This window comes from Xenopus laevis, chromosome 2S (genome assembly GCF_017654675.1).
Source record: "Xenopus laevis strain J_2021 chromosome 2S, Xenopus_laevis_v10.1, whole genome shotgun sequence".
In the NCBI taxonomy this organism is placed as follows: domain Eukaryota; kingdom Metazoa; phylum Chordata; class Amphibia; order Anura; family Pipidae; genus Xenopus; species Xenopus laevis.
The window spans coordinates 98,545,316-98,617,404 of NC_054374.1; the positions used below are offsets into that span (position 1 = coordinate 98,545,316).

Here is a 72,089-nt window from a genome sequence, read left to right on the forward strand (position 1 = left end):
AGAGTGCCTCGTGGTCTAGTGGGATGGCGGGGACACCACCTCCTCTGCATGTGACGTCATAGGCTTGGAGGGAATTTAAAATATTTAAACGAGACTTGTCCAAAGATTCATTGCCGAATGTAGGTCTACAGTGTGTTCCATAGTTCCTGGGTGTGTTTATCTTATCTGTTCCTGTTATTGAACACTGCCTGTCCCTAACTCTTGCTGTTCTGCTGCCTGTGCCAACATCTGCTTGTTCTTTGACCATTCTCTTGGGTCTCATTATTGTACTGCGCTACTGTTGGTTTTCACCCTGGCCTGTGACCCTGACTACGTTCCTATGTTCTCATTTTATACTGCCCTGCCTGATTGGCATTGACCCGGCCTGTCCCTCGACCATGTTCCTTGCCTACATTCTTTCTGCACATGTTTGTGCAGAAAGCTTTCCCAGAACTTTCTCCTTGGTCCTCTTACTATAAGACCTGGTGGCATCCGAGTAGTGGAGGGCTCCCCCCAAAATGAAAGGTGGCAGTTATAGGCAGAAGCATGAGCTGAGGCTGGGACCTAGTGATTACTGTAGTTACATACACTGGTAGAGGGGAGTCAGCATTAGATATCTGATTAGGTATCAATCCAGCCAGATATTTGAAAATAAATATGAAATTAGTAGATAATCTGCAAATTATTAAAGATATGGATTTTAATAAATAAATATGTTATGACTAATCTGCAATTTATTTTTTGACAGCATGCAGCTATTCTAAAAAATCGCAGGCTTTCTCAGTATCTTCCGCATAGTAGGGTGACATCTTTGAGTGCAGATGAGCAGGAAATCATAGGGACCACTACACTAACTCATTGTAATTACTATAACAACTTTATTTGAAGTTATGCAACATGTTATAGTGACTCAGAGCTGTACTATTTGTAACATTAACAAAGTTACAACAGCGTTGGAACATTTCAAATGGAACCACCCAGTTCTGCATTAAAATGGTCTTTGTCATACTGAAACTCACCTACAGTATGCATGAAATATGACTTTGTTGGGACTGTAACTCTGATAGCCAGTATCATAATGCTTTACGTGTAAAGGTGAAAGAAATAAATCACCGGGGGTGGCACAGTTTGCCTTTACATTTTTTTAATATTTGACACCTCCCAGTTTTGGTAATCACTTACCTGATACCTAGGGCCAGTGCTCCGGTTGGCAGAAAAGTGCACCAGCCCTAGGTACTATATGAGCACCACAGAGTGATCCTCTTCCTGCTTCCTCTTTCTTTGTATGGGTTTGCATGCAAGGAAGAGTGAAAAGCTGTGCTTTAGCAAAAAAAACTACTTTTACAAATAGAAGCAGCTTCACCCTTAGGTCAAGTTATTATTATTATGGGTGACTTCAATTATCCAGACATTGAATGGGGTAATGGCGTTTCCAAGACAGAAAAAGCTAGTAGGTTTGTAAATATGCTGAATGACAACTTTTTTATTCCAGCTCGTTCAAAAACCTAATAGAAATGATTCTCTTTTGGATCTTGAAATAACTAATAATACTGAACTCATCTCTAGCATTTGCATGGGTGAGCATTAGGGATAGTGACCATAACATGGTCACATGGTCTCTCTTAAGATAATGTTTCAGAAACAACTCTATAAGGGAGCAACTAAAACACAAAATTTTAGACGGTGTAAGGACATCTCTGCAACATATGAAGTGGGAAATGCTTTCCACAAGGTTAAACACAAAACAGAAATGGGATGGCTTTAAAATGCTGCTTAATAAATATTTGTCAGTATACAATTATAGAGTGTGAGGATGGAAGGGGGAATGTAAGGAGTGCAGTGCTATCTAGGAAGTACTGAATAGAAAGTGAAAGTAAGTAACTATGCCTGAGGCATAGAGGAGGGTCAGGCAATATATCACTGTCAGCTGGAAATTTTAAATGAGTTTATAATAAAGAAATTGGGTTTCATGTTTAATTTGCCAAAGGACTTTAATTATACAGCTTTTTATGGGCGACAGGTCCACTTTAAAGGTATACCGTAACTTAAACCTACAGATACTATGCCGTCTATCCATATAGACTATCTAAAAATCTAAATGTCACATCTCTGCACTTCTAAATTAATGATAAATGTCTTCCTCCAACATTTTATTAAAAAAAGATGTATGGGGTAAAAGCGGCATTTGCTCTGTTTGCAGTACTGAATTTATATACAGTGGCTCATGGTCCAAAATGAGTAAAGGGATTGTGCCAATGTAAAATATAGCATAAATGGGATATGTGAAAAGATCAGTGTTTGCCAATGATCCATAGCTTGTGAAACTGAAAAGTTCTGCTTACATTTTTTACAGCAGGTAAAATAGGTCAGGTCAGTGGCATAATAAGCTTCAGCACAATGCTTAACTTCCACCATACAAATTGTTTTCATTTAGGTGGATTATAGGTGAGCCATACCTGTCCATGAAGTAAGCACTTTTCCCAAAAACACTTGTTCTAAGAATCACCAGCCTGAGGAATTTATGTATTTGCATTGTGAATGTAAACATCCTGTTGGCTGCTTTTCATCACTAAACCTAGAGCACACCTTGTACCTCTTATTACCTTAACTCTTGCAAAGTTATGGCTGATATACACTTTATAGTAAAAAATACAAAAAATATCTAAAGATTTAAAAAAATGCTAAATTTGTTATTGTGGCAATATATCCCCTTGTTCAGCATAAGTTCAATGAATAGGGCTTGTGCTAAACATACTTTTTGCGTATTGTTTTAATTATGAAAAAAATATGGTTTCTGTTATTTCTTGAGCTAACCAGGGTAAGTAGGGAAACCAAAGCTACTCTATGTTTGGTTCTTGAGAAGGAGATCATTACATTACCAGCTCACAGATATCTAGAATCAGTTATGCACAGGGTTTACCTGTGAACAGGTAATCTAAACATCTACTTTTATTGAGCAAAAGCCGTTTATTGAACCCACATTGAATACTGCACATTTAACATTATTAGTATTCCTTGTGCTTTAGAAAACCCCTGCACAATATTACCCTTTATTTGTGTGACGCTTTAAAGGATCAAATACTATTCCTGTTTTATTCATATTCCCATGTGTGTGAGATTTCATTGCAAACAGTACAGTACTTAACAATTCAGTTAAAATAACTAAATATAGTAAGAGTGCAATATTTGACGTGAAGTGCTAGATCCTTTGATCATCATAGGAAGCATTGGCCCTGCAGCAATGTGTCTATGGAATTGTTTTTTAGATGACTGTAGCTTTCTTAGAATATCCCAGCAGTGTATTTTTTTCATGGAATCATCTATAAATCAGTTATACCCTTACATCAATAATTATACTACTTCAAGTAAAACTTCAATGTGCGGTACCATAGTACTATATGTATAGTTGTGTTCAGAATAATAGCAGTCCGACATCACTAACCTGATCAATCAGTGTCCTTGGTAGAAATTGTATTTTTACATGGCAAATAATTTACTAGTAGATGTACAGTAGTAGAGTAATAGAAAACCAACAGACCAAATAGTCATGTACAGGGGCACATTGCCTCAGGCAACAGTTCCCCAAAAGTTACCAGGGGAGGAAAAACGCCTCTCCTGTCAAATTTAAGCACAATTTTACTCTCTGTGCTACCAATGCGGGCCCCCGGTGATGTTAAGATAAGACCAAGGGACGGCCTGAAATGCCCCTGTTCATGACATGCATTCTGCTGATTCTGTGTAAATGAATCATTAATTGAAGGTTGTTCCAAATAATAGAAGTGTTCCAATAATAATAGCAGTGTGGAATTCAATTAGTGAGGTCATTCATACTGTGAGAAAAAAGGTGTCAATTACAGCCCTTATTTAAGGAAAGAAGGCAGCAAATGTTGTGCATGCTTGTATTGTGCATTTCTCTCTGAAAATCTGGTTAAAATGGCTCATTCCAGAGATTGCTCAGAAGAACAGCGTACTTTGATTAAAAAGTTAATTGGAGAGGGGACAACATTTAAAGTGTAAAAAATGATAGGCTGCTCAGCTAAAATGATTTCAAATGCTTTAAAAGGGTAACCAAAACCTAAAAGACGTGGAAGAAAATGGTAAACATAGGCTATCTTATGAGTAAGTGCCCAATTCAGGCATGAAAGTCGTCAGGCTTACATATGTCCTAATTTTTTAATTTTATAAAACACTTTTGGCTACTGATTTACTATTGGATGACCTCTTACTAGATTTGAATGCTTTGTATTTTACCAAATAATTTGGCAAACCCTTGGACTGGGGGTTACCTGGGTAAGAGCAAATCTTTTAATAACATTTTTTGTATTTCTTTGATTTTTGATTTTTCACTATTCATTTTCCTATTTTACTACTTTTGACTTCTGTCAAAAAATGGAGCTACACACCAGTACTTATATGGTCAGACTTCAATCCAATAGAAAACTTGTGGGTAACATCAAAATGCTGTTTCCGAAGCAAAACCAAGAAATGCAGAAGAATTAAGGAATGTAAAAGGTGCCAGAAGATGGTTGACAGATGTGCAGCAGTTCTCAGAAACACTGATTATACAACTAAATATTAGTTCAGTGATTCAAAGGAAAGCAAAATCTTGAAACATTTTTCAGTTTATACAGCGAATTCTTGCTTTTGTAAAGAAGACAGCAGACACTGATATTTTTTGGAACAGCCTAATATTCCCTTTTATTCACTGTAAAGGAATAAAACAAAAATCTGATACATTTTTTTTAATGTTTTGATTAGAAATAGAATGTGCAGTGTTCCCAATGCATTTGCGTGTATGGAAATAAAAGCTATTATAAAGATGTTGAGCTTTATTCACTTTTTTATACTGCTGTTATTCTGAACACAACTGTATCTAGCTACATAGATTCTATATAGTGACACTTTTCCCTGCATTCCAGTGGAGCCCGTTCTTCTGGATATGTAAGCAGCAAACTCTGGTGAAATGTATAAAGGAAATTGCAATCACATTTTTACTTTGCACACTGCACCATTTATGGTGACATGCATCCTTAAATACATTAAATCCATGTTAAAGTCACTCTAACATTTTGCTGCCAAGACTTAGTTGGCTAGAACTTTAGGAACAAGATCAGAAGGGAGGTAAACTGTACATGGTCAGCATTATTCAAGCACAAAGCAGCTGTACTAATTATAGCTAGACATTTGCTAAACGTTTTGAAGATGTTGTGGCTTCAGTGCTCCATTTCTGAATGGCACTTTAACCGTTTTGTCTTATAAACACGAGCATATACACAGTACACAGTCATTTCCAGTTCTTGGGAAGAATGCCTTCCATATCCCTATAAGATATGTATCTTCCTGCAGAAGCATCTCTTATAGACAGTACATTTTACACCCATGTGAAGGGGAAGCATACCTCTGCCACCTTTGTGATTCTATCTGAGGGATTAACCTGACAAGGCTGATCTGATTCTTGTGGTGGTTCTGGGGATCTTAAGAAGGGCACAGGAGCCCCATATAACAACATTTTCTGGGTGCCCTGGTCCCCGCCCACCCCAGCCCGGCCCCCAAGCCCCACCCAAAATCCCGCCCACTGCACACCACAGTAAAAAGGCCACACAGACGGCAGTTCTAAAAACAGTAAGCACACACACAAGTTAAAAAAAGCCATTGGTGGTCAGGGTCCCATATAAGTTTAAAAAAAAACATTGGTGGCCTGGGCCCCCTTATAAGTAAAAAAACAAAACAAAAAAAAAAAAAACATTGACATTTCCCCATAAAAAGTTTAAAAAAAAAATTGGTAATCAGGGCCCCCCTACAAATTTAATAAAAATCATTGGTGGTCAAGGCCCCCTATTAATTAAAAAAAAAAAACATTGGTGTCAAGTTTCCCCATAAAAGTTTTTCAAAAACATTGGCTTTCAGGGCCCCCCTACAAGTTCAAAAAAGTTATTGGTGGTCAGGGTCCCCCTATAAGTAAAAATAAATGGAGGCCAGGGTCCCCCATAGAAGTTAAAAAAGACCATCGGTGGCCAGGGTTTAAAAGGACTAAAAACTAATTTAAACAAAGACCATTGGTGTTCAGTGGAACTTACCTTAAAGGTCTTCTTCATTGGGTCTATTTGCCGACTTTTGGCAGCTTCTCCTCTTTGGATTCATTTTGTGGCTTTCGTGAACAATCAGCAGTTTTCGGGTCCAATTGGTGGCTTTTGGCTCCAGTTATTGGCTTTTGGCTCTTATCGCGGCTTTGGGTGGCTTTCTCAAACTTTGTCAGCTTTTGGCTACTCAAGGGGGCCCAGTAAATCAAGGAAGTGCAGCGTGTTGGGCTTCCCTTACAGCAACGATCTCGGTACAGTTGTGCCCCCTGTGCTCCCCTGATGGAGGCCCTGATCTTAGTTTACTCTGCAGCATTTTAAAAACAAAGCAAAACTGGCACAATGACACCTGCTGAAGGGGTACAACTCTGAAATATTGCGTATCCATGATTGTGACACACTAAATCACAGGGTTTTTTCCTTGTATTCATTGCAATCACAAACACGTGTTTGTTTGCATTTCAGTGATGGTGGTGCCTATTTGCACAATCCTGAGCACTATTTTAGTAAGAGGAGAGGTAACCAGGGTGTGTACTTGTATCACTGTCACTATGTGGCATTGACATCCATCCCAATGGGCAAAGATCCAGAGGGCAAAGCGACATCAGTTAATGCAGCCTCTGTTCTGTACTTTAATAACAGGTGCTTCTTTACATTATTTTGCTACTGTGTCATATCAGATGGCAGTTGCCTGTGGAGTGACACAAGATATATTACTGTGAATGCGGCTACAACTTTTTTTTAAATTTTGTAACTATACAAAAAAAATGGGTGAGGCCAGGGCAGGGGAACAAAGCACACTTCCAAATAAAAGCCAAATACCACTGGAAATGTACAAAAACGGCTGTACAAAGGGCTGCATGGGGTTCCAGTTTGTACTGAGCAGTCAGTTAGTTATTTAGCATAGGGGAGACATAAAAAGCGTAGGCATTTGTACTATAAATATAACAACACATTGATGTCCACTCTGATTCACCCAGAGACACATTGTCTACATGTAATATCTTGCTATCACGTAATTCTGTACAGAGCAAGCCCATTAATAAGCCATTATTGCGTAGAAGAAAACCAGTTTAAAGTGCAAATGTTTGCTGAAGTTTAAACGTACAGGCAAAGGGAATGTTTGCAGCCATGGCACCATGCGGGGGAGAAAGTAATCAAGCAGGGTTAAGGGCTGGATACACACAATAAATTGGCTGAAGGTTACAGGCAGCAGTACTATTGTGCTCTCCTTTCTCCCCTGACTCCTGAGATGTGCGCGTTCCCTTCTCAGTGTTGTTGTTTTTCATTCCCCGCTGCTCCCCCTCCTCTATTAGCCTCCCTCCCTCCGTCTCTCAATCTCTGTCTCTCAGGGCTGTGACGTGAGCAGTGTGGCCGGTGCCCCTTGCAGCCAGCAGGAGGAGCAGGAGAAGAAGTAGAGGGAGCGGGGAAGGAAAGGACTAGAGAAGGAAGGAGAGTAAGGAAGGAGAGTAAGGAGGGAGGGTGGGAGTTATGCGAAGACGGAGGAGGCTTGTGGAGAACAGTTTTCAACAAGGAGCTGCCCAGCAGCAGCGTCTGCTCCAAAGAAAGTGTCAGGCATAAAGAAGGCGCCGGAGTCCTGTAGTATCGGCACAGTTCGGCATCATCTTCCCACAGAAGGAACATAACCCCCCCCCCCCCCCACAAGCCCCTGACTTCTCACTTCACTTGTCGCCTCACTTTGCCTCATACAGGTTCAGTCCCTCTACTTCTCTCAACATTGTAACCTTTTCGCTTCCCCTTTGCTTCAAGCTCTTCTCGTCTTGTGTGGCTGTTCATCTGGGCTGGGAGCATGGCTTCATCTGCCAGCGGGATGGAGGAGGTTCGTTCTTCTGTTCTGACCCCTCTGAAACTGGTGGGACTGGTGTGTATCTTCCTGGCCCTGTGTCTGGACATCGGAGCCGTTCTGAGCCCAGCCTGGGTGACGGCGGACAACCAATACTACCTGTCTTTATGGGAGTCCTGTAAGAAATCAGAAAACCGCTGGATGTGCGATTCCACCCTGCACAGCGGTGAGAGAAAGGAGCACAGCAGCTGCCTCCAATACACTATCGCAAACAGTCAGGCTTCTGGCTGCCTCCCTTGCTAACTACATGTCAGCTGCCTGTCCCCCCTCTTCTAACTGCTACTATCTGTCAGCTAGCTGCCTCCCCTTGTACTATCTGTCAGCTGGCTGTCTCCCCTTCATAACTGCTACTATATGTCATCAGGCTACAATTAGCTACCTACCTGTTACCTTCACTTTCTAACTGCTGTCAGCTGACTGCCTACTATGTTTAATTATTAGTAGCTAACTGCTGGCTGCCTCCCATTTGTAACTGCTACTATCTGTCAGTTGGCTTCCTAATTGCTAATATCTGTCAGCTAGCTGCCTCCCCTCCCCTAGTATCTACCTGCTGCCTGCCTCCTCTTCCTAACCACTAGTATCTGCCTTCTGGCTGCCCTTTTCCTATCTAAAGATTATCTGCATGACGCTTCACCCTGTTTCTAACTACTAGTATCAGCCTGCTGGCTACCTCTCCTTCCTAACAGGTATCTGCATGGCCTGCCTCACCTTCCAAACTACTATTATCTTCTTCTTACAGACTGCCTCACCTTCTTAAATTCTAGCATCTGCCTACTCGCTGTCTACCATTTCTAACTTCTAGTGACTGCCTTTTGTCTCCTTTACCAACTGCTATGTTCCTGCTGGCCGCTTCCCTTCCTGCTCACACATATTATTAGAAACATTACCTACATTTCCAAGTATGGCAGTCAGTCATGGGATCCTACATGGTTGGCATTCTTAAAGTGTTTACTGTTTCTTGATACCACTCTGCATTGTTTCCTCTGCTTCTACTGCAATGTATTCAGCTACCTTCAACTGTTTTTGGTGGTAATTAAGGCAATATGCCTTGATTTCTATAATTTGTTGAAGTTGTAGACATTTGTAACGTTTCTGATAAAATATGTTGTTAGGTTAATCTTCAAATGTTTGTATAGTGCTAGTCTAAATTTCCTCTTCCTTTTGGCCTGCCGTGTTTATCTGTCAGATACGTATCTGTCTAAAGATATACTAGACTAAACAGTCATAATAAGGGCTGGCAGCTAGATAATATGCACATATGTGTGCTGCATTCTTTCATATATATATTTTAACAGGAGTTCATCTTTCTTTACAGAATGCTCACACACAGTGCACCAATATGGGTGCAAAGTAGCATACAGGAACATATAAGAACTGTTGGGAATACTGGGCAAACTTTGCAGAGAAGCACCATAGTCCAGTACTAAATAATGTTAGGACAAGCAATGGGAACAGTAACTGCAAAACTAGTTTATGACCTTGCACATAATGTACACATATTTTGCAATTGACAAATATAGAGCAGCTAGCCAGACACATGGTTTTAGTTTATTAGGCACATAAAGAAGTAAACAGCACACAGTATTGCTTGCCCTTAGTTAATGAGACCCAGTGGCGCTCATTTATAAACATTGGGCAAATTTGCCCATGGGCAGGACACCATAGCAACCAATCAGTGACTGACTTTTTTCTGCCAGCTGCAGGTTGGACGATGAAAGCAAATATTTGATTGGTTGCTATGGGTTACTGCTCAAGTGCAAATTTGCCTAGTGTTTATAAATTAGCCCAATGGGGTGTTTTGTTACTGTAAGGCTTCTGGTGAGTTTTCTTTTGTCAGATTATCCTTTTGTGGTTTGTGTAGGAGTTGTCCACCATCTCCAAATTTGGAACTGCAACTCCCATAATTTCACTGAAACTGTTGAAGGTTGCTAGCAGATGTAATGAATCCAACAAAAGTGGAATATATAGAAAGGTGACAGTTTGACCACTCATGAAAATTTTTCCAAAAAATCATGAATTTTCTTTAATTTATTAAACCCAAGGATGGAAAAGTCCAAATCAGAAAATCCGGCAAGTTGCATATAAGTCAATGGGAAGTCCCAATGATTTTTTGATGTGCTCTGGGTTTCGTGCAATACCCCAAAGTTTTCGGGTAAAAAAACATAAGAAATCACAGTTTTTGGGTAAAAAAAAGTTGAAAAATGATTTTTCGGGTGAAAAATTCAAAAAAATCTCAGTTTTCGGTTGAAAAATCAGAAAAAAACATGTAAATCAGATTTTTTTTCCTGCAAAGCAAATTTTTGGGAAAATGTAGTAATAAAAAAGCCTTAAAAACCCGAGTGCATTTGATCGGAGTTTGCAGCAGAAAATGTTGAGATAAAATGGGACTTTGCTAAATAACCCCCCCTGGTGTACGAAGAGAAACTGTCTATTTTGCAGTGAGCAATTAAGAACACAGTGCAGGGTAGCAATTTGACCAGTTCCAATTTGCAACATTTTGGTTATTCAGACCCCGTGCACAACAAACTATGTAAACTGGGCCATTGTGCTTTGTTCATCTTACAAAATTTGAGACTTTGGTTCTAAGAATTTGTTTTTTAATGTCTCTAGCTCGATTGCAAGGTATTTGTCTTAAAATGGTTGTTCACCTTCCAAAAATTTTTTTCAGTTCAGTTGTTTTCAGATTGTTCCCCAGAAATAAAGACTTTTTTCGGTTACTTTCCATTATTTATTTTTTACCATTTTTTCAAATCTAAAGGGATACTGTCGTGGAAAAACATGTTTTTTACAAAATGTATCAGTTAATAGTGCTACTACAGCAGAATCCTGCATTGAAATCCGTTTTTCAAAACAAGAAATGGATTTTTTTATATCTAATTTTAAAATTTGCTATGGGGCTAGACATTTTGACATTTCCCAGCTGCTGACATTTCCCAGCTGCCCTCAGGTCATGTAACTTGTGCTCTGATAAACTTCAGTCACACTTTACTGCTGCACTGCAAGTTGGAGTGATGTCATTACCACTCCCTCCTACAAGCTGCTGTAATGTAAATAGAGCCTTGTCTGCTGAGCCTGTCAATTGAACAATAGGCAGGAATCAAGATAAGCTCTCACTGACACCACTTCAGAAGGACTGAAATAATATAGTCCTGTGATCACTGCCCCCACTTACGTTTCAAAAATAAATAAATAAATATATATATATATATATATATATATATACACACAATTCATTTTGGGCACTGTAAAAAATATTTTATATAGATAGTTTATTATATTTGTTTACACAAAAATGAATGGCAGAAACACAGGAGTACACTCCCAGGACTGATGACAGGGAATAGAAAAAAAGGATAAAATTAGGAGGACATACTTGAAAACCAGGGAAACTTAAGAGGAAGTCTAGGAAGGGTTAAAATAGCTCAGGAGAAAGGAGGCAGTAAGTAGTTAATGAAAAAAAGAAGTATTGCAGGCAGGAAAGGAGCAAGGTCTGTGTGAGGTGGATAGCAGAGGGAACTCACAGCTCCTTTACCTCATCTAGTAACCAGTAAAACAAACTAGGAAGGCAGCAAGGAGAGAAAGTTCCCCCCTCACCAAAGGAATGCAGAGAACAAACTTACAAAACGGCAGGAGCTTTGATAGTGTCTGTGGGAGGAGGGGCTGCTAGTGCAGCTGTAGAGCAGGCAGAAGTAGGAAAGTGAAAGTAATTGCTTCCCTGCAAACCATGTGACCTCTCTCCTCCAAACATCACAGGCATGGGCAGAGAGGAGAGGGGTGTGTACAGCTAGATTCTCATGTCGTAGTGCGACCTAGCTTTTCATTACAGAGTGGCTGCCTCCAAGCACACAGGTAATGCTGTGCCTGCTGTTAGAGCAGCACAGGATGAATGTGTAATGAGCAGAAATGGAAGCCCCCATGACAAAATACAAACTAAAATAACTTATGCATGGATTTGTGGATTAACATTTTATTTGCCAGACAGTGTTTATGGATGTGTGTTTTTTATAAAAATGCAAAAAAAAAAAAAGTTTAAAATGACGACAGATTCCCTTAAGTTTAAAGTTTAATGTCCTTGTCACTGCTGTTTCATTCTTGCCAGCTCAGTAATTCAAGTGCACTCTAAACTGTTACAATTTGCTACATTTAGTTGATACATTTCTCAGCAGCATTTTTTGGAGTATTAGCAACTATTGTATCAATTCTAACAGTTGTCTGTAATGAAACCCAGAGATTTTGCTCAGCAGGGACAAAGATAAGAAATGTATCAACTTAATGTATCAATTTAGCACATTTACAGGTTTGGCAACCCCCCTCCCTGAGCTGCTTAAAGGAGAAGGAAACCTAGTCGATTACTTTCTATTTTCTATGTTTGACTGTTTTTCTAATATTGAAGTGTAAAGTGTCATTTTTACCTTTAAAGGAGAAGGAAACCTTGTCGGTGCAAAACCCCTCCCCCCCTCCCGTGTGTTGCCCACCCTCCCTCCTCCCCCCTGGCCTACCTGTCCCGCTGGGCAAATGCCCCTAACTTATTACTTACCCTTCTGCGCAGTTCCAGTCTACAGAGTTCACCAACGCCATCTTCTTCCAAGCGATCTTCTTCCTGCTTTGACCGGCACATGCGCAGTAGGAGCATTTCGCCGGTACGATCTACTGCGAATGCGCCAAAAGTCACGAAGTGAAATCGGAAAACTTCGTGACTTATGGCACATGCGCAGTAGATCCGTACCGGCGAAATGCTCCTACTGTGCATGCGCCAGAACGCCGGTCAAAGCAGGAAGAAGATCCCGTGGAAGAAGATGTCGTCTGTGAACTCCGTAGACTGGACCTGGGCAGAAGGGTAAGTAACAAGTTAGGGGCATTTGCCCAGCGGGACGGGTAGGCCAGGGGGGAGGAGGGAGGGTGGGCAACACATGGGAGGGGGGGAGGGTTTTTGCGCCGACTAGGTTTCCTTCTCCTTTAAAGGTAAAAATGACACTTTACACTTCAATATTAGGAAAACAGTCAAACATAGAAAATAGAAAGTAATCACAAAAAGTCGTTATTTCTGGTGAACTATCTGAAAAGAACTAGGTGTTTGAAGGTGAACAACCCCTTTAATGCTGTCTTTCCTACTTTGCTCATACTAAGCTGTTAACCGACCTGCAAAAGTCTAAAATACTGCTTTGTTTTTGGATTAAATTTGAAGACACTTGCCAGTGTTGTTATATCCCAATATTTGGTTATTGAGCAGAGTCTCAAGCATCTAGTGACAGTGCTTCTCATTCTATAAGTCTTCCTTTATATTTGCAACTGTAAATTCATAACTTACAAAATATCATGTTAATAGGCCCTTTCTATAAGTAGCAGAAGCACTATGCATGCACATTACCAGACAATGTAATATTCTGCTTGGTGATATATTTTACATCGACTTCTTCTAGTCAGCTCATTTATCTTTCTATATTAAATGAGGTTTGTTGGACTAGCTACAATGAAACTGTAATACCATTTATTATAATGTTTCAGTGTAAATCATGAATCATCACTAAGATTGTATGTAAGCTCTATAGGGCAGGGTCCTCCTATCTTTCTATTCTTTCTTTATTTATTGCAGTATTGTCTATTCCAGATGTCTGCACTATTGGGTGCCAATGTTCCCTCTTATTTTTTCTCAGCTATATGCGCAAAAAAAATCTTTTGTGCGCACATTTTAAAATTGTTTGCACATTTTTAAAAACTCTGTGTGCAGGTCAGAATAATCTAGGAGCATACAGATTAGAGGGAACATTGTGTATCTGTTATTTATCTGAAGATAAATTCAGATGGCAAATAAATGTTGATGATAATAATAGTGTAGCTGATGTGGCAGATTTATTGCATTTTTACACTTTTTACACTGTACATGGTTGTGGAACTCATTGATAACTTCTAATATCAATATATTTCTCAATGGGGGACCATTATTCACTATATACTTTAAAGCAATATGCCATTAAAGTTGGGCTACACAAAAAATACATTTATTAAACCAAAAACACACACCTATGTCTGCATTTATGTTTACATTAGGAGCTTTGGCTAAAAAAAGTAGGTATTAGTTTCCATTTTGCTGATGCTAAACTCTTTTCAAAAAAGTTTTTTTTGTTTGCGACACACTTGTGCCACCAGCCCATTTTAGAAAGTGGAAATGTATGGAAGATTGCCTGTCTAAAAGTAGTCTCCTTAGCAACCACAATCCATTCTACCCTTTCATTATAATAACCATGGTTTCAGGAAGAAATATCCAGAAGAGAGGAAAGAGTAAGAATCTTCTATATTTCTGAATTGCTGGCAATTCTTTTAATAAATGCATATTTTACATACCTTTGTGCCTGAGCATGTAGTTAAATATATTCCAGAACAATGCTAGTGAAAATCAGATGAGGTAACTAATCCTCATTCCGATGGCTCAGTGCCTGACAGCCGTCTGCTTTTAGGAAACAATAGTCAGACTATGTGAAATGCACTTCTCTTTTTCACACAGTAGGCTATATTCTATAAGAAACAGATGTGATTTTCACACCTCTTGCTCTAATCTTCTACATTTCCATTCCTTCCCTTTCAGTGGGTCACTTGCTTTAGTGAACGTGTTCTCCTTATTTTTCTTTAAGAAAAAGGGAAAAAAAACGAGAATTTCAAGGTCATTGCACAGCTCCACGGTTTCACAGGCTATTCCTTGAGTAAATGAATAATTATGCTTGAACAGGTCCTTTATGTTTGACATCTGGGCTTTCTATCAGTCTACAAAAGAACGGTTGTGGGATTGTTCAACCTGTTTTTTTGAAACATCTTTTTACTTAAGTAACCAGCTTAAAATACTCTGGTTATTTAGAAATCCATGCCCATGCTACTTTTAAAGTAAACATCAGTGAGGCAAACAAGAAACTGATGAAGCTCGGTAATGGTAATACTTTAGCAAGGAAACCAAGACATGTTTCTTACCGTATTTAAGAAAAGACATCAAGTGGTGGTATTCAGAACCTTCAATTTTTTTAGCTGGATTCTAGTCAAAATCTTGTAATTAAATCCGTCTGAGGGTTTGCTGTAAAAACTGCTTCCTTCTTTGGTATGATCCATCAGCCGATTTGTTAATGTGTGTGCTGCTTACTTTCTATTGTGCCTTCTGTCTTACTGAAAATGCTTTCCTGTTATTGATTTCTTTGGAAATAATAGTTTCACATTTTACATTTCTTGTGTAACTAACAATGAAGTGCATGTAACTTATTTAATAGTATAGGACTGCTGTATATTTTACTGCATTCAGGACATAACATACATGTGTGTTGCCTTGCCTGGGGTGTAATGATAGTATTATACATTGAAGGCTTGATGCACCATACACCAGGGACACAGCTCCTATAACATACTTGTCAGGCTGTATGTTACTTTATATTGGTATAGTAGTACTGTTTCTAGAACTAAATACTAATTTATAATATTTTCCATTTTCTCTCATTCTGTATATTCTTCCTCTATGCATTTTAATTACACATTGGCATTCCTGGGAGTTTTGTGTTGCTGCACAATATAGTTTAATTAGGGTTTCAAACAGTACATTCTTTTTCTGTTATTTCTTTATGTGATATATGGAATTATTTTTTCTTTATTGTACAGTCATAATGTGTTTATTTTATTACTCACTGCCATTCAGTTATTTACAGGTGCATTGTTCTGATGCTCATCAGAGATTATGAGATACCTTTAGCACAATCTTCTCCCCTTTGTCTCCCCTTATCTGTCTGTCCATCCATCCTTCCATCCATTTTCTATCTATCTATCTATCTATCTATCGATCGATCGATCGATCGATCGATCTATCTATCCATTATCTATATATCCAAATACCTCCCAACATTTTGGAAATAGAAAGAGGGACAAAAAGATTTGCAGCAATTACCATGTTATTACAGTTTTGCTTATGAATGTGATTTGCCATTTAAGCTGCAAGACACATTTTCCCCAAGAGACCTGCTTACCTTAAATTGTCACAATTGTTTCTTTGCTTATCATAAATTGTTACAAAAGTATCCAAGTGCACCTGCCATGTATTCTGGGCTCTCTGCCAAAAGCCAATTAAGTTAGAAACTTTGTATCTTTTTCTGGCTGTTCAGTACAGGAGATCAAAGAGAAAGTAGAGACATTTCAATAACAATCCTGGATAGCTGTTGAGCTGTCAAAATTAGGACTGTCAAAAATAGTGACAGTTGGGAGGTATGCATCCATCCATCTATCCATTATCTATAAATCTCTCTATCTATCTATTTATCCTTCCATCCCATCCCTTTTTATCCATCCATCCATTCATCTATCCAGGCCAGGCAATCTGTGGGTTCTGGCAAATGCCAGAGGGGCTGCTGTAAGTTGCCATAGACAGTCACTATATATTGGGCTGGTGGGGGCTGTTTGGGCTGCTGTGTGGCCTGTTTGGGCCTCTGTGTTCCTGAAATGCCAGGGCCTATTTTGAATCTCAGTCCAGACCTCTATCAATCTATCTATCTATCTATCTATCTATCTATCTATCTATCTATCTATCTATCATCTTCTCAAGATCTCTTAAGTCCTGGGCTAACTGGGACAGTTAAGTAGTTTTAATTTAAAAGTACCAACAGCACCACCATTCCCAATGCAGTGTGAGCAGCCACTGATTCTAGCTGAACTGCTGCATCCTGACATTTTTGTGTATTGTGAGTATCCAGATGTCAGGGCCCGAAGGCTCTGTTGTAGTGTGGACCAAGGAGGAGACAACAACACCAAGTTCGCGGTACAAAAGGATTTATCAGAAGAATAGTCATAATCAGGCAAATGGTCAATACAGGCAGCAAGGATCAGAATCGATGAAACAGGCAAGAAGTCGGTACACGGATAAGCAGAATATCTAGAAATCACACCCAGGAACTATACAAGATAGACCTATAATTGGGCAAGGACAGAAAGGGCAATTGGAAATAAATAGTCCAAGGTTGGCACCAAAACTTGACGCAGTGACGTCATGACGCCGACGCCGGCGTCCTCACGTTAGCGTCCTGACGCCGACGCACATTCTGACGCCGGCGTCCACTCCATCGCCGGCGACCAATCCTGGGGCGACACGTTTCTGACGCAGTCATAATACGACCAGGAAGAGCCGAATGGTGGAGCAGGAGGTCGCCATCTTGGATGTCCCGTGGGGTAAGTTTTTCGCTTTTCCCTCCTTAGGGGGGGCCTCAGGACCACCGAGGCTAGGGGAAGAAGGAAAAAGTCTGTGGAACTTACGAACCAGGACAGGTGCATGTACGTCAGAGCTTTTCACCCAAGAACACTCCTCAGGACCAAACCCCTTCCACTCGATAAGATATTGAAGAGAGCCCCTGGAAATACGAGAGTCCAAGATTCTTTTGACTTCAAATTCCTTGTGATCGTCAACCAAAACAGGAGCTGGAGAGGAAGAAGAAGAGGGGCAGGACATAGCAGGTTTAAGCAGGGAAACATGAAAAACATTAGGTATCCGCAGCTCAGGAGGAAGTTGAAGACGAACAACCACAGGGTTGATGATTTCGATGATAGGGAAGGGGCCGATGAATTTAGGACCAAGCTTGGGTGTAGGAATCTTGAGACGAATGTTGCGTGTGGAAAGAAAGACTTTATCACCAGGACTGTATGGAGGGGAAGAAATCCTTCTTTTATCAGCAAACTTTTTCTGCACCAGGGAACTCTTCTCTAAGTTTGCTGCAGTAGCATGCCAAATAGCCAACATGTGAGCAGCTTGGTCATTGGCCGCAGGCACATTGGTAAGAAGAAAATCTTGGGAAAAAGCCAAAGGATTGAGACCATAAACACAGAAGAAAGGAGACTTTTGGGAAGAAGAATGCAGAGCGTTGTTGTGGGCAAATTCAGCCCAGGGAAGAAGATCCGACCAATCATCCTGGCACAAGGACACATGACAACGAAGAAACTGTTCCAAAGCCTGATTGACCCGTTCTGCGGCTCCATTAGACTGTGGGTGGTAGGCAGAAGAAAATTGAAGGGAAATGTTAAGAGCTTTGCAAAGAGATCTCCAGAACTTGGAAATAAACTGGGAACCCCGATCAGACACAATCTCGGCAGGAAACCCATGGAGACGAAATATATGTTTGATGAAAAGTTCAGAGAGTTCGGGAGCAGAAGGCAGTTTCCGAAGAGGCGTGAAGTGAGCCATTTTGCTGAATCTGTCGATCACCACCCAGATGACAGTGTGACCAGACGAAACAGGGAGATCGACAATGAAATCCATCGCCAAGTGAGTCCAAGGTCGAGATGGAATGGGAAGTGGCAAGAGTAAACCCTTGGGGGGGGAATGTCCGGACTTGGAAACAGCACAAGTGGAACAGGACAAAACAAAGTCTTTGACATCTTTCCTTAGGGTCGGCCACCAGACCAAACGAGACAGGAGCTCGGTTGTCTTCTTAATCCCTGGATGACCGGCCTGTTTGGAACTGTGAGATTGGGATAAAATGGCATGACGAAATTCCGGAGGGACAAAGGCAACACCAAGAGGAGTCTCTACAGGAGCCGAAGACTGAGCAGAGAGTAATTGAGAGGCACAAGAAGGAAAGAAGGCAGCAATGATCTTGGTAGAGGGCACAATGGGTACAGGATCTTCGGGGCAGGAATCTTCAGGAGCAAAGCTTCTGGACAGAGCGTCAGCCTTCCTGTTTCTGGAGCCAGGACGAAAGGTGATAATAAAATTAAAACGAGAAAAGAAAAGTGCCCACCTGGCTTGCCGGGGATTGAGGCGCTTGAGGGATTGAATAAATTCAAGTTTCTTGTGGTCGGTAAAGATTGTCACCGGAATAGAAGAACCTTCAAGCAAATGTCTCCATTCTTCCAAGGCCAATTTAACGGCAAGTAGCTCCCGATTGCCCACATCGTAGTTCTGCTCAGGGGAAGAAAATTTTTTGGAGAAAAAGGCACAAGGGTGGAGTTTACCATCAGAAGAAGATCTTTGAGATAGAACTGCTCCAGCTCCTACATCAGAGGCATCGACTTCAATGAAGAAGGATTGAAGGGGTTCAGGGTGTCTAAGAATTGGAGCAGAAGAAAAGGCTTCCTTGAGGGTCTTGAAGGCTTCGAGAGCTTGAGGGGGCCAGCGTTGAGGTTTATTCCCTTTACGGATCAGGGCAAGAATTGGATGGATCTTGGAAGAAAAGTTTTTGATAAATTGTCTATAATAGTTGGCGAAGCCAATAAATTTCTGAACTGCCTTGACGCTGGTAGGAAGGGGCCAATCCAAAATTGCAGAAACTTTGGCGGGATCCATCTTAAAACCTTGTGGGGAAATGATGTAGCCAAGAAAAGGAATGGAAGAAACTTCGAAGGTGCATTTTTCCAATTTGGCAAAGAGATTGTTTTTCCTCAACCTGGAAAGAACTTCACGCACTTGGCAACGATGATCAAAAAGGTTTTTGGAAAAAATAAGAATGTCGTCTAAGTACACGACCACACACTGTCCCAAAAGATCACGAAAAATGTCATTGACCAATTCTTGGAAGACCGCAGGAGCATTGCAAAGACCTAATGGCATGACGAGATACTCGTAATGGCCATCACGAGTATTAAAAGCGGACTTCCATTCGTCTCCCTCACGAATCCGAATAAGATTGTAGACCCCTCGTAGATCCAGCTTAGTAAAGAAACTAGCCCCCTTGAGCTGATCAAAAAGTTCAGAGATGAGAGGAAGAGGATATCTGTTCTTTACGGTGATTTTATTTAACCCCCTGTAGTCAATGTAGGGCCGCAGACTACCGTCTTTCTTTTCAACAAAGAAGAACCCTGCTCCGGCAGGGGAGGTAGAAGGACGAATAAAACCTCTCTGAAGATTCTCCTGGATATAAGACTTCATAGCAGAAGTTTCGGAGGGAGAAAGCGGATAAGTGCGGCCTCGGGGAGGCATGGAGCCGGATAAAAGTTCGATAGGACAATCGTAGGGACGATGAGGGGGGAGAGTCTCAGCGGACTTCTTATCAAAGACATCGGAAAAGGCTTGGTACACAGGAGGGAGAGAAGAACTTGAAGATACTGAAGAAACTTTGACAACAGGAACAGCAGGTAAACAGTTGTGTATACAAAATGGACTCCAACGGGAAATTTGTGAGAAGGACCAGTCAATGACCGGATTATGAACACACAGCCAAGGCAATCCCAGGACAACGGGAGTTGAAGGGCAATCGATAAGAAGAAAAGACAGTCTTTCCAAATGCATAGTGCCCACCTTGAAGGAGAGTTCCTGAGTAGACTGCGAGATGATGGCAGAAGAAAGGGGACGATCATCAATCGCCAGGACTCGAAGAGGGGTTGCCAAGGGTTGGAGCGGAATGGCATGTTTAACAGCAAAGGTACGATCCATGAAGTTGCCTGCAGCACCAGAATCGAGGAAAGCCTGTGAGGAGATCTTCTTGGAGCCGAACTGGATTTGAACAGGAAGAAGAAAGCGTTGAGCAGAGGAATGGGGAGGAGAACAAATTCCACCCAGGTAAGTCTCCCCAAGCTTACCTAGGTTTTGGAGTTTCCCGGCTTCACTGGGCATTCCTGGGCGAAGTGGGCCTTTCCCCCACAGTAGAGGCATAACCCAGCGGCCCTTCTCCGGAGCTTCTCCTGTTCGGAAAGGCGTGCCCGCCCGATCTGCATTGGTTCTTCAGGTGGTAAAGAAGAAGTAGCAGGTGCCGCAGGAGGAGGAGGAGAAAGGTTGGAAGCCGGACTGGGAAGTAAGGGTCTTTGGAAGCGTGGAGCCAGGATGGGTTGGTACCTGGAAAACTTCCTAGCACGCTCCCTGTCAAGTTCGACTTGGAACTCCCTCTGTCGGGTGTCAACCTTCACAGCCAACGCAACAAGGTCCTCCCATCGAGAAGGAATCTCACGAGATACAAGATCGTTCTTGATGCGCATCGCCAGGCCGTTGTAGAAGGCAGCATGGTATCCGTCATTATTCCACGAAGTTTCTGCCACGAGAGTTCGGAATTCGATGGCATATTCAGGAACAGAACGAGTCCCTTGCTGCAGCTGGAATAAACGAGCCGAGGCAGAAGTAGCCCGACCTGGAGCATCGAACACTGTGCGAAGGTCCCGGATGAAGGCCTTGGCATCGTCGATTACCGGATCTTCTTTCTCCTAAAGAGGAGAAGCCCACTCCAGAGCTTTCCCTTGCAGGCGGGTGATAATATAGCCCACTTTAGCTCGCTCCGAGACAAACTGACCTGGAAGCAGGGTGAATTGGATCTCACACTGGTTGATGAAACCACGGCATGATTCCGGATCACCGCTGTACAAAGGAGGTGCAGGGATGCGAGGCTCGGAAACCTGGAGCGGAGTTGCAGGAACCGGCATAGGGACTGGAGCCACAGGAGATAAAGCAGATAACTTCTCCAGGATTGCTTCAAGTGCCTGGCCGAAGTGGGTTTGCTGGGCTTCATAGGTGTGCATACAGGAAGCCAATCCACGAACGGCTCTGCCGACATCAGTAGGAACTTGGGGCTCCTCAGAGGGGTCCATGGCCCAATTATAGTGTCAGGGCCCGAAGGCTCTGTTGTAGTGTGGACCAAGGAGGAGACAACAACACCAAGTTCGCGGTACAAAAGGATTTATCAGTAGTGATGGGCGAATTTATTCGCCAGGCACGAATTCGCGGCGAATTTGCGCGATTCGCGGCAGGCGAATAAATTCGTGAAACGCCCGCGAAAATTCGCGTAAAAAATTCGCCGGCGTCAAAAAACGGGCCAAAAAACGGGCGCCGGCCTCAAAAACGGGCGCCGTTTCGCGAATTTCACGAATTTTTCGGCGAAGCGAAACGGCGCAAATTCGCCCATCACTATTTATCAGAAGAATAGTCATAATCAGGCAAATGGTCAATACAGGCAGCAAGGATCAGAATCGATGAAACAGGCAAGAAGTCGGTACACGGATAAGCAGAATATCTAGAAATCACACCCAGGAACTATACAAGATAGACCTATAATTGGGCAAGGACAGAAAGGGCAATTGGAAATAAATAGTCCAAGGTTGGCGCCAAAACTTGACGCAGTGACGTCATGACGCCGACGCCGGCGTCCTCACGTTAGCGTCCTGACGCCGACGCACATTCTGACGCCGGCGTCCATTCCGTCGCCGGCGACCAATCCTGGGGCGACACGTTTCTGACGCAGTCATAATACGACCAGGAAGAGCCGCATGGTGGAGCAGGAGGTCGCCATCTTGGATGTCCCGTGGGGTAAATTCTTCGCTTTCCATTACACCAGAGGGGCCTTTGAGATTAGATTCTGAGAAGCCATAATTTATAATTATGGCTATTGGGCATTATATGGCCCTGGGTTGATTGTGCTTGTGGCCTACAATTGCCTGCTTTTAATATCTGTTTGATGATATGATTGCTGTGTTAATTTTTTTAACTGCATTAGTTCAACACTGAATATAAATTATAAATGTGAAGGGTTGTCTTTTTTTCAGCCTCAATAATTACTTTGCAGTTAGTTTCTAAAAGTCATTTGAGGGAACAGGGAGAACATCAAACAACATGAAATAGTTTACTAAATTGCAGTTTCTTTTAGTCAGAATACTTTCCACTAGAAAAAACTTCTAGTGTTTTGTCACGACAGTGTTGGTTTCTATTAGAATAATTATTATCAACAAATTTATCAAGTGGTAACATATTGGGCAGTGCTATACAACAGAAGCATTTGCAAATTACATGCTCGTATAGAGTAATAGAATATATGCAGGTGTGAGATCTGCTATCCAGAAATCGTTTATCCAGAAAGTTCTAAATTACATTAAAGCTATCTCACATAGACTAAATTTTAATAAAATATTTTAAAATTTGGATTATTTGGATAAAATGGAGTCTATGGGAGATGACCTATCTGTAATTCTGAGCTTTCTAAATAATGGGTTTCCAGATAATGGATCCAATGTATATAAAGGCAATATCACAACTTTGACTGAAGCCTGTCATATTATGCAACATATACACAAGTGTGCATTTTCTAGCCAAAATCTGCTTTGCATGTGCAGTACATGGTAGCGGGCTGTATTGTCGATAATTGCCATATCTAGCCACCATGGCTAACGTCCTGATTTTTTTCTTTCATGTTGTGGATTGCATGTGTCTTTTCGCTATAATGCATTGATTATACTGGTATAAGACCTATTATCCAGAATGCTTGGGACCTGGAGCTTTCTGGATAACGGATCTTTCTGTAATTTGGATCTTCATAGTTCCAGTCTACTAGTAAATCATGTAAACATTAAGGGGCTGATTCACTAAATTCGAGTGAAGGATTTGAAGTAAAAAAACTTCGAATTTCGAAGGTTTTTTTGGGCTACTTCGACCATCGAATGGGCTACTTCGACCTTCGACTACGACTTCGAATCGAAGGATTCGAAGTAAAAATCGTTCGACTATTCGACCATTTGATAGTCGAAGTACTGTCTAGTTCGGCAGATAAAAGCTACCGAAGTCAATGTTAGCCTTGCCTAAGTTTTTTTGATCGAAGGATATTCCTTCGATCGTTGGATTAAAATCCTTTGAATCGTTCGATTCGAAGGATTTTATCGTTCGATCGAAGGAATAATCCTTCGATCGTTCGATCGAATTTTCTGCGCTAAATCCTTCGACTTCGATATTCGAAGTCGAAGGATTTCAATTCCTAGTCGAATATCGAGGGTTAATTAAGCCTCGATATTCGACCCATAGTGAATCAGCCCCTAAATAAACCCAATAGGCTGGTTTTGCTTCCAATAAGGATTAATTATATCTTAGTTTAGTTTTTATTATTACAAAGAAAAAGGGAAATCATTTATTAAATTTTGGATTATTTGGATAAAATGGAGTCTATGGTAGAGGGCCTTTTCTGTAATTTGGACCTTTCTAGATAACGGGTTTCCAGATAATGGATAACATACCTGTATTTTGATTGTCAGCTAAAAGAAAAAAAAAGTAGCCAATTGCTTTCTAGAGTTGGCTTCTGACACACAGCTCAAAAGTAAACTGAATTGTGCCTCTGTAGCACTTGTCAACTGTTTGTCGTTTCAAGTTTTTATTATACAGGTTATACAGTAGATAAATGAATTGTCTCCCCCCTGGGGGTAAGCAGTCCAGCACTTTTGGAACATAAGCTTTTAAAAGTTGTCAAATTAAAAAAGGATAGTTACATAAATAACTCTTGTGATATTTATTTTATAAGTATAGAAAGCATGATTAATCATAATCATGAGATTGCTATTTTAAGAAAAACCATTACCATTTTTTTCCCTTTCATGTGTTCATTCTTGGTATTTATTAAAATTGATGCTTGAAGGTGAGCACCTTATGATAATTAAAGTGAAGTGCCACTTTTTCAGTTACTCTAGTGCAGAGATGCATTTTCTGTACTTCATCTGAAATAAAACCTTAAAAGGAATACATTCCTCAGACTTTTATGCCAATGGCAATTATGGGTTATTCTTAAGTTATACAGTGGGACTCATTTATAAACTTTGTGCAGGGCAGATTGGTTTGCACAGTGAATATATTTGCCCTGCACATGGTTATATTTATAAAGCTAGATAAGATTGTTCAAACAGAATTGGCAATTTTTTCACACTTCAATGTCCATAAGAGCTTTTTAAATATCAAATATCCATATGACCCAAGCAAGGTGCATACAATTAATAGCAGCCAATTGTGGCCCGCATGAAAAGAGGTGTCCACATTTACTTTATATTGACATATTTCCCCACAACCATATGGGACTTAACCTCTAAATGCGAATAAACGATATTAGATATCCAGGACCATGCAGATTATACTAAAAAGCAATATTTATTGTCACCATGCCAAATAACTAAAAACATTTAAAATAAGCAGCGCTGCTTAGGGGGTGGGGATCCCATTTATCCTATTTTGCAAATGTTACAATACAATACAATATAAGAAACTGCGTGCACGCTATAGATCAAGGCCTCCAGTGTATGTGGATTGCAACCAACTGGATACATGCATAATTAAATGTTCATAAGATGAGGAGAGCGAAAATCATCGCGGCTGTAGTATAAGTAACCATTAGGGTGCTCAATTTGATGGTAGAGAAAGTACTTAGTCGGATTCAGTTATGAGTGAGATATCAGAATTAAAACGGCATGTGAGGGCGGAGCCGGTGTGGGGTTAATTCTTTAGTGCCCAGAATGATGCAGTCTTATATGGTGTAAATATAGGCACTAGAAGAGGAAATATCCTCTATGCACATCCAATGGACATTCGGATCCCGGTACTCTGGTGGAATGGCAATCGCTATGTGATAATGTTTATCCCACCACTCCGCAGCAGACCGCTGTTCGGGATAGAGAAATTACTGACCGTGATGGTTCACCTCTCACACCGGCTACTCATCGCTCCATACTCACATCCGAATCCCGCAACCACTTGAGCCTCTGATGCGCATCATCCTCAAGAAGGAAAACAGGAAACTGCAAAATCCCCTTGCAGCGCTGTGCCTCGACAGCTGTTTCGCCGCTACCTGCGGCTTTGTCAAGAGACCGACAAACCGGAAATGACATCCTTTTAAGGGTAAAGTCACATGACTCCAATGATCGTAATTGCCACAACATTGTTGCGTAAAGCTTTTAAATGTCACTAGTATCAATGTGGTAACATCGTTGAAATAATATACAATCTAAGGACATCCTTTAGACCAAAATAAACAATAATACACAGATCAATGCATCCTATATCAAAAATAAGAAGTAAATGGAAAAAAAAAAAAAAAAAATGAAAAATAAACGTATAAAGGTAAGCCTTTTTGTGGCACTATTCACATAGCTACTCGCTAAGTTTGTATACCCCTAAGGCATGGTGGTAAGATACAAAATAAAAGAATATCCTATAGGTCCTGGACATGTGATCAAAATTCTCAATTGTAAGTATGTATGTATATATATAAATATTAAACTCCCAAAAAATGAATATATTAGAAAAATTAGAAGAAGAAAAAGAGAAAAGAAGGGAAAAAGAAGGAAGAGAGAGGAAAAATGATATATATACAAAATCAGTACAATTCTAGACAAAAGATATGGTATGAAATCATTAGAATTGCCGAAATGGGCAGCCAAATATATTAACCATACCATAGGTCATTCAACATCCTGTCCTATCATTTATTTACAAAAGCTTGAAAATTAAGATGGCCATTCAAACCAAATTCAGCTTTGTAAGTATGGAGTCTGAAGATCCATGTTGTTTCCAACTGTAATAATTTATTATCCAAATCGCCCCCCCTGATGTCCCCATGTAGGCGGTCAATGCCCTGAAAGTAGGAACCTGCATGATGTCCATTGTGCATGCAGAAAATGTGTTTGGCAATTGCTGATAACAGATTACAATTTCTGATATCGCGCATGTGCTCATATATGCGTCTCCTAAAGGGTCTTTTCGTCTTGCCAACATATTTGCTACCACAATGACAGGTAAATAGATAAATCACATGTGTGGTCGTGCAACACGTATAATGGTACATGTCATAATTGACTTTTCCATTACCAAAACTTGTAGACACTTTAATATATTGGCACTGTTCACAAGTACTACACTTGTAGCTGCCCAATGTTTTACAACATGTCGTTCTCGATTGAGGTTGGAAGTGGCTATGAGTAAGTGAGTCACCAATACTAACATTCCTCCTATAGCTAAACAGGGGACGAGGGGACACCAGTTTACCCACAATGGGGTCCTTTGATAATATGTTCCAATGTTTGTATATTGAGGAACGAATTTCCTTATCATTGGTGTTAAAAGTCAATACCAATCGTGTAGCTTCCTGTGTCTCAGGGGAGGAAGTCTGGGTGTTGGAATTCCGACGTTTGTAGAGTAGATCTTCCCTATTAAGGGACAGAGCATGTTGGTACGCCCTACGGAGACACCGTGTTTTATAACCCCGTAGTTTAAATCTCTGGTAAAGGGAATAGGCCTCTCGTTTAAAATCCTCATCTGTAGAGCATATTCGCCTCAGTCTTATGTATTGTCCCTTGGGAATACCCTCAATGCATCTATGAGGATGCATTGATTGGGCATGTAGGAGGCTATTACCCGCTGTTTTTTTACGATATAGGTTAGTAGACACCTGACCATCCTGGCCTACTTTTATCTCTGTATCCAAAAATTCCAATCTAGTCCTGTGATAGTTTAAAGTTAAAGTTAAGTTAAATTTGTTGACATTCAATTTCGCTACAAATTCCTGTAATAATTTTTCTGGGCCTTGCCATATTAGCATGATGTCATCGATATATCTGTGCCAACGTAGCACATGAGGCAAGTATGTCTCATACTCATCAGCCGTATGGGGCTCATTTATTAACGCAGCGCTAAAAAGAGCGCAGTGGCCTGACATTTGCCCAGCGCATGCGAGTATTTAATAATGTAGCGCACGATACCTTAACAGTGCGATTTGTGCGCTAATGTAGACACAGACAGGTGCGACGTGTGAAACTGCGTATCAGCTGTCGCAGTGCTTATAATAAATTGTGCGCACAGGAAGATACCGCAAAGGTAAGGATTAGTTGTGCTCATGTATGAATGCGCTGCTTTAATTAGTTGCGTCACATATTGCGCATATTGCGTTCACTTAGAAGCATCTGCATTTGTTTCTGTGCTAATATTTGTCTGGTTGCAAAGGTGTTTAGCCTACCTGATACCCTTAAAGGAACCTTGGTCAATATAAACATGTTGGGTGGAAGGCGTGGTTAATATGCACTTTACAGGGGTTGTTCATCTTTGAGTAAACTTTGAGTTAACAAACATCCCCACCAACAGCAGCACCATTGTATTTGCCAGAACCCAGTTTAGCAGTGTGGCTCTGCACACATATATAAAATTCTCTTTTCAACATGAAACGCAAAAATGTGAATATACTAGCGCAGCTGGGCAGGAATGCGCATTTTGAAGAGCGTTACTATTACGCCACGAAGAGGCAGTCGTAAAAATTGTGGTGCTGTTGCCCGGGTGCAGTTTTGCACATATACAGACGCAAATCTGCGACGGCCGCAGTGCAAGCGCATTGTAGCCACGCCCACAGCCACGCCCCTAACAACCACGGCATCGTTTGCGACATAAATGCCCAATCTTTTGCGCAATGCGCATAAACAAAACCATCGCAAAAGCTCTCTGTTATGCGCAATATCACGCAAATATATTAGCGATCACGCTCGTGATGGCGCAGACAATCTTTTGCGTCCACTTATGCGCTGCGCTGCTTTAATAAATGAGCCCCATGGTGCTCCCATTCTCCTAAAAATAAATTGGCGTAGCTAGGGGCACATCTGGCACCCATAGCTACACCCTGGCGTTGTAAATAGTAGATGCCATTAAAAAGAAATACATTGTGATGCAAAACAAAATCTAATGCTTGCAAAATAAATCTGTGTTGTTCAGAAATTGGTTTATGCATACGTTCAAAAATCAGTTGTATGGCTTCAAGGCCCAGGGAATGTGGTATACTCATATACAATGCCTCCACATCTAGCCCCACCAGGATACAGTCCGAATCCAAAATTAGGCCGTTAATTTCCCTCAGTAGATGGGTAGTGTCCACTATAAATGAGTCTAATTGTGACACCAAGGGTTGTAGCACCATATCAATATACCCACTAATTGGTTCCGTAAGTGAGCCACACCCAGACACAATCGGTCTTCCCGGCGGATCACTAAGGGACTTGTGGACCTTCGGAAGGGCATAGAAGGTTGGAGTTCTGGGATGTGAGACTTTGAGATATTCAAGTGTATTCTGATCAATTATACCATCTCGGTATGCTTGGTCAAACAGGTCAAATAATTTGTCCATATGTCCTTGTATGTGTGGTAAAAGAATGGGCTTGTACCATTGTTTGTTGTTCAAAATTCTGGTACACATCGTAATATATTGGGAAGAATCCATAATTACAATGTTGGAACCCTTATCTGAGGGCTTTATCACAATATTAGAGTTGCCCTTTAGCTCTTTAAGGGCCTGAATTTCTTGTTTTGTAAGATTTGGTTTTTTTATGTTTTTAGTCAAATGTAAAATGTCCTCCGTAACACTTCATACAAAAGTGTCAATCTCCCCATTTTCTGAGACATTAGGGTACCGGCAGGATCTTTTCTTGCATGAGGGTAATTTAATATGGTCTGAGGAATTTTCGGACCATAAGTCCTGAATGTCTTGCAGCAATAGCTGCTCTTCCTCACTTCTGGGATCAGAATTTAAATATGGCAAAAATCTTAACTTGCGAATATTTATGTGCACACTCTGCTTTTGAATTATGCCCAAACTTTGGTGGCGGAGAAAATATTTGCAAAACAGTGCGAATTTAAGTTACTTTCAATGCTATTTTCGCTCACAACAACCTCGCACAGTGGGCACGCTCACAGAAACACCTGTCTCATTTGCGAGCCATTTACGAATATTTACGCACAATGCAAATTCGAAAAAACAGAAAGACGGGCACAGCAGGGCAATATTTTAGCATTCAGTAAAAAGCATAGGCAATACAATCATTTGCAAATAAATATGCGCTGCTCGAACTTTAAAAATGACCCCCAGTATGTGCAATGCCTCACATATTGATTAGTATGAACAAAATGGTTTAAATATTTAATAAGATTTCAAGTACCAATGTTGAAGTCTATTGATCTGTTGGCCAGTTTCATTCTTACAGTAACCTAAGGTTACCTAAATGACAGCTGTGTTTACATACAGTGTGCTGTGTTAGCCCCAACAAGAATTTTACAAGAATCGTATATGAATTCATGTGTACTGCTTTTTAACTTGTTTATTTATTACATGGACGTGGGCAGTGTCGGAATGAGGGACCCACTGGGCCTGCAGCCTCAGGGCCCCCCCCATACCATCCCCCGGGCCCCCCAGTCGTAAACTCCTCAGTCTCTGCACTCCTCCCCTCCCGCGCGAGAGCATGCGCACCTCTTTCTAGCTAGCACCAGCGTCATGGAGGTAAGGAGAGGGAGTTGGCAGGCCCCCCAGGTTTTTTCCCGGCGTCCCGCCAGCCCAGTCCAACCCTTAGTATAAAAAATACTATCTTTGTTTTTTGCTGATGATACTAAACTGTGTAAAACTAAAAGTTCTATGCAAAATGCTGCCATTATGCAGACCAATTTGATTAAAATGGAAAGCAAACTAGAGAATGAGGTTCAGTGTTGATAAGTGCAAGTAAAACACTTTAGTACAAGTAAATGTTACAGATATGCTAACTGGTAGTGTGTTGGGAGCCTCCTTAAAGAGAGACTTACACCAGAAATTATGCTTTTTTTTTACATCTATCATAATATTGGCTTTGCATGCTACTTATAATTTTGCCATAAAGTATTTGCCCAATGCTTTTACATTACCTATCTGACTCCCTGTGTTCATCTATGAGGGGGCTACCATATTTGTGCAGCGGGAGTCCATTTGCATTAGAAACTTTAACTGACAGACTGAGACGGGACAGTCAGGTTGGCAAAACAGTCAGGTTTAGAAACTTCAACTAACAATTACTTACAAAAACAAACCTCTCAGCAAAAAACGATCAACATGATCTATAAGAATCTTTAAATGTACATTCATATTTTAAAAAGTATTTTTTAATGTCAGTATCACTTTAATTGAGAAGGATTTGGATAACAAACTGTATAACGTTAGACAGAATCACACAGTGGCTACTAAAGCGAATGAAGTGCTGTATTGCATAAAAAATACTATCTTGTGGGATAAAAAAAATATATTTACTCTTAACAGAAGTTTTGAAGAAGTAAACTATAAGGAAAGACTGTCAAGGTTGGGGTAGTTTTCTCTGGAAAAAGGGCGCTTTTTGTTTTTGTGCACCAGTAAGTTTAGGGGCAGGGAGGTTGTGGAATATCCTTCTGGTTGATGTTGCAATGTCAAATTCTGTTAATGTTTTAAGGAGTGGTTTGGATGAGTTTTTTAACTTTTTGAGTTTTTAACTTTTTGCGTTCAGTTGCATTTAAACAGTTTACTAGAAATTAAGACTTTTTTATCAACTACTTCCTATTACCTATTTGTGACTATTTTCTAATATTGGAAGTAAAACGTTTCACATTTTACCTTCATAAGTCTCCTGAAGCAGCTCTGGGGGGGGGGGGTCACCAACTGTGTTCTAAACAACGGTACATTAGTTCATCCATTTCTTTTCTTTGACACTGCTGAACAGAATACCTGGGTTTCATTAAATGAGCAGAAAATGCAATTTACATTGGGGTGCCAAAAAGTAAGACGCCCTCGAGTGATGATAAATTTCCCAGGGCATACTCATGCAAAGTAAAACGCAATTAACTTTGTTAAAGTTCGACTTTTTGCTCTACTGCACATGCACAGCCACGAGAATACCGAGGAATTATGAATAGACTCACTCCATGGTGCTCACTGGAAGAACCCCAGGCCAGTGGAATTTTCTGCTGATAGGAGCACCAGGCCGTGGTGTCAGGTTAAGTAAATATAATCACTTGGGGGTGCCTAACTAATTGGATCACTGTGTTGCCAGCCTGAAACACCAGATACATGAAACTTCAATTCTGGAAAAACATTTCAAAATCAAACATGAAAAGTAACTGGAAAAGTTTTGTTTCTGGTGAACATCATTTGTTGCTCTGAAAAAGTACAGTTATAGAATCTCTTTTAATTGATCCTAAACTACATAAATCCTTATAGGTGACAGAAAAATTCTGTGCATTCAATGTTAAAATGTTTTTTTTTAGTAAATTATGATATGGTGATCCAATATACTGAAAATTCCTGATCCAATTATCTGGAAAACCTCCGGTCCCAAGTATTCCATAAAATAGATTCAATATACAGTATGTATGGTAAAATGTAAACACCCTCATTATTAATGATAACCTTGTGCAACTAATACTAATAGAGATGCCTAGGAGGCTACCTTGACCGCTGTGACAATCACTTCCTACAACAATCATTGCCAGACCCATTCCCAGACAACAAGTCAGGTAAATTTAACAAAGTCACTGTTCTTCATAGTGGCAGTTATGTTTCTTAATCTAGAATTCTGTATATCGCATGCATACCTCCTAGCTGTCCTTTCTTCTGGACTGTCCTGATTTTAATGTCTTAACCCACAGTCCCACCTCTGTCTCTTCTGCCTCCCTTTCTTGCTTCTGAGGTTAGAAGCAGAGAAAGATAACCAGCATGGGAGCTCTGGGAAAGAAAAAAACGTTTGTGGTATTCTGTTTGGGCAAATTTAAGTAATGCTTTCAGACTATCCATTTCAGCATATGTGGGCTAATAGAGTGCTTATTCATCATTTCTCCAGATCTCAAGACTTTGAAAAATGAAACCCACAAATATGTGTCAGATTGTCTGTGACATTCAAAGAAAACCTATTGGGTGGGAATGAGTTTCATTTGGGATGGATTTGATTGAATAATGGATTTTTGGATCCAGGTTTCATTGTAGGTTCAAATAGTAAGTGCAGGTTTGGTGATTGCATGCAAAATTATTGAATATTTTGGTACATTACTACGGTTTACCCTTACTAACATTGCCTTATGACTTATTTTGTTTGTAAAGTGCTGAATTCTGAAATAAAGTTTGCTACAGTATCTCATTGTTCTGTAGCTCTTCCTTTTGATAAGGGAACATAGAGTTAGTGCAAATACTCGCTTGTTTGTGTTTATTAACAGCAGACTGTAGTATGAAATTGGCTTAAAAAGCAGGAAAATGTAACATTGCTTTTTAAAGTATAGTAACATCAATGAGAAGGTCTTTATTAAGGCATATGGTTTGGTCATTTGTTCTTTTAAAAAAATCATTAAATGCTGTTATGGGTACAGTAGTTGTAGAATCACATAATAATGCAATGATTTATGCTTGTATGGGATTTATTATGGGGACACCATTTCTCCAAACACCTTAAGGAAAAAAAACAAGCAATTCTTTATTTATGTGTGATTTGTTTTTTAAGCTGTGTAACATGACTGTATATAATGGGTAGTTCAATAAACAAGTCTATATTTTCCCATTTTGGCTACCCAAGTATTATGCCAATTATAGTCTGAATCAATAGGTTTGCCAACAATCACATCAATCACACATAATAAATGTCTATGCAAACTGTTTGGGAGACGACCGTAGCAGAGCAGTATTTGCAGTGATTTTCAAATATGTTCAGTACTCTTCTGGTCATAAACATAGCCATATATTAGTTGTGCTTAGTTGGCCGTTATTGTGGAGTGGCCAAGTCATCAGCAAGTGTTGGCAAGTGCATTGGTAGGAATTCCTGCCACAGTCTCATAAATAAGTACTGTGCTCATAAGTGCCTGCAGGATTCCACAGAGTTATGTACAAATGTATCTGCAGCAAGCATTGCCGATGATTTTGTTCATATGTCTCTGCAAGAAAACTGTAAATTATGTCTGAAGATTACCACAAGAATGTACCATATGTATCTGCATGATTACTGGCATTATCTGTATATGTAGCTGCAGCAATATTAGGGAGTATGTGCAGGAGAGCCTGGCAGTGTGGTGCCATAATGGAGTTTTAAGAGCTGACTGATTATATATATGGTACATATCATGGGTACAACAGCCTCTTTGCACATGCTTCTGCTTAATTTAGTCTGGGTTTTGTCTGAGGTTTCTGATTATGCTCTGTCAAACTACGTAAAACACTCATTGTTGATATTACCTGACTAAGCAACTAGCCTTGTCACACATGTATACATGTATTGTAAAACAGTAGTTTCCCTTTCAGCAATGCATCTCACTATCCTGAACTTTTCATTCTCACCTAATTCATGTATTGCAGCTTACTATACCTGCAGTTCTCCATTTCTCTCTGTCTATAGCTATATATTTTTTTACATTTTTTTTGTCACTAACCTGAACTTAGGAACAGCCTATTGGTCTGAAGAATGTACTTTTAAAGGGGACCCCTCACCCAAAAATCCAAATCCTATTTATCACATTAGTCAAGCAAAATTAACTTTAATTACACACACTGTATAAATTATTTGAATTTTGTTTCCTTCAGTCTGTTATGTCCTAATTATAGCAAGTAGGTAGGAGCCATTTTGTGGACATTGTTATTAAGTCGAGCCTTGCATCATCTCAGAAACTTGTTTGGGCAACAGAACGGGGGACCTGATGTCATCCCCATGCACTGGCTACATGATTAAATGGTGAAGAGAGAGAGGAGGGATGTGGGGAGAGCAGTGACATCTAGGATGTTCCTTGGTCCCCTGTCTCATAAGTCATCTAGTATCTATGCAAGTGCATTACAAAAACAGGGGTTTTTAGTTACAAGGTTAAGATCATTAAATTGGTAAGCCACCAAACCACATCAAGGTAAACCCCATATGGTGATCCCTAACTATTTACCTCCAGTCATAGTATTCAAAGGCTGGTACCTCCTTGCGTGGTAGCATGGTGTCTCCTGACCTAGGCAATTGTTTCAGTCAGAGGGCTTAGTGCTCCACTGCCATAAGCTTTTAGAAAAAGGAGATTGCCAAGACCACATCATTGGTTCTGCAGGCTTAATCCTCCCCCGATTGTTTTTTTTTAAGAGAGACTTCCCAGACCAACCCCCATTTTTAAAGACATGAGACCACCAGTTAAAGTGGCAAGCTTGGGGGTACTACAACCACACGGAAGCTTGGCCTGCAGAATAACAGCTAAACTTCTGACAGGATAACAGGATAATAAAAAATGCAAAAAAGGGTGGTTGTGAGAGCACTCATTTAGCAATGAAAAATATTGTGCCATTGAGGTTCTTCTGCAATAAAGTTGTAACAAATTACAGACTGGTATCTACAGTAGTTAATACAATTTTTTTTTTTTTAAAATAGAATATTGAGTTAGTAAGTATCAACTACACTTTTCCTGACTGCCAAGAACTCTCGCATTGGTTCTCTCACTTTGACCTGGTGGCATCTGAGTAGCAAAGCAAAAGGTGGCTGTTATCGGCAGAAACATGTGTTGCGACCGGGACCTTGGCATTTGTTCAGGGTTTTGGAATACCATAATTGACACCGTTTTGAAAGAAATAGAATACAAGTAGCTTAGAAGTAACACAAACAGTATATAAAAAGCAAAGTTACAATAACAGGTAGCAAGCAGGGTTAGGATTTGTGGAAAGAGCATAAAATAGAATTGCTAATGCACCACTGAAGAAGGGCATGTGGTGGTGTGAAAGTCAAAATATATGACGTTAAGTAAAAACTATGAATACTTTTCTGCAAATAAAGTTTCATAGAGTTTCTGGTGTTTGCTATTATTCTTTCACTGTATAATAAATTCTGTAAATTGAATTACAGGATTTTTTTTACCAAAATACTCTCTGTTTTTCATTTAGAAATAAAGAATTTAAAGAACTAAATATGGTAACCTCAGGAAACCATTAAAAGATTTGTTGTTGCATAGCTATGCCTTGCAGAGGACAAGGAATGCTTTCACAAATGTGGAGCAGTGTATGGTAATTAAAGAAAATTGGTCATTTATGTACTAGTTGGGATAAACAGCAGTACTAGCAGCAATTTACTAGAGACTATTTTAGCTGCAAACAGTGCAAGTTCAAATGTTGTGTAAAAACTTAATGTGACTGAGGAAATGCTTTGGTTTGATTAATTCAAGTCTTTAGGGCTATTGACAATTTGTACATTGTATAGTAGGGAAGACAAAATGTTATTTTGAGCATATTTTCTATTTCCATGGGTGCCATCCAAGACCTGTTGAAAATCTACATTGGTGCTTTTGATAAATAGTTACATTTCCAATTGTATTAGTGTAATTTTTGCCTAGTGAAAAGTTGCCAAAACCACAAGTCATACTTGTGCTTTAGAAAATATTCAATTGCAAATCTTCTTGTAGAACAGCTTGTTCATGTTCATTGTATATTAGGGTGGGTATCAAGGCCTAGAAAGTTTAGGTCCATCTCCTTTATAGGTAGATGAGTGTAAACTTATTTTGACATTATTGTGCTATAAAGATATTTCTAGTCATTGAGGTATATGTATTTACATGGAAGGAGTTCCCACTTTTGGGTAACCCTTTGAAAACAATCATCAGTTAACTGTAACTAGTGCGGTTAAAATAATAGAAGCAAGCAACAGGCTGGTTGTTATTGTTACTTGTAGAGTTTACAATTTGCCTTTCCATTTAGTGCAAACCCACTAAAGTCTGTAATTCTAATAGGCTTCTCAGGGGGTGAGGAAAAATATGCTTGATGAAAAAGCATTAATTGGGGGACACTGACATGGGTTGGAGGGTCAGGAATGTGGTGTCATTCATATCTAGGCATGTGGGTCTGTCTGCAGCCCTACTAATTTAATTAAATATTTGCATTTTTTTTTTTTTTTTTTACATGTTTTTGAAATAACTGGGTGATTTGTGCACTTTTAGCATCCCAGTACCAAACTGTCAGGACACTGGGACTTTAAGTTGTAAATGGCAGTGAGATGTATGTAAGTCCTGAATTTGAAGAAAATCAGAGATCATCATAAAAATACAAGTCAAAAAGTTACCTAACAAACAAGAGCATAGGATGATAGATATACCAGATGTGAACTTTTTAATAACTAAGTTAGGCAACCTACCTGTAAAATACATGTAATCAGTACAAGAAAACTTGCAAGAAAACGTATGCTTATATATTATATAATGATATAATATAACCAGCACTCTCGAATAAAGTGTTTGTTTGCCTGGGTGCACGATCAATATATCTCCATCCATCCAAAGAAGATCAGCACTATCGGGGCTTAAAAATATGAAAAAGGTTTTTTTGAAAATAACACAGCATAGGACTAACGTTTCGGCCCTGTATTTGAGAAAGGCCCTGGACAGGTCCGAAACGTTAGTCCTATGCTGGACTTTCAATAAAACCTTTTTCATTTTTTATGGATGTATACATATATATAAATATATATAAATAGAGAGAGAGACAGGGAGAGAGAGACAGAGAGAGAGATAATGCAGTGTTGCCCTGCACTGGTAAAACTGGTGTGTTTGCTTCAGAAACACTACTATAAATATTCTGCTGTGTAGCCATGGGGCAACCATTCATAGCTAAGATAAGATAAGCTTTGTTGAACACAATAGTTTTATCTGTTATCCGCTATTTAAACTGTGCCATATAGCCTTTTTTCCATTGCCGCCATTGCTACACAGCAGCTTGTTTATATAAACTATAGTAGTGTTTCTGAAGCAAACATCTGTTTTGCCAGTGCAGAGCAACACTACATGATAATTTCGTTACTTTAAATGAGAAGGAAAGGCTAAAACTAAGTAAGCCTTATCAGAAAGTTCCACCTAAATATACCAGTAAACCCTCAAAGTAATGCTGCTCTGAGTCCTCTGTCAAAAGAAACACTGCATTTCTTTCCTTCTATTGTGTACACATGGGCTTCTGTATCAGACTTCCTGCCTTCAGATTAAACCTCCTTGCCCAGGGCTTAAGCATGCTCAGTTTGCCCCTTCCACCCTTCTCTGGTGTAATCTGAGCCCAGAGCTATAAGTGAGCAGGCTCAGGACTCATTTTTTGGTGTTACTATTCCTTTAAAGGCAAGCTTTACATGCATCAGCATTTTACTATTTATTTTAATAGCTTTTTTACCCTTATCTTTACACATTATGGTGCTCTTATAATGTCTGTTTTAAGTGGGTGGATAGATTACTGTAGATCAGGGCTGTCCAACTGGCAGCCCGCGGCCCCTCTTGTGTGACCCCCCATATGAAAGTCTGTCTGCTGTGTCTGCTTACCATGTGTAAAATTTAAAAGGTATCAGTACTGAGATTAACTGGCCCCTGCATTGTTTAAACCTCAAATTCAGACTGGAATTCACACATATTATGTGTTCACACATATTATCCCCTCTGCATTGTTCACACTTGTAACACCTCTATTGTTCAAGCCCTGTACTGTTTACACCTGAGACCCAGACTGAAACTGGCCACATTGTTCACCTGTTCACACTTATACAAACTGCTGGAGGGGTGTGGATGCAGTTTAAAACAATGAGTGGCCAACACTGGCTTCCATTATCAGACCTCTGCCATGTAGGCCAGAAAAATTCTGGCCCTCGGTACCACAGAAGTTGGACAGCAGTGCTGTAGATGAATGGTTGAATTTTTCCTTCAATCCAACAAGTCAGCTTTTGTTGAGTGCAATACTAATGTGTGCATGAATGCTGCTGCACTAGGTATCCAGAAAGCAAAACAGGTTCATATCTTCCTGGAACATTTTTAGCATAAGGGATTTATAGTGCAGTGTATTTTACTATTTATGATGCAAAGCAAACTTTTCAAATGCTGCGTTGGCATTGTTGCAATGCAGGTCCCCTAGTCTCATCCCATAAAACCTTCTGGTGCTGGCCCATTCCTTGCCCTATAATGATGTGTGGGTCAGCCAGAACCCCATGGGTCAGGTGGGTTCGGGCAGATTGCACACAATGTTGCCCTTTTTCCATCCTGCCTGCAAACTTCTAGTACCCAATTTCTGCCTCTGTGCGTGCCTTTTTATATACTCACACAGTGAGGTGGGCTTGGGTATATAACTAAAGGAGCGCACTCGGTTAGTGCCGGTATCTAACTCAGTGGCCTGGGTTAGGGTAGGGTGCAGGTCGAGTTTTAGTTGATGCACACATCACTAGTGCCCAATTCAGTCCATGTTCAGGCAGGTATTGCAGTAACTTCTGTACATACCCCTAGGGTTCAGCAATTTTGGATATGGGAAATGCTGGAACAGACAAAATAACCCACAATTAAAGGAAGAAAATGAAAATTCATGTATAGCTCTGAAGTGAGAAATTAGCAAGGAAACCACATGGTCAACCATGTTTGAAATAAGTTAGACTGACTAAATGTGTTAAATGATCTTGTGGGTAAAACAGTAATTTTGTGGAGCTTGATAATTAAAAAGAGAGAACGTTTGGCACTCATTTTCATCAATTTTAGTTAAATGTCTTTCGTATGCTATGGTTTTTTTTTTCAAAACTGCAGTGATCCGTTTACAAACCCTTTTCTTAAAGTTATTTATAACATCTAAAATGGAAAATATATATTTGCAAAGCTTGTCATATGTGTAAAGTTGGTTAAATGAAAACCAATAATTTTTAAATTAATTCTGTTGTGAAAAGCTGCACTGCTGAATGCAAACAGAAGAGCATAGATACTGGGAGAACCATTCTCAAATCTTTTTTCTTGCCTGATCTCACCAGTGAGAAATACTGTGTGCCTTTATTTTCTTTTGTAAAAGAAGTGTTTACTTTCAGATGCAAAGCTGTGTAATATAAGCCCAGTCTTTGATATAAAGATTAATATCAGATGTGGTTAGGGTTGCCATTATTTTACCTGTCTGGTTGGTAAAAGTGATGCTTCATAGCAATGTTATTAATAGGGAAAAATAATAAAAGGTTGCAACCCTAGTTGTGATACTGATATATCCTGTGCTAATTGTAGGAGCAGAGTGGAAAGGTGGGTTAGTTATAGATGTACCCATAATTTTTCAAACTGCACCACTGCTGGGGGGGGCACAGTAGGGTATTGTCACAATTTAGGTGTATCAATGTTATGCCTCAACATACCACTAAAAACTATTGTATCTCCTGTTCATCCCAAGTGTTTCTGAACCAATGTGGGTGTGGTAAGGCAGCATGCTGCCCCCTAAAATCCTGTTGCCCTAGGCCTAGACACAGGCTGTGGTGGCCTTTCCACAAATCCAGGCCTGTAAATTGCAGGATAACTAAAATTTAAATTGAGGTTTCGCTGTCATGTTGCATTAGTTAACCTCATACTACACCACCACCTAAAATATAGTACACCACATGCTAACAGGTGTACTCTATTATTTCTGTGCAACTAAACTTCCAATTACTGGAATTTGGTTTGGGGTGGACAAGTAAATGAAAATAAAAATTCTACCTAAAACTTTCCATTACTATTATGATTTACAGATGAAGCCACTTGGATTTGTGAGATAAATGCGTCATGACTCATGGTTAATTGAAGAAACTGCGTTATCTAAAGTCATCTTAACTCATTTAATGCATTTAACCTTTCCATTAGCACCATTGTGAACAATGGTGAATGCCTTAATTAGATGGGATGTTGTGACGCAGTTTTCTGTGTTAAATGAGATAAATGGGATATCTGTGTTTAGTTATTCTGTGTCAAACAGACAAACCAAAGTGGCTGCATCTGTAGGTAGATCCAAGAGTATATGGGAAAATACTGAGTGCGCACGGCACAATAGTTGGGCCAATCGCTTGCAAAGTATGAGCAGTTCTTATGTGTCACCTATGCTGAATTGAATAAAGGACCAGTAACTTTTCCGATTGATATCTGGCCAAAAGTCGGCAAGATCTTGATCGAGAAGGTTAAAAAATCCCGTCGGATCGCAGCCGCATCTATGCATGTATGCAGTCCCTTGTTCCGACCGCCCATATAGGATCCATTATGATCCAATCGTTGGGCCCTAGGGCCCACGATCTGATAAGCCCGATATCGCCCACTTCAATGTGGCCATATGGGGGAGAGATCCGCTAGTTTGGCGACATTGCCAAACGAGCGGATCTCTACGTCTATGGCCACCTTAAAAGGCTTGGATGACTTCTGGACAAGCTTAAGCTACACTAATTTCAAAATCTACAGTTAGTTTAGCACAGATCTGTTTTCTGCATATATATTTTCATATGAGTGTATAGATAGGTCTGTATAGGTAAATATATGTATAAATATACAATAGGGAATGCTTATCTTTTTTCAACACAACTATCTGTATTCACATACTCACATACTCTGCTGTGAAAAACCCGAATTTAGGAATTAACTCAGCAAACAAGAAACGGATCCGCACACACGCTATTATCAGCAGTTGGGGGGACACCCCTCTTTGTTATATCACCTCGTGATCAACGTTTCGGGGGGATAAACCTCCCTTCATAGGAATTAACTCACCATTGGTTAACTTGAAAAAAAAGAACATGTTTTTCTTTTAAAACCCATAAATAAACTATACTAGAGAATGTGATCAGACCACACTTTAAATGTAATAAATATGACTGGTGTTGTGGAAGGACTCCTGTGCTCTCTAGTGGTTAAAGTGTGAAGTTCCATGGACGTTTAACCAACTTGTAGTTCTGTAGATAGGCACATGCCTGAAATATTGCAGACACAGTTGCAGGTTAATGAATTGGAAGAATCATGAAGCGAGTGACTCATTGGGTGAATAATAGCAAGCTGAAAGAATGCACTAAGTGTATAGGTTTGTGTATTGATTTGTTTATTAGGGCAATTTGTGCTAATGAATAATAACTAATTAAACATTATCTACCATGAAACCATCATTAATTGTACAGTCTCAGGTGACAGTTTTATATGTATGTCTATAATTTGCTGTCATGGATGCAGGATGTGAGTTAAAACCATTTACAAGGATGGCTTGGGTGGTTCTGGGGCAATTTAAGCCTATAAAGGAGTGATTTTGTTTGATAATTGGCTACTTCGTAATACACAGTGCTGTGGAAGTTTTATTTTTCAGATTCTAAAAAAATGCGCTGGGAGTAAGTTTGTTGGGTTTGAGAATGTAACAAAGGTACTAGATCATGCAGCATACAAGGCTGGAAACTTCAAGTAATTTAAAGGAGAACTCAACCCCCCTTCCCACTAATAAAAACTCATACCCAGTACACTACATGGGGTATATTTATCAAAGAGTGATGTTAGAGGTCGCCACAGTCCTCTAGAGTGAAATTCCCCCACTCTCCATTCATTTATATGGGATTTTTAAAGAGTATTTATCAATGGGTGAAAGTGAAAGCTCATCCTTTGATAAATACGCCTTTCAAAATCCCATAGAAATGAATGGAGAGTGGCGGAATTCCACTCTAGAGGACTGTGGTGATATCTAACTACACTTTTTGATAAATATACCCCATAGTACCCCCTCCCTGTTCCCCCAGCATAGGTGATAACACCTCTAAGGTGTTATCATCTATGCAGGGGGGCAGGGGGGAGCAGGGAGGGGGGCGGTTATGATGGGTACTGGGTATACGGGGGGCAGGGAGGGGGAACTATTTTGGGTACTGGGTATGGGGTTTTTATTAGTGTGTAGGGGGGTTTCTCCTTTAAGTAGTGCTAGAAATGTATAAAAAAAGTACTGAGGTGATAAATTAAACATTTTGAGATTTTCTAAAACATATATACTGACTTCCAGTACTAGTAATGTAACTGGAAGCATGTTTTTATGCAGTGGTATAGTCATAGATAAAGCAGACCCATGGTTGCAGGGGGCGGGGGGGGGGGGTGGAAGGAGGGATTAGATGGTCACCACGATGCCTGAAAAATTGCTTGATTAATTAATTGTGGACAGCTGAGGGCTAATTTATAAAACAGGGACAAGAAAAGTTTGCTCTTGGTAGACATATTATACAGGTCACATAACTCTGAAGTGGCTGAATACCCTTTTAAATTGTATTTGGGGTACATTATCCATTATAATCTACAGCTAAAATGTTTAGTGTTTGTCTGCAGGAAGCTCTTACTCTTCTCTGGGTTTTAAACAACCACCACTGCCATATAAATATAATATTTTTAATGTTTTCGTTTTACTTTAAATTTTGGCTGTAAAGCTTTGTGTGTAAACCTCCCATACAAATGGGCAAGTAAATTCATTGGCACACAAAACAGTTGCAAGCAGGGACAAAATGATAGTGAAGTGCAGTTTTAAGTTGTACTGAAAGAATAAGAAAAACATGGTGAATTTCATTCATCGCCCTTATCTTTTACGAAAAATATATTCTTTGACCTAGAAAAGAAACACTTTCAAGGAAATGATTATTCAAAACAAATGTGCACACTAAGTATATATGTTCTCATGGGATCTTTGTATTCTCTGGAGCATTCTGGTAACAATTGAGACTGAATGAAAATTAAATGTAGGCATCAGTCAATGCAGGAACAGATTATTTGCAAATATTTATACAGGGTGTTCTGCTAATACATATGAAACTAGACAGGGTTTAAGCAAGAGAAGGAATGTTAGTATATTTGTTTAGGAAAAATCCATTCACCTTAGTTAAAATTACATATTCTGCTTATTTCTACCTTATTAATCACAAACAAAAATAAACAGTGGAGAACTCGCCTAAACAGAGAAAACCTAATACATCAATACATACATATCTAAGCTCTGCTTCACCTAAACAAATTTCATATCAACAATAGAAAGAAAAATAACTTTCCAGTTAAAATAAACAATAAATATATTATGCAACATAAAATCACAACATATAAAACACTACAAATGTATGTTAAGGAAACAAAACTAAAGCAAAACTAAAGCCTAAAAATAAATAACAAATACATATTAGCTTGAAATACTGTATTTTATACAAGAAATCCTGAAAATCAAGCTTACTTACTCTGCCAGCTCAGTTGTTCAGCAGATGTAAAGCAGCAATTGTCCAGGCCTTCAAAGTTGTCCACAGAATCTTGTTTGTAACACACACATGCTTTAGGGGTTAGCAAAAATGATCAAGCAGAAAATGAGTTTCATCTGTCATAAAAGCTGGTGCTGTAGGGCTAAGTATAATTCTGATGCAGAATGCACTAGTTTTTCATTTATCCTGTTATGTACAGTATTTTTCAAATTAGCCTAATTTTTATATTGTATATATATCATCATGTATATTGTTGATCCTTAAGCTCCGGTAACTGACTACAGCCCAGATCTTGTACTGTGAATCAACAGAAGAGGATGGAGGGGGGGGTAACTGGGGCATCTACAGAGGCACATAGCTTCCCTGCTAAAAAAAAAAAAAAGCTATGGTGGCTTTGTAAAGATGGCCAATACATAATGAGTAGCATTTATAGCCTGCTTAGTTTTTATGGTATAAGCTATGGCTATTTAAACTATTGCAGCAAGGGGTGCTGCTGCCTTGAGGCTACAGCAGCCTGCAAGTTACCAGGGTCGCAGGCCTGGATTTGTAACAAGGCCACAAAGTCCCGGGCCCAGGGCGGCACAAGTTAAGAGGCAGCATGCTGCCCAGCCACTCCTGAAGTTTGCGATCCTTCCATAGGCTTTGCAAATAGGAATTTAGCCTATGGAAGGATCGCTCCGCCCCCAGCCCAGTGTCACTGAAGCATTGCTATGATTTTTATAGTAACGTGTCAGTGTTGCTTTAAGTACAGGGCTCAGCTGTACCTTGTGGCTTCTGGCACTCTATAGCCTGCAATTTTGGAGACTTATTTATCAACATGCTTATTATAGTGATTTTAGAGGTTTTTGAAACCATAGCTAAACTCACATTCTCTAAAACCACAAATGTAATGGAATTTATTAAAAGATCAGAATAAAAAAGTACAATGAAAAAAAGTGCTGAACTATGTGCTAAAAAAAAGAAAACTTCTAAAACCTGTAAAAACTTGAGGTTTTCGGACAATTCCTAGAGAAAAAAATCTGAAATTATTTAGAAGCGGCCTAATAAGATCAGCACAGCTTCCACTGACTTCTAAAGGACAATTTTCACTTGGTAAAAGTTTGCGTTACCGGTTTACGTGGTTTTTACACTTAATAAAGCTTGAATTTTTAGAGCTTTTAGGAAATATAGGAAAACCACACATTTTTTGAGAAAATGGGCTCCTTAGTGTCCCTTATGGAAGTTTAGGGACACCAAAATGTGGCCCTAAGTGCTCATGTACAGAGCGCTTGTACCTGCTTCAGTAATGGTTCTCTCCATTATGTTCAGTGGGGTGTTAGCAGGACCAGAACTAGGGGTAGGCAGAAGAGGCAGCTGCCTAAGGTTTAATGATTGGGGGGCGCTGGGCAAGTACCTCTTCTGCCTACCTCTAGACTGGACTTACCTGCCACTTGACTTGCACGCTCCTTGACCCGAGCTTGCGCGCAATGGGGGAAGGGGGGGGGCGAGCTGGCCTGGCCCTCCTTTGCCTAGGGCACCAGTCTGCCTGGCCCCTCTCTAAGTGTTAGGGTAAGGACACACTGGACGATTTGTCGCCAACGTTTTTAAAAAGCAAATTGCGGCGACATTTCGCTCGTTTTGTCTCTGAACAAAACCAAATGAAAGACGCCAGCTCCTGTGCCCACAGCGCGTTTGTGAATCGCCTGTAGCTCCAAAACGCACTGAGACCCTTTTCCGAGCGATTTATCAGAAATAGCATGTACTTAGAAAAGCACTGAAATCTCCCAGACACGCACACAAATACAGATAAGTAGCAGCAATTGTATTCAAATTACAATGCGAACGCAATGACGCAAGAACGCAAGCACGTAAAGACGCCAGGTTACAGCGGGAAGCACAAACCGTTTCCGGTTTGGGTGGAGCACGTACCGCACAGACTAATGGGATACAAATCGCTCTGTGCCAATAGTCGCTATGAATCGTCTGTTCAAAAAAGAAGATCGTCTTGTCGCCACAATTTACTTTTTTAAAACGTTGGCGACAAATCGTCCAGTGTGTCCCTACCCGTAGCGTTCAGTGGCTTCACTGAGTTGTAATACTCCTCCTCATTAATAACTTTAATTAATTACCAACATTTTTTTTCAAAATTGTCAAATCCAAAATGTAATACATTTCTTTACCCCTAATTCAGTTCAGTTCAGCTTTTTTGGAGAGCATCTAATTCAATTAATTATAATTAAACTCCCAGTTTAAACTCTTTCCCTATTTATGAAATATTGTATTTTCCGTAATACAACAGAAAGCTTGTGCTGTTGACATTAAATGCAGTGGCATACTTAAAATCGCCTTTTTTGTTGATAAATATGAACATTACCTCAAATACAATTTTAATAAAACAGGTATCTATAAATAAAAGCAATTGCATATATTGCCCATCGCATGTGCAGAAGGCTCAACTTGTTCTCTGTAAACCTGGTTGCAGAATTCAGATTTGGGATAATATCGTTGAAAGTCGGTGCTGTACTGTATTCTAGATACTAAAGCAGACTAAATAAAAATAGCTTCCTTGTGCTGTATGACGTTACTATGCTTATTACCTTTCCACTTAGTAGATTAGTCCATGATTTAAACATCTCATTAAACCCACTTCATTCATTAGTAGATGCAACAGGAAGGTCATTTTGAAAATGTTTGCAAGCAAAAGGAGGAGCAATGTGAAGCCTGAAAAGGGAAGTGCTAATTAAATTATTTGTGAAAATGTGAACATTCATCCTTGTGTATGCTTAAGCTTGGCCACTCGGGTTATACATTAGTAAGTCCACACTACAAGCTCCAGGAGTTCTATGGGCAGTAATTGTGTTATATAGCAGAATTTGGAAAACATTTTGGCCAAATTATAATGTTGCACTGGCAAATTGAATTGCCTTATTCCCACCTGCGGTGAATAAATTATAATAATGAATACTCTCCAAGGAATAGGCACACCTATTGATTTAAATAGTTGACATTTTAGACTCCTGTTCATGCTAGGTGCATGCACACTACACTTGGCGCCAAAGAAGTAATACTGGGAGCTTTTTTGCTATATTCAAAAAGTAATTTTGCTGACTTCAGAGGGATGGAAGGGTTGTGCTCCAGGGTTATTTATGCTGTTGGCTGGGCATAATATGAGCCCTATAGAAAAGTTAGTCTGGAAATGATATACAGTAAAAGGGTTTGCAATCATACAATGAACCAGTTAAATGTATTACTTATTCATATGGTTGTATTACATCTTTTTCTCTATTCCTCTCTTTTTTTGTACACGCTCTGTATAAGTCCCCATTATTGTTCAAAAACAAGCACTGCAAATTGAATTCTGTTGTTTACATCTGGGAAGAAAAATAGGACATTTTGAAATTTATTAGCATTAGTATGATGCACAATAATCAGAAATGATTCAGGCTAGAGGAATGCAGTGGAAAAATAGATATGGTGTTTTAAAGCATTAACTTCTAAAGTAATTTTGTAATTAGGAAGGAACTCTTTTCTTGATAAATTACTACTACTACTACTACAACTTCCCATACAGCTGCATAAAGATGTATATAAATGATTGTTTATATTTCTCTGTGGTCCTGATATCTATGAAAGAATACCAAATAGAGTGAAACATATATATATATATATATATATATAATATATATATATATATATATATATATATATATATATATATATACATATATATATATACATATATATATATATATATATTTTTTTTTTTAACTTCTGACCTTCTATACCCAACATTGACTCTATGCCCTTTAACCTTCTCCACCAAATTTTGAATACACTTTGCCCAGCACTTACTTTTCCCTTCAGATTCTTTTGGCACTTTATTATTATTATTGAAATAAGCACAAATTACTCACATCCAAAAAAATGGACTTGAATCCAACTTTCCTATCAAGTAAGATCTAGATTTATTTTTGACTCCATCTCAAACACTCCATAGAAACTTCCCTTGATAAAAGGTTTTGGCTCCATTCTCCTCCTTTTCGATCTCTATAAATAAAGACACAGTTGACACCCAATTGATGATTTTGGCTCAATTAATATAAGCATACGTCTTAAAGAATAAATTTCTATGTTTGTGAGGATTGGATATCCTTTATTTTTCACAACACATTTGACAAAAAAGATATTAATCAATATTAATGATGGATTTGCGGTGCGTTTGAGTCCTTTTGCATGTACAGTATCTTGCTTCTAGACATAAAGCATCTTAAGACATACAGTAATTGTTTATTTCTTATGCTTTTGTTTTTAGACTGGCAGATTGCTACTCTTGCCTTACTTTTAGGCGGTGCTGCTATCATACTAATTGCCTTCCTTGTGGGCCTGATCTCCATCTGCGTGGGATCCCGTAGGCGGTTCTACAGACCGGTGGCAGTGATGCTTTTCGCAGCAGGTAATACCAGTGCACAAGTCTTTTGATCATTGCCCTTATTGACAAATTTTTGTCTTGCAATAGTTGCCATGTCTGCTACAGATTCAGGTGTTCATTGTAACATTAAATGCCAGAATATAGCCATGTCTCCAGAGTTTCAAAATGCAACATAATGCTGCTAGCCAATATAAATTATTATAATACTGATTATCAGTGTTATGCATTATGCAATATAAAATATAATACCATTATAAAATTATTGCAAGTTTTAAATGTGTATAAAGATTGTGGACCTAAAATAGATATGTGTTTACTGCCCTCTGTTGCGGCTATGGAGAAGTGCAGCAATTTGAAATAATAAGATTTTACATTCAGTTGGTACTTAATGTAAAGTTCAGTTGGTACTTAAAAACCAGGATATCCAAGTGTGGAGAACTAAGATTTGATTGTCAAATCAAGCGAGTGACTTTTGCAGGAACATAGTATTTGTACCTGGATAGAGAACTGGCTAAAAGATAGACTATAAAGAGTGGTGGTAAATGGAACATTTTCTAATTGGACCAGTGTTGTTAGTGGAGTACCACAGGGCTCTGTACTAGGTCCCTTGCTTTTCAACTTGTTTATTAATGACCTGGAAGTGGGCATTGAAAGTACTGTTTCTATTTTTGCAGAAGATACTAAATTGTGCAGGACTGATGATACTAAATTGTGTGGAACTATAGGTTCCAATTTGCCACTTTGCAGAGTGATCTGTCTAAGTTGGAAAACTGGGCAGCAAACTGGAAAATAATATAAATGCAAGTTATACACTAAATGGCAGTGTGTTGGGAGTTTCCTTAAATGAAAAGGATCTAGGGGTCTTTGTAGATAACACGTTGTCTAATTCTGGGCAGTGTCATTCTGTGGCTACTAAAGCAAATAAAGTTCTGTCTTGCATAAAAAAGGCATTCAGTCAAGGGATGAAAACATAATTATGCCTCTTTATAGGTCCCTGGTGAGGCCTCATCTGGAGTATGCAGTGCAGTTTTGGACTCCAGTCCTTAAGAGGGATATAAATGAGCTGGAGAGAATGCAGAGACGTGCAACTGAATTGGTTAGAGGGATGGAAGACTTAAATTATGAGGGTAGACTGTCAAGGTTGGGGTTGTTTTCTCTGGAAAAAATGTGCTTGCGAGGGGACATGATTACACTTTACAAGTACATTAGAGGACATTATAGACAAATAGCAGGGGACCTTTTCACCCATAAAGTGGATCACCGTACCAGAGGACACCCCTTTAGACTAGAAGAAAAGAACTTTCATTTGAAGCAACGTAGGGGGTTCTTCACAGTCAGGACAGTGAGGTTGTGGAATGCACTGCCGGGTGATGTTGTGATGGCTGATTCAGTTAATGCCTTTAAGAATGGCTTGGATGATTTTTTGGATAGACATAATATCAAAGGCTATTGTGATACTAACCTCTATAGTTAGTATAGCTATGGGTATATAGATGTGAAAGTAGGGAGGGGTGTGTGTATGGATGCTGAGTTTTCATTTGGAGGGGCTGAAGTTGATGGACTTTTTTCAACCCAATTTAACTATGTAACTATGTAGTAGGAAGTTAAAGGTGAAACCTAAACTGCTTTTAAACTTTATTTTATTCTCCTACTAGTATCTTCAATAAGCAGCTTTAGCTAAAGCTAATACTTAGGAAGACTTCTTATTGGAAAGTCATATTGCATTAATATCATATGTCAACATTCCACATTTCTTGTACTTATCAGTCTTAATCCATACAGCTTTTCTGTCTTGAAAAAATCACTAGTATAAATAAAAAATAAATATATAACTACAAGGTTCACAGAGGTTTTATAATGATTTTTTTCTTAGTATGTCTGTCTACAAATAAATATTTGATTTGATATTTTCTTAGCTAAATCAAGGGTGGATTTCTCTTTTTTGTTTCTTGTTTTCAAAGTGACTCTCTGCCACACATTTCTTTACAACACCAAAAAAGCATGATTTGTGTTTTACAAAAAAAAAAGTAATCATCAGTAGTGATGGGCGAATTTATTCGCCAAGTGCGAATTCGCGCCTGCGAATAAATTTGCGAAACGCCAGCGAAAATTTGCGGCAAAAATTTGCCAAAAAACGGACGCCGGCGTAAAAAAAACGGGCGCCAGCGTCAAAAACGAGACGCCGGTGCCGTTTGGCGAATTTTTCACTGTTTCGCAAAATTCGCCCATCACTAATCATCAGTACTGATCATCACAATAAAAAGAACATCATTGATGTGCATCTATATATGTGTGTGTCCTTGTGTAAATATTAATATAAATATTATTGTTAAGCATTGACATTCTTTATTTTCTAGTTGTTCTCCAGGTCTGTGGTCTTGTATTGTACCCAATCAAGTTCATCGAAACAGTCACTTTAAAGATATACCATGAATTCAACTGGGGGTATGGACTGGCCTGGGGTGCAACTATTTTTTCTTTTGGAGGTGCCATACTTTATTGCCTAAACCCCAAGAATTATGAGGATTACTACTAAACCTGTGCTGTATATGAAGAAATGCAAAACTGGACTATTTAACTTTTTTTTCTATCTCCGTTTTCTAGAACACATATGGAGCATAACGCAATCTGCAGAGTTGATTAAATCACTTTTGCCTTTCAGCTGCCAATAGTATAACCAGCTTTATTCCACTTACAAAAATTGCTGAATATAAAGCAAAGAGTGGCGAAAAGAATCCATGGATAACTGCATAGGTGACCGCTTTAATCTTTTGCTATCTTAAGAGACTACACAAACATAATCATGGTATATATAGTTAATTGAAAATAAAATGACAATAACCACCAAACGCATCTGCCGCAAGATCTGTATAAAATGTTACAACTGCATTGTGCTGCTAAGATTTGCTCAAGACTTTGGATTTGGTCAATGGAGAGCCTAAAATGTTATTTGAAAAAGAAAAAAAGGACACTTCAGAATATTTGCATAGCACTTATCCAACAAATATACAGTACAAATTTAAACTAACATTAAAGGGATATTGCTTGCAGTTTTTACAAAGCAGAAGTTATGTATTTGGCATGAGCCACTTGGAAGAAAAAAAGATAAAGTTTTCTGTTACTGAGCAGATTTTGAAATGGAGTTCTATTTTCTCTATTATCTCTACCCTAGCCAGGGCGAGAACAAATACCCACTTTAATTGTAGGGAAACCTGTTTAGTATTAATCTACATGGTAGGCTTCTCTATAGAAGAGATTAAAGATAATTTAGCATTTGCTTAAAAAAACTACTATTTTTAAAGAAAATATGTGTTTGTCACAGTGTGTTTTGAATGTTTTAATTATAAATTCCTGGGAATTTTATTCTAGATTGTAGCAGACCGACAAGACCAAAAATGAAGTGCACTATTCATTTTTTAACATTTGTGTTTAATGTACTGTGCTGATGCACAAAAGTGAGAAATACATTAAACATATTCATATATGTTCCATACATATTTTGTTAGTGTATACATTTTCATAAAGCAGCATGTAGGTTTACAGAGAGGTGGGCAAATAGAACCCAACATCCATACCCTGGAAAATAAATATAAAAAACAGCAAAACCTCTAAAAATAAAACAATATGTGATTTAATCTTTACTTAAGAACTATCTGGGGGGGGGGTAAGTAAATCAGTGCAAATATAATATATCATATAATACTTTTCAGCACTAAATCATATCTAGAATACTTGTATGACTAAATATACTGTATGTATAGGGTAGTGATTTTTAAACTAACTAATGGTTTACAAGTTTATCAATGGAAATTCCATGTAGTTAAAGCTGGGCGATTAGTTAGGCTGCCACTTTTTTTTTCTAACATAATGATTTAATTGAAAATACATTTGTAGTCGTGCCAAGTTTATGCAAGATAAGGGGATTAAGGGGGTTGTTTATCAATATTAATATTTTTCCCACAGTTCAATTTATTTGAGTTTTTAATTTTTTTGATCATTTAAACTCACTAAAATAATAAATAAACCACAATTTAAGGTATTCAAGTTTTTTTCCCCCACAATTGTATATTGTTTTTTTATATTCAGATTTTATAATAAATAAGGTAACTTTTGTGTTTTTATAAATTGTGAGTTTGTTAAAGGTAGAAAAACATCCACATTTTGATAAGTGGGCCTCCTTGTGAATATTTATCAACAAAAATACCCCCTCCAAAAAAGGCAATAATAAAATTTTGTTTTATCAATTGACATGATACAGTATAATTGATTCTAGGCCAATTTCCTCTTTGATATGACCAGCATTCATATTGTACGGTACAATGCAGAAATTAGACTAATGCCACTCTGAATCAATCTAGGAATTATATGGTTAACAATTATCATATCTCTACAGTCATGTCAATGTTTTTTCATGTTTGTAATTCATTCAGAATAGCATGTACATATTTATGTATTGATTAGTTTACCCCATAAGCTCAGTTATAGCCTTAGTAATCATTTAATTTACCATAACTGAATTCATTACAGAGTGTTTTTCTTTAGAGATTCATTTAGTATTAGATAACGTTTAAAACAATTTTCCCAAAGCATATAAATATATACAGTATATATATATATATATCTATATACGTATATATATGTATATATATATATATATATAGTCCACAAATCCACACAGATTGATTGCTGTCAGGTGCTGTGCTGTGGTTGAAGTATTCACAAAAGCAAAAGGTAGCACGCACTCCGATTATCTGTTCTCCAATATTTATTAAAGTACTACGGTAAATCTTACATCAGGTATACATCTATGTTTCGGTTGTGTTCTAAAACCTTTCTCAAGATGTGTTACCGAAAAAATTTAATGACAATAAGATAGACAAAATTCAAACAAAATTTAAAAACTACATATACCTGCCCACTTAGTGACATCATTTTCTCTACATACTAATTATTCAAACACTTGTGATTAACCTGAAATGGTCCAAATTGCAAATAGTAAATATTGGAGAAAAGATAATCGGAGTGCGTGCTACCTTTATATATATATAGCCTCCCATTTGTTACCAGGCTGAGGTTTTTATTGTGGTTCCCAATGTGGTTAATTAAAGCCAAAAGTTATGATCCAATTACCTTGTCCATGCTTAAGAGGCTAAATTGCTAGATTTCCAGTGTATTAATTAGTCTTTTTTTGTGGTTTATTATTATCCCAGCTCCCATTCTTGGATTTTTACATAGAGTATTCTCTTTTGTTTGTTCCATCTAGGAAGAGTACAGCCTCTTTTAGTAAATATTAATAGCTATAAATCATACGTTGGGTTAATAAATATTTAAATATTAAAGTAAATCTAAATAGTACAAATAGGGGCACATTTTTTGGTAAAACTTTGAAATTCGACCATCGAATTGTAGAAATTCGATAGTCAAAGTTTTTTTTTTTTGAGTGATTTTAGCCGTTTTCTAAAGATTTTCAAAAACAAAACTTTGACTTCTAAAAACTTAGCCAAATACTGGCTATAGGTTCTAGGAGGTCCCCATAGGCTAACATAGCAATTTGTCAGGTTTAAGATGGCAAAGTGTCGAAGTCGAAGTTTTTTAAAGAGACAGTATTTCGATTTCCAAATGGTCGAATATTCAAAGTTTTTTCAATTCAAATCGAATTTTGGCCTATTCGATGGTCGACGTACCCAAAAGTTTTTGAATTCAAAAATTCACTTTGAATTTCACTTGAATGTGCCCGATAAAGATAATCAGTTGAGGTTAGTACTGTATCCATTACTTGTTTTTTTTTTTTTTCTAAAGTCTGGCTACTCTCTGGTATTTGGTCAGATGTTTCTGTTATCATTTTTTAGGTAAATACAGTACTAACATAGAAAGGTGAGGTGTGATAGGTTTTAAGATGACTCAGATTCTAAATATAGCAGCAGTGCAATAGAAACATTTTAGTCTTCAAGCAATGAAGAACATAATATTTTGATATGTTTAATTACAGTATATTTTCTTGTAGAATTAAATGATGATGGATCTATTACCAATATGTAAATTTAGACTTAAAGATTATTCCTATTTATCTTCTCAACTCCTATTTTTGTATGTGTTTCTGACAATAGTGACATTGGAAAAAAGAAAAAAAATGTTGGTGTATGTATTTTTATTCAACTTAAATTTAAAATACTCCTGCATACAAAAGTACACCACAAAATCAAAGGAGAAGTTTCTGTGTTTTTTTTATCATGTTAATTTATTAGTTTTTAATTCTTGTTGGTTAGGTCTAAGAGAAATGTTCTTCCTAATTAAAGGTGTGGTTTGCCTTTAAGTTAACTTTAACTATTCTATAGAATGGCCCATTCTAAACAACTATAATTGGTCTTTTTTTTTTAAATTATTTCTTTTCAGCTTTCTTTTGACTCTTTCCAGCTTCCAAATGATTGTCACTAACACCATCTAGAAAACAAATGCTCTGTAAGGCTACAGATGTATTGTTATTAGTACTTTTAATTACTTGCCTTTCTATTCAGGTCCTCTCCAATTCATATTCCAGTCTCTTATTCAAATCATTCCATGGTAATTTGGATCCTAGCAACCAGACTGCTGAAACTGCAAACTGGAATGCAGCTGAACAAAAAGCTAAATGACTCAAAAACTACAAATAATAAAACACGAGGACCAATTGCAAATTGTTTTAGAATATCACTCTTTACATCATACTAAAAGTTAACTCAAAGGCGAACAACTACTTTTGAGTTTTCCACCCTTTATCTAGCAAAATATGTGTGGTCATGTGTTTTTGTTTTCTGTGTACATGCAGCATTTTATTTTGTTACAAATGCTACTACCCTCAAGTATAAAAAAAAACAAAAAAAATGTAGACCAAATAAAACATTTGCAAGAATAATTAAAAAAAAGTATATTTTAAAATGTAATTATATTCATAGGGTAGCTTATTTCATCATGAATTTTAAGGGGCAGATTTACAAAGGGTCGAATTTCGAAGTTAAAAAACTTCAAAATTCGACCCTTGAATTGAAATCCTTCGACTTCGAATATCGAAGTCGAAGGATTTTTAGCGTATTCGAACGATCGAATAGAAATTGTGGGATCGAACTATTAAATAGTTCAAATCGAATGATTCGAACGATTTTTAGCAATCGATTGAAGGATTTCTATTCGATCAAAAAAAACTTAGAAAAGTGCTGTGGAAGGTCCCCATAGGCTAACATTGCACTTCGTTAGCTTTAATTTGGCGAAGTATGAAGTTTTTTTTAAAGAGACAGTACTTCGATTATCGAATGGTCGAATAGTCGAACGATTTTTACTTTGAATCGAAGTCGAAGTAAATTCGAAGTCGTAGTATACTATTCTATGGTCGAAATATTCAAAAAATTACTTCGAAATTCGAACTTTTTTAACTTTGAAAATTCACTCGAGCTTAGTAAATCTGCCCCTAAATCTACACTAAACATTTTTTAGACCAGCCTGTAATATTCCATTGGCAGTTATACAATATATATGGCAAACTATATATATATAACCATGAGCAAAGGAAGAATTATTAGTACAAAGGAAACATTTTTGCATTGTGCATATTTTGTGCATATTTTTTTGCTAATGTAATTTGTCAATTCTCCAAACCTAAAATAAACACTACAGTTTTAGTGACTTAGAATAAAAAAAACAATAAAATAATTGAGAATGAGCAATATCACTGTATTACGCACTGTATTAACCACGGGTTTTAATTTATCTGAAACATATATGGCAAAGTACAGGTGTGCTGTTGGGAGCTATATTATCCAGATGGGGTTAAAAACAGAATTATGATGACTTATGTGTTCTGTCTGTGCTTCATTTGCTTTAACATTTATTACATCATTTTATCCACAAGCACAAGAAGCCTTCATATTTAGTGATGGGCGAATAAATTAGTATTTCACCGCAAGCAAATTAATTTGTGAAACTGCAATGGCAATTCGCCGGCAAAATAATCTGGCGCGTCAAAAAATATATCTTACACTCACATAATAATTACCGTGTCAAAATTATTCTGACGCCCATTGACTCTAATGCATTTGGACCAAATAGTAGTGCGTATAAAAATTGATGAGTGTCAAAATTATTTTAACGCCAATTGACTTCAATGCATTTCGCAATTTTTTTCGCTGTTTTGCAAATTTCATGGTAAATTTGTGAATTTTTCCGCAAAGCAAACTTTACAGATTCACCCATCACAATTCATGTTATATTAATGTTTTGCTTAAATAAATGTATATTTTCATATTTTTCTAGGCATTGTTGCTTAATACAATTGTTTAAATGCTTCAAAAAACATGCTTTATCTTTTTGCATTTGTTTTAGTCAGTCATGTGTTACTCATTGTTGACCCAAATAACCATTTACTTTTTTTAAATGAGTGATTATTCTTCTGAGCCACTTACTGAGTCTCGCACAATACAAAAACTGCATGTTTTTTTTTTAATAAAAAGGTTAAATATCATAGAACATGTTTAACACAAACAGGGCCTTTTTATACTTGATTTTTAAAAGTATTATATATATATATATATTATTCTTTTCATAGCTCAACCATTGGTTTAATTAATTTTTTAACAGGTGTGTACTATATAGCATAGAAAGACACAAAGAATATACATTACTTTTTAAGATTAATCCAGTTAAGTCAGAAATAAAGGTGTCTAGATTAGTAAAAATTGGTAGCACTTAATGTACATCTTATTATTTTTATTTCAGCATATGTTTCTAATGCTTATCAGTCTTTGGGCTTCATTTTGACCCAAAGATAATAGTTTTAACTATGTTTTATACTATATGCTAATGGTATGGTAGTGATGCCAGCAGGTAGAAATTAATTAATTCATTTATAGCAATCATGATTCTTTATTAGCTGGTTGTACTGTAAGTTCATGTATCTGGCAATTTGATGGGGGAACGAATTAGTCTATGAACAAACTTGCAGATGATTTGCTGATCTCAGCATTAGTTATCCATATTTACATGGCATAAAATGTTTACCTGCCAATGTCAAGTATCCTGCTTAAATTTCTTGCACAAGTATATAATTTTGTTTGTAACTTCAATTAAAAAAACAACGTAATTATAGAGAGAAATATGTGTTTGAAACAAAATTGATATATATATATATATATTGGAATAGCATGTGTCTGTATAATATTAAACATGCAATGAACTGACTGGTAAGTGAAGTCCAAACTTATAACTAGCAATGTAATTTATTCATACTGTATTTTTGTACAGAACAGTGCACACATTTGCCTCTTTGTTCTCTTTCATGCCTAATACTGTGCCTAGAGAATTTCTGTCTACAAAATAAAATATATTTGAAACTGTTTGCTTTGATTATTTATTTTATGTTAATAGCACTGTTTGAATTTCTGTGTTGACAGATCCAGACTAAAATTAATTTGTAATCTTAGAAGAACTAACCAAAATATACTTTAATTTCCAGTTCCATCGGCTGTAACAGCTAAAAACAAACTAGATAAAAATTGATGTAGCGCTAACCTTCACTTCCTTTAACAGTAGAATGTTTCATATTGATCTGCCACATTGGGCCTCATAACTATTATGTGTTCTAAACACAAGTAAAATATTCAAAACTGTTTGGATATAGGACCCATTCAATTATAGGTGAAGAAAACTACCAAACTAGTATGCCCCCCCCCCAGTTCTCCTAGCAACTCAACCAACACTATTGACCCAACTATTGTGATTGGTTAATGGAAGTATGTGCAAGGTGATCTTGTCCTGGCTTTTTATGCTATGGCTCATTGATCAGTGGGGCAAGAAGTGATGCACGCAAACTTTTTTTCTGTTGAGGAGGGAGTGTGTATATGTGCAAGAGACTAGTGGTAACAGTGGGCTTTAGTTTTCCCTTAACAGTATACAGTTAGTACAATACATTTAACTGTCTAACCTCAGTTTAAATAATGCATCCATCAACTTTTCTCCTTAACATTTTTCCTATAGCAGCCACAAATGTACCTCTATATCATCTTACTTGGCATTTTATGTTTAAAGGCATTCTGTCACATATCTGCTAACTGGGGTCCTCCAGCAAATTTTTTTTTAATATTTTTTTATATTTCATTTTGAAATCTAACATGGAGCTTCACATGTTAGTTTCCCAGTTGCCCTCAGCCATGTGACTTGTGCTCTGATAAACTTAAGTTCTCACTGCACTGCAAGTTGGAGTGATATCACCCCCTCCCCCCCAGCAGCCTATCAACAAAACAATCGGAAGGCAACAAGGTAACAGCTCCCTGATACCTGCATTAGTAAAAATGCTCCCATGCCCCACCTAGTGGTACATGAGAATAGCACTCATTGGTAAAAACCCTAAAGCCCAACCATGACTCCTCCAGTTATGTAGTAGGGGAAACAACAGCTGAAAGCAGTTCCTTTATGACGTGCTGGCTCTTTCTGAAAGCACAGGTAAGGCACAATGGCCCGAGGTGGCTGCCTACACACCAATATTATAACTAAAAAGAAAATACATGTATCGGTTTAGGAATAAAATGTATATGGTAGAATGAATTATTTATAATGTAAACAATGTGATATTGCAATAAATGGACAAACAATATCTGTCTTATGTAAAGGAGATTTTGCTAGTGGGCAGCTTATCCTTTTATTTCCTGACAGAATATGGTGCATGGCTCTGGCAGACAGGTAAGATTGTAATGTAATGTTTTCTCTCATTAGATATATGTACTGTGCATCTACTGGGGCATGAATATTTTATTTTACCTTTTTTATGTTGAAGTTTTTTAACTGTGTTGAAGAGTCAAATGTGTCCAATCTGACACAAATGATGTAAAATTATCTGAAACCAGTAGAGAAAAGTAGTCTTTCTTTCTACAAATCTTCAACATATATCAATATAACAAGTATACATAAAGATTGCACCTGTTGGTGTCCTATAGCATGTTTAACAAAATATTTCTTACTTTCTTTTGAAGGACCAGTGCCAACAATTTATAGTTAAGAGGGTCTGCATTAGCAGATCTGTTCAGCATATGGTGTTACTATGCATTGACGTGGACAATACTATTGAACTAACTCTTTGCAGCAGCTAAGCTGGTTTTCATGAGATAAAATTCAAGTAGGTAATGCTTACTTTTAAAGGCTGGGGAAACAAGAAGTGGCAATATTTCTTGAACTATGTGTTTATAACAGATTATTTGGTTTTTGTACACATACAATGATCCTGCTTTCCATGTTTGCTAATATCTAAAATATACCATATAAAAGACTAGAGCAACATTGTTATTAACTGTGGGAAAACCTGTAGGGGACCCAATGGAATGAATTATCAAAAAATTATAAGGTTGCAGCCTAAAACCTGCAAAGAAAAAAGTCAATCAATGCAAGAAAACACAACCATGATCTTCAATTTCAAATATTTGAAAGTTCACTAAACCATAACTTTTTAAAGCAGTTGTTTCTTGTTTGTTTCTGTCCAATATTTTAAAGGCCACCTCATAGTATTGCTTGGTTTTGTGTTCTTTCAGGACACAGGCACTGGATACATTTTTTTGGTATTCCACTATTCCACTCCATCAAATAGCAGCCTATCAGTTCAATTCTGTGGTACTTGGGGTTCACAGTTCTTTATCACAAAAGTTAAACTGTGGGGCTCGTATCAATCAATCTCTGTGCAAAAATGTGAGACAATAATTATATTATATATGTACCTTACCAAATATTTCCTAATTTAGTAGGTAAATAAGAAATTGAGATACAAGGAAATGGGCAACATTATTTTGTTGTTTCATGCTAGTCAGTGATATTTTATCTGACACTCATTTGTTGTTGTAGTACAACTTACAGCACACCAATATTGTCTTGATTTGTAACCTGAAACATAGCTGAAGGGTATCAGATGAGCACCAATTTACTAAAGGTAATGTATTCACTACTGATAAGTTATTTTTAGGATTTAAATTGTTCAAAGTACCACATCATGGATCTCTGTAAATCTCTATATCCCTGTTCCACATGGTCTAGGAGAAAACTAAGAGATCATTTTTAATCACAAATGTATGTAGACTTATGATAATAGTAATATATTTCTCCCACCTAAATATTCCCCCTTACAAGTGGTTTTCCAAAACATGTATTCACTCTTCTACAAGATTTTTTTTATGATTCCAATATTTATAATCAAAACAAATTTGTGTAAAATTTGGTAAGTTGAATTATTGTATCCATATTGCTGGTTTGCAATAAGCCCAAAAAAAAAAAAAAATACCAGAAACATGTGAGGGGAGCTGTAAAATGGATAGTATGATCAAATTTAACTGCTTATAGAATTTGACTGCATTTTTCTCTGCTATAAGTTCTGTTGTGCTTCAAACATGAGTTCCTTTAAGGCTCTGCTTTGAGTCAGATGCCTATGAAATACCCACAACGCAGTCATGTTACTTTTGGGAACATGCCCGATTCCCTGACCATGTGGGAAGTCTGCAGTTACCCTGCCTGCATCAAATGCGCATGGAACCACCCCATCTTCCTGAGTGAAAAAGTATTTTTACATTGACCTGGTTCATCCAGAGTAAAGTCACTTCCAGGCAAATAGTGACATGACTTCCTGTTTAACAGATCCCTGGGTTGGGATAAAGGTGGAGTTAGGGTAGGTGGACTCAAGTAGAAGGAGTAGTGAGTGCTGACTTCTCCACGGATCGTTATATATATATATATATATATATATATATATATATATATATATATATATATATAATAATATATATATATATATATATATATATATATATAAATTTTGGTTACTAAATTGACTATAGTAGGAGGGTGCTTCTTTAAGGAGTGGTTCACCTTTAAGTAAACTTTTAGCATGTAATAGAATGGTCAATTCTAAGAAACTTTTCCATTGGTTTTCATTATTTATTTTTTATAGTTTTATAATTATTTGCCTTTTTCTTCTGACTCTTTCCAGCTTTTAAATGGGCATCGCTGACCCCATCTAAAATGCAAATGCTCTATAAGGCTACTAATGTATTGTTATTGCTGCTTTTTGTGATTCATATTTCTAGTAAGGTCCTCTCCTATTCATATTCCTGTCTCTTATTCAAATCAATGCAAGGCTGCTAGGGTAATTTGGACCCTAGCAACCAGATGGCTTAAATTGCAAACTGGAGAGCTGCTGAATAAAAAGCTAAATAACTCAAAAACCTTAAATAATAAAAAATGAAAACCAATTGTAAATTGTCTCAGAATATCACTCTCTACAGTGGCGGAACTACCGGGGGAGCAGCGGGGGCCCCCGGCAGCGCCGCACGCCACTGAAATTCGGCCGTACTGAGTGGGGCGGGGCCCGGCTGTGCGTCACGCACGAGGGCCCGCCCCCCTCTAGGAACGCTACTGACTCTCTACCATACTAAAAGTTAAATCAAAGTTAAATCAAAGGTGAACAACCCCTTTAATTGCTGGCTTTCCTAAAATCACCTCCTTCTGCTTAACACTTAACTTTTTAAAACAAAATTCAACCTTTGATAAATGTGCCTCGAAGTATCCCAAAAATGATCAGTATGTACATCTCAACTCATACCTGCAGTGCTTTAGACTTACCCGTACGAATATGCAGTTGGTAGAACCCTAGAGTATAAGAAGATTAGTACTACTGAATACAGTTATTCGTAGAAGGAAAATGAAAACTTATAATAAAATTATTAAAAAGAAAGTTTTCATAGAATTTATTAAAGCACAACTGTAATAAATGTAGGGGTCAAATCAGACTATTCATGACTCCCATTATGTAAGTTCATGATTATCTTTTATATGAACTTATCTATTATTAAAGGCAGACATTGTGCAAAGAAAACAGTAGGTGGATAGACTGTAAATGCCTATATCCATTTGCTAGACAATTTATTAACTTTACAGCTTGCTGACACTTTTTCACCTCTTGTTCAGCAAAATCAATTACTTCAGATATTATGTTAGCAGAAGTAATTTTTCATTGCATGTCATTTAATGATAAATATATGCACTTAGTGATACTTTTAACCATTTATATGAACAGTGTTTTTTGTAATTGTAATTTAATAACTCAGAAACAGAGTATAATAAAGCAAATAAGTTCATGCAAGGTTATAGCATATTCATATTTGAACAGTATGTTGAAGTGTAATAATAGAGAAAAATAGTGCAAATTTTTTTTTAATGTTTTGAATGCATGACATATGAATAAATGTAAAAGTTTTAAATATTATTGATTGCAGCACTATTGTCAAAGGGGCAATAGCCATTTATGAAATGTTAAATTCACTCAATGAGACTAAATGGTAATTTAAAATAACAGAATGCCCCCTTTTGCACATACATTTAATAAATAGGGCTTGTCCTGAACTTTTTAGTTTATTTTAATTTAGACATATTTGTGATCTTGTTATTTCTTGCACAGGGAAAACAGAGAAAACAGGGAAAATATGCATCTAAGGTAAAGTCATATTCTACTTCTTGTCAATTCATGCACAATCAAAACAAGTCATCAGACCCCTAAGAAGCCTCCTACATAGTGAGCTGCTTCTTATCTCATATTATAATAGCTTGCAACTGGGGGAAGGGAGAAGTTTGTTTATATAGAGAATATTTACGCGGATTGGTGATTATTTTTTAATTTGCTAAGGTGAATTGTAAGTAGAATGTGAGAACAGTTTATAAATGCTTAGAAATGAATCAGTGCGATAGCTGAGGGAAAGCTTATACCTTAATAAGGATAACGTTCACCTCCCAAGATAGCTTTCAATTTAACTAATAGAAGAGTTTGCATCATGCTAATTTCATGACACTAATAAATAGTAAATTATATTTTATGACATTTCATAGATTAGATTTACCTTCTAAAAAGCGTCTGATGTTTTCATGTGCCATCCACATTAGTATTTCTCACACTTTGTTTCTTTAGATAATAAAATTAAACCCCGCATAGTTTATTTTATTATGTTATTCCTCCTTTGATTTTCCTCCATTGAGTGCTAGCTTTTATTCTCTCTGTGTTACTAGCCCCTTAATGACTAAAAAGTCAATAGTTTTGACCATTCTTTGAATATATAACTGTTTAGCACTTACTCCAGTCTGGCAAAACATTTAGTTCTAATAGTCCCTTCAGTAATGCGTAGTGTATATTGAGCTGAAGACTGTCCTAAGAAGGCATGCCATTGCACGTTTTCACTATATTAGCCATACAGGGAAACCAAAAAGGCTTTTTAGATAACAATAACATCTAAAAACGGATGCAAGCAATCATTTAAACTTTAGAATTTCTTTAAACAGCATTATAGAGTTCTTTCTTTACTGCTCAGCAAAATGTTCACTTCATTACCTTTTTAGTACATCAAATATGTCACGTACTGTTTTTCACATTGTAATCCACTGTGTAATTCATTAACAGTTTGATTCTTCATCATCACTGTTAGCTACATCATCTTGTTTTTATTGAGGTTGATGTGACAGCTGCCCTCATCATATATCCCCAATGTATAGTAGTTAAATCTTAGAAGACACTGCTGCATCTGCCCTTCATGTGGCCCCAAGGCAGAATCTGAACAGGAATATCATCTACCACACACTATGACCTCTGTTTCATTTTGAGCTTTAATCTGTTCAGTTACACTGCATCGGAAATATAAAAAGAACCATTTGTTCTGTTCTCTCTCCCAGTACCATTGCCGTGTATCTTAAATGTGCTAATTTAGGAAATTAACTCAAGAAGGCAGTTTATGAAAAATGTTGCCACATTATTCTGAACGTTCATTGAAGAAATGACCTCAGTGCAAAAACAAGTCCTTTATTTATTTATTAGTTAGAAAAACAAAAGCTTGTTCTCTAATTCCATGTTTTGAATGCTGGAGAATTGTGATTTTAGAACATACATTAAATTGCCACATTCTTTTCTTCCATCTGAAGTGAATTTACAGAATCATTTCCACTATTACCCTGAATTCATGAACCAATCATTTATATTAAAGGGGACAGATTGTGTAAAAACGAAGAATGTGTGCATTATATTCCTCTAAATATAAAAAAAAGTGCTTAAAAAACTTGTGTTTTGTGTTTGCTTTTGCAAAATATTCCCCCCGTACTGTAAAAGAGAATATAGATAAGCCCAATATGTGCTGTGTTTACAGACAGGATACTGGAGAAACAAGCCTGTATATGTATGTATATATTGTGGTAGAGTGACTAGGAAAAGGTGGAAAAGGGTCACTCTAGCCTTTAATTTCTCCCCAGGTACTGAGATAGGCTCCAGGAAGGGAGTTATGAAACAGAGAATCAGTGCTCTGTTTGAAGACTTTAGTAGCCAGGGACTCCATTCCGCAGATCCAGTCCAGAGATTGGAGTTCACCTTCCACAGGAAAGCTGTCCTGTGGAAAGACTATTTAAAGTTAATTAGAATGGGAGAGTGTGTTTCTCGACAGGGCACAGCAGGTAGGAGACCTGGCTGTGTTAGGAACTTCCAGAGGAGTTGGGAGTGCTGCCTGTTACTGCATGAGGCAGATCGAGCCCGTGGCTGTGACTAAGAGCCAGATTTTGTTGTCTGTGTGGGACATTGAGGAAAAGCCAGGAGGCTAAAAAGTTCACTCAAAGACTGTGAGCCACAACAATTGTTTTGTTTGCTGGTAGTCCACAAGGGGCTCAGCCTAGTCAGGGACTGCTCCAGAGTTGGAAGATAGTGCCCAATGGGCTAGGTTTTATTTTATGATTTGTTTGAATAATAAAATGGTCACCCCTGTGTCTGTGGATAATTCGGTGTTTGTTTAAAGTTGGAAAATAAACCTGTGTTTTCCTTGAAGAAGCTGTGTGTCCCTGTGTTTATGCTCCTTTTTCCTATGCTGCCTGCCTACCATTGACTAATTTCCCCCCAAAAGTTACGTGTTCAAGCCGCCAGCTTGCCACAATATATATATATATATATCTATCTATCTATATATCTATATATATATATATATATATCTATATATATATATCTATATATCTATACTATTTTTAAATAGTGCAGCTTCAAGCAAACAGACCTGTTAAGCTACTGTTTAACATTGAATACTATGTCAGTTATTTTTCAAAAGTTCATAAAATGTCATGCTTATAATCCCAAGAAAAGTAATTCTACAAAATTACTTTAACACTGACAGTCAAAAAGAATTAGTTTCTTAACATCGTACAATAAACTTTAGTGATAGGTGTGACATTCAGAGCCATCAATCACAGATTTGTTAGTATGAAACCAAAAGTGGTTTACACTTAAACAGAATGGTCATTATTTCTAAGGATGACTGACTTCTCCTTGAACATTCTTCTTACTACTTAATGCCCTTGGTGACAATAAATTGATTCTCATTTTTAAAGCGCTGTTAAAAAGAATGGGAAAAAAAGAATGGGAAAAAAAGGTATTTCAAGAGGGAAATATTCACTCATAATCTATACTGTTACCAACAAATAGATGTGGCTTCACAACTACAGTAGGTCAAGTTATAGTTATGGGTAACTTTAATTATGCAGACATTGACTGGGATAATGGGGTTGCCAAGTCAGAAAAACTAGCAGTTTTGTAAATATGCCAAATGACTACTTTTTATTCCAGCTTGTTCAAGAACCAACTAGTAATCAGTCTCTTTTGGATCTTGTAATTACTAGTTAAACTGAGGGCTATGAGTAAGTGAGTAGGATAGGTGCCTCAGATGTATCTAACAGAATGATTAGATTCACCATTGACTCTATGGGGCATATTAATCAAAGAGTGAAGTTAGAGATCACCACAGTCTGTAAGTGAAATTCCACCACTCTCCAATCATTTCTATTGGATTTTTTAGTGTATATATATATCAATGGCCGAAAGTGAAAATTCACCCTTTGCTAAATATGCCTTTCAAAATGCCATAGGAATGAATGGAGAGTGGACTGTGGAGATTTCTAACTTTGAGAGATCTCCCGCTTTGATAAATATTTTATATATACTGAATCTACTGAATAAGTAGTATTTCACGCAGAGGCAAGCCAGGCACTCTAGGCAGCCCAGCCAGCCATTGCGCCCCCTCCCTTGCATGGTAATGCCGTTTGAGCGCGCAAGCTGAGTTCCAGGTGAGTCCGGTCTAGTTGTAGGCAGATGAAGTACCTGATGAAGTACCTGCCCAGCGCCCCCCAATTTCTAGCCCTGATTTCACGTAACAACTACAAATTTTCTGTGAAAAAACCACCAATGCACCTCACTCTTCCTCAGTATTCACAGCAAGCCAGCAAGATTCTAAAGGGTCACTTACTGTATATCCCAGTTGTGCAACTCTCTGTAGTCAACCCTTCCAAATGCTCCTGTGTACACCAGGGGATAAGAGAGACATATTCCCCCAAACAATTACTGTCCTATTACTGGCTCAAAATGCTTTTGGTTTTTTTTTTCAACCGGATCTAGCAATTTAACTGCAAAGTGTATTTAAATTCTATTTTCAAAAGACACATTTTGCAACTGTAGCTATGACAGTTTCTTCATTTTTTAGACCTGAGATAACCTCATCTCTAGATCATCTCATTAATCCACAAGTGCAGCAGATCTTCATTTGCTTAATGGCACTACAAGAAAAATACTGTAGTGTAAAAGCAGAAGAGGTTTGTGCCTCAAGAGACATTCTACATACAGTCCATGAACACTTCACACCTTTACTGATGATAAAAAAACTCAGATAAGCACTGGGATCATTACTGTAATAGCCTTTCCAAGGGATGTCAACTTGGGAATTGATACAGGAGACAAGTATACCAGCTGGTTTTATAATGCAAGGTATTTGTGGGCCTACCATACATGAGAATAAACTTTTTCATATAAAAACCTTAGCAGCCATTCTCCATATATAAGAATTATAGTACCCAGAGATTGGATATTACAGTACAGTACTACCTGTAACCTAAAATACATCTGTCAATAAGTACTAAAGTGAAGGCACAAAATTATCTTGACATAAACTGGCCATCAGAAATGAAATTGTCATTTGAACACTGCTGCTATTTTGTGCTCGTTAATCTTCCAAGAACTATCACTCTAAGGAGAAGGAAAGAAGGAGACTGCCAGACAGTCCTGGTACCAGGGGGTGGTGACCACTTACTGTGAAACAATATATGGGAGCAGTTTGCACTTCTTCTTTGGCCTCCAACTGTAGAAAAGGTTGAAGGTGCTGGAGAGCCTGTGACATAATCCCCAGAATGTCAGGGAATAAGGTATTAGATAATGGTAGGTGTAGTTCCTGTCATAGTACACTCTAGGAGTGTAAGTCAGGTAGGTTTAGCTAGAAGTAACAGTTCTGAGCTCCACTGACCTCCTTATGATTAAGAACTCCTCACATCCAGAAATCCTGTTTTGAGCAGCTAAGAGGTGTAGTCCTGCAACACCTTTCCCTTCTTCCACACATGTATGTGAGGGCCCAACTGAGACTGATTGAAAACATAAGGGTTACAAGACCATGACAGTACTTTATAAATATCATGTATTTCTTAATCATTCACTTTAATATTTACTCTGGTGGTATATGTGATAGGAAATACACAATGTACTATGCAAGTAGTGAATAAACATGTTTTTAGCATGGTGCTGAATTTTCATTCAATATTTCTGCTAATTACTACTTGTATGGGTAAAATGAGTATATAGTAAAGTGCTAGTGCATTTATATTAATAATAATATAAAAACCCTTAATGAAATAGATGCTAATTAGGTCAATTTGAGGGGCTTGCTGCCCACAGCATGGGTAAATGATATTTGTGGGGGGAAAGTAAATGTGCCATGACATTTTTTTGGTCTCTAGTACTTAATCTACTCTAAACCACTAACACAGGCTACAGCAGGGAGTCAAATAGTGATCACAGCAATGTAATGTAGTATTTTATGTTGTTGCCAATATTACCTGTTGTGCTTAAGTTTTCCTCCCTTCATTCACTAGGGCAGATTTTCTTATATCCGAATTTTCGCTTCGGAAATCTTTGTCATCATTCGCACAACTACTTCAAACATTATTTTGTGACAACTACACATATTTATCAAAATGCTAAACTCTGTCTCGGCAAATAAATGCTGGTGCACTTTCACCAACGAAAATTACTTACGATTATGTCAATTTTTTTTTTCCAAGTTGTTTTTATTAATTGTCAAACATGTACAACGATGAAACACATTTGGACCTTCCAGAGGTCCACAGTCGCAGGTAAAATAGCAAAGAGTAATGTATACATGCGTTATAAGATTGAAGATCTAGTAGATAGGAAAAATTTTTTTGAAAGGCAAACACATAAACATAATTATCGTGCTCTGATATAATAAGGTTACAGAAATATTAAATGTTTCCATAGGTCGAGATCAATTACCGTAAATATGAAGCCAAAAGCCTGTTGGTTCGATGAGTCCTGGGGGTGATCCTTGAGCCGTTGCACTCCCAGAAAACGTATTTTGAACATATTGAAAAGTTTCCCGTAGTAGTGGATTATCTTTGAGAATTTCCACGTCATACCATGTAGTATTTTGAAAGGTGTAGGTAGTTAGGTATTTAAGTGGATGTGGAAGGCTATTGAGATATGTATACCAAATAGAGAAGAACTTGTCTACCTGCTGTTCTTTTTTGACCGTAGCCTCCAGCCAGTCCATATGGAACATGTAGGGGCAGATTTACAAAGCTCGAGTGAAGGATTCGAATTAAAAAAACTTCGAATTTCGAAGTGTTTTTTTGGCTACTTCGACCATCGAATGGGCTAGTTCGACCTTCGACTACGACTTTGACTACGAATCGAACGATTCGAACTAAAAATCGTTCAACTATTCGACCATTCGATAATCGAAGTACTGTCTCTTTAAGAAAATCTTCGACCCCCTAGTTCGGCAGCTAAAAGCTACCGAACTCAATGTTAGCCTATGGGGAAGGTCCCCATAGGCTTGCCTGTGTTTTTTTGATCGAAGGATAGTCCTTCGATCGTTGGATTAAAATCCTTCGAATCGTTCGATTCGAAGGATTTAATCGATCGTACGATTAGCGCTAAATCGTTCGACTTCAATATTCGAAGTCGAACGATTTTAGTTCCTAGTCGAATATCGAGGGTTAATTAACCCTCAATATTTGACCCTTAGTAAATTTGCCCCGTAGTGTAGTTTTTGTTTGGTGAGTAAGAGGGAGGGGCTGTCTTTAGAAAGCCATTGATGTAATATTGCCTATCTGGACGCTGCTGCCAACCGTCTCGCTAGGTGTTTCTCCTCTTTAGTGAAATTTGTATATTGAGTAATCGAGCTAAACGCTTATGTCAATTTAAATATGGCGGCTACATAAAGATCATAAAGATCATATGTATGTATTTAGTAGTGATGCTGAAATTGTTGAAAGTGCCACTTATTATTAAGCAAAATAAAGACAAAATAGATCCTCTATTGTTCTAGACATGAGCCTATCCTAAAACAAATGTGGCATGAGCTTCAAATGGTTAAAAATGTGTAAATAACATATATTTAATAGTTACAATTTATAAACACAATCCCACATTAATATATTAAAAATGCCCTTGTTTCATCTTTTTTATGACTTTTTTGGAGTACAGAATATGATGCGAGTGAACATTCGCCTGGCGAAACGGAATAAAAGTTCTCTAGCGCTGAGTTTTTTCATTAGATAATTGTCTTAATCACCTTTTAGTAAATAGACAATATTGTTGTGATTTGTCATTTTGGCAACTTTTCGCCAAAAAAAAACACAATTTGCTCTTTAGTAAATGAGCCCCACTAACTGGATAAGCGTATTCCTTTAAAAACAAGTTACACATAAATAAATAAAATGTTCATAATGCTATCAGTTTACATGGAACATATACATTAATTGGTTTCACATTTGAATATGCCTATACAAAACAAAAGTGCTGTTTTACAAAACATGTGAAAAGTGCAATGAATGTTATGTTTTAAGTACCTTTTCCACAGAGTCTTCAGTTTTATATTCAGTCTAGCGCCCTGGAAGATCAAGGGACCTGTCTAAGGTCAGAAAGAGTCTGCAAGAGAATAAAACCAGACTTGCTTGTTCAGAGTTAGTGTCATAACTAATGTAAAAATTCTCTCCCTGCAAATATTATAACTGACAGACTGTCACATGGGGAAAAGCCGTGTTCCATATAAATTACTAAAACTGCCTGCTAACAATATCCCTTAGGCAGACAAGTGTCTCACAAAGCCTGTGTCCTGTGTCCCACAAAGAAACTGTATCAAGATAATAATGCTATATGCAGCTAACTTTCACAATGCCACCAGTTTACACTATAGGGGTTACTCATCAAAGTCCGATTTTATCTCAACATTTTCTGCTACAAACTCCAATGAAATCAGCTCCAGTTTTTTACGCTTATTTATTATTACAATTTGCCCAAAATTTGCTTTGCAGGAAAAAATCAGGTTTTCACGATTTTTTCAGATTTTTCACCCGAAAACTTCTTATGCTTTTTGCCCGAAAACTCCGAAAATGTCGGGGTATTGCACGAATAACCCAGCACACATCAAAAAATCATTGGGACTTCTCCCATCGACTTAAATGCAACCTAGACAGGTCTGAAATGCCGGATTTTCTGATCCTCAAGTTTCATACATTTTGAAAAATTCATGATTTTTTTAAAGTCCGATTTTATTAAAAAAATCAAAACATTTTCAGGATTTTTGCATTCGAGTTTACTAAATAATCCCCTATGTATTGTCACTGTAGGGGAAAATATGGACTTAAGTTGTGTCACACTTACCTACCGTAAATAATACCAGTTGTAATTCCATGAACATTTACACATTTTATTTGCCCACTTTAATATTTAATTTAAAAAAACAGATTGATAATGAGTGTGTTACAAACAGTGCTACAAACAATTTCGTTACAAATCGAGCATTGGGAATAGCAATTTATTTCTCAGAATAGCTATTACTATGCTCTATCCTTAGGTATTAATTTGATTAAGTAAGTGCTGAATACTTCTGGGATACTTACTCAGTTTAACCTAGGAATACAATTAAAATGCTTCTAATGTTAATTCTTTGCTATATCTCAAAATAGAATTTGTTCCATTGGGTCTGAGAATAAAAAAATGAAGCTGGAAAAAAACACATATCTTTTTAAGCAGAAAAAAAAGAGCCTGTAGCGCAACCCCCACTCATCTAGGGCTTCAAAATGTTTACAATGTGTTGGAGAAAAGCAGCGAATAAAAGGCAACTATAAATAAAACCTTATAAAAATGTATAGTTCCACCAGGCCCATGAATCTGGGGAAACTAGAATATTTTTGTGAACTTAATTTATTATATATATATACCTGTATATAGACATGAGGCCGTCCTTCAACAAATGTGGCATGCCCCTCAAATTAGTTTAAAAAAAATGTTCACAGAAATCTTTAATAGCTTGGACTTTTAAAGGCAATCCTGCTTTAAATAAAGAAAAGTCACCAGCGTTTTTTTAAAACTTTAATGAATTTCCGGCATACAGGTTATGATGTCACTGACATAAGATTGAGGAGGATGTAGCCTCGTTTTATCAATTCACCTGGTCTGAGGTGCAAAGTAAACTCTGGTCGAAAGGTAACGTTCAGTAAAATTAGCATCTTAGAGAATTTGAGGAGTAACAACCGTGCCCCAGAGCGAAAAGTCGCCTGGCGATAGGGTGCAAACGAAAACTAGGGACGGTCTTGTTTGCTAGCAAATTGTCTTCTCAGAATGTTAGTGAATTGGCGATGTCCCTGCTGATGGTATTTCTAGTGAATTGTTGGTAACGTCGGCCACTTCGCCCTTTAGTGAATCTGCCCCAATGATAGTCCCAGTCATTTTAATTTTTATTTTCTGGCAAAACCCATTATTATCAGTGGGCAATTCCCTCTCATGATCACACACAAATATGGGCCTGAGCCTAGCTGCTGATTGGTTCCTATCCTACAGTGCAGTGTGCTGAGTGCCACCAGCTCCCTTGCACAGACAGAGAATTCAGCGAGAAGGAAGTGGAAGAGAAGGGAGAGATTATTAGGGTTTATGCCGAAATATATGACATAAATTAGCCTTAAACACTACTTTTTAAAGCACATTCCTTCTATATTTAAAAGAGTATAATGCACTGGTACATTCTTGTTTTTTACACAAAATGTCTCCTTTAAAAGGTAATGGCATATGAAGAGATTTGTCACCTTTCCCTCCACTAACATTGTAAGTATGATTGTTTCTCTGCAGAGCAGTTAGGGACTGTCTGAAATTTCCCATACACAGCAGTCAGAGCAAGTAAAAAACAGGGGAAGG

At 37.9% G+C, this 72,089-nt stretch overlaps 1 protein-coding gene across 1 annotated transcript; it reads left to right on the forward strand.

Annotated features, from left to right (window-relative positions):
* Window positions 1-7,398: 7,398 nt before the first annotated feature.
* Window positions 7,399-53,123, forward strand: tmem47.S (transmembrane protein 47 S homeolog). The gene is made up of 3 exons (XM_018249733.2): window positions 7,399-8,086; window positions 47,648-47,788; window positions 50,122-53,123. Exons 1-3 carry the CDS (start codon window positions 7,867-7,869, stop codon window positions 50,298-50,300), a joined length of 540 nt encoding a protein of 179 aa, XP_018105222.1. The 5' UTR covers window positions 7,399-7,866; the 3' UTR covers window positions 50,301-53,123.
* Window positions 53,124-72,089: the final 18,966 nt, after the last annotated feature.

Bases quoted from the DNA above. Each gene is read 5' to 3' on its own strand.
- tmem47.S (XM_018249733.2), top strand. From the start codon at position 7,867: ATGGCTTCATCTGCCAGCGGGATGGAGGAGGTTCGTTCTTCTGTTCTG. The intron at 8,087-47,647 runs GTGAGAGAAAGG...TTTTGTTTTTAG, and splicing joins CGATTCCACCCTGCACAGCG to ACTGGCAGATTGCTACTCTT. The intron at 47,789-50,121 runs GTAATACCAGTG...TTTATTTTCTAG, and splicing joins AGTGATGCTTTTCGCAGCAG to TTGTTCTCCAGGTCTGTGGT.